Source organism: Arachis ipaensis, chromosome B6 (genome assembly GCF_059453495.1).
Source record: "Arachis ipaensis isolate K30076 ecotype BB chromosome B6, ASM5945349v1, whole genome shotgun sequence".
Taxonomy (NCBI): Eukaryota; Viridiplantae; Streptophyta; class Magnoliopsida; order Fabales; family Fabaceae; genus Arachis; species Arachis ipaensis.
This window is the reverse complement of record NC_142441.1, coordinates 140,651,009-140,719,334: the sequence shown is the minus strand read 5'-3', so window position 1 is coordinate 140,719,334 and position 68,326 is coordinate 140,651,009. Positions and strand designations below refer to the sequence as shown.

Here is a 68,326-nt window from a genome sequence, read left to right as displayed (position 1 = left end):
ACTGTTATATTTATTTGATGGATGTCTCTGAATTAAGGAGAAATTCTGCCAAATTATCACTTAAATTATTTAAAATATGTTTGGTTTGTCAGAAAATGATAATTATATTTGGCGAGTGATTCTAATTATAGAGTACACTTTGCATAATTTTCTAAAAAATTTAATAATTATAGGGGGTGTGTTTCATTATGATTCCTAGTCATCGTCTATGGATGTATGAGAGGGATAATGGTGGTCGGGGGAGTTTAAAACCTGAATTCTTTGATAGGGTTGACGTGTTTGTCATGCATGCCTTCAGCATGGAACAATTTAGGTCTGAAGGAATATCTAGGTGTCCGTATCAAAAGTTTTGGTTGACTAAGTGGTTAAGACCTGCAGACATAACGCTTCACCTCTATCGTAACAGGTTCATGGATGAGTATTGGATGTGCACGAAACACAGAGAAGTGGACAAGTAAGGAATTAACCGGTCTGCATCTAATTTGAATAGGTTCTATTGTCAATCAATGAAGGTTCGGGTTGTGAGAGACCTAAACATGGAAGAAATAACTTGGGAGACTAACCAAGAAAGATACAACGAGATGGTATTTAATGCAACAGGTGTTACGAAATTGGAAGAGGCTGAAGAAGAGCCTAACCCAGAGGTAAAGAAATTTTATCATCTGTTAGAATATGTTGTGAAACCTTTGTTTGAAGGGTGCGTTCATTCGGAGTTGTCTGCATGTGTTAGAATGATGAGTATTAAGTCAGAGTCAAATCATACCCAATATTTTTGATAAGTGGCCATCCTTTGCAACAAACTGGTATGCGTCATATCCATTGGCATCTCCTGAAACCACGACGAAGCAAAGAAGCTAGTTTTAAAATTGGGTCTAAATGCAGTGAAAATCGATTGTTGTTTGAATGGTTGTATATTGTACTACAAGACGGATGCAGACCTAATTGAATGCAGATTTTGTAGATCACCAAGGTTCTAAGTCAAGAGAGAACAGATTCGTAAACGCCAGTTAAAGAGAATTCCAATGAAACGGATGCACTACTTGCCCTTAATCCCTAGACTGAAAAAAACGTGTTTGATAATATCATGCACACAGTAATGGACGATGAGCGAACAAAGGACAACAATAAGGTTAGGTAAGACGTAGTAGACATTTGCAGGTGGCCAGATCTGAATTTAAAGATACTTGATAATGGGCGGTGGGCTAAACCAAAGGTGGTGTTCACTCTAATGAAGGAGGAGAGACAAAATATATTTGTACATGAATTAAAGGATTAATGTTTTTTGATAGTTACACATCTAACTTGAGCAGGTGTGCAAATGTGTCACAGGGTAGGCTTGCTAGGTTAAATAGTCAAGATTGCCACATCTTCATGGAATCTTTGCTTCTTGTCACATTCAAAGAACTTCCAACCAATATCTGGAAACCCTCACAAAAATAAGTGTTTCTTTAGGAAGTTGTGTGCTATGAAATTTAGCATTAACTATCTCACAATTATGGACTAGAACATTCCTATCATACTTTGTAAGCTAGAGAGGATATTCCTTCCATCCTTTTTTGACGTTATGGAATATTTAGCAATCTGATGCAGATTTTCAAAATCCACAAACTAACCGGCAAGTGCACTGGGTCGTACCAAGTAATACCTCAAGTGATTGAGGGTCGATCCCACAAGGATTGATGAACTGAGCAACAATGGTCGAATGAATCACTTAGTTAGGCAAGCAGAAAGTTGTGTTTTGAGGGTTGTAAAACGCATTAAACAGTAAATTCAGAGAATTGGAAAGCAAACAATAAAAATGGTGTGAAATATGTGAGAGAAATAGTAAAGGGTTCAGAGTTGTTTATTCATTCGAATTAAGTTTTCTTACCAACTATTTTAATCATGCAAGATTCGTTTCATAGCAAACTGTAATTGACTAAACCCTAATGTCTTAGTGATTTAGTCTCCTCTAACCCAATCAACTACCAATGTCTTGGTCACTTAATATAGATTAGAGGGTTAAGATCAATTCTAGTTTATGGCCACAGAAACCCTAATTACCCAAAACTAAGAGGATTATATGTCACGTATCCCGATTAGTTCAAGTAATTAGCAATTTAGGAGGAATTTGCTTTCAAGCTGTTGTTCAAGTGAGATAACTCTGTCGAGAATCACAAGAACACATATAGAATAAGGGTTATACTGTCATTCTACCCATATTCATACGATGAAGAACGAAAGCAATCCTTGAAACTGAATCAATACATTAATTAAAATAGAAAAGCAACAGTCTTAATCCATAGAAATAAATAGGGCTCCTAACTCTAACCAAGGAGGTTTAGTGGCTCATGACTTATAGAGAAAACAAGGGTTCTGAAAAGTGTGAAAGTGTCGAAGAGAGAAGATCCTCCTAAAGGGTGAATCTTTTCCCTTTTATATCTAACCTAATTTGATTTAAAACTAAAATAAAATATTAAATTCTAAACCTAAAAGATTTTGTTTGTAAATAAAAATTACAAAAATAAAAGGTAAGATAATAACTAAGAGCTAAATCCAACAAAAGATGCTCCTTTGATGAGGTTGAGTTTGAATTGCTTTCCGCTAAACACCAGGTGTGGCGTTTAGCGCCCCCATGGGCAGAAAGCCCTCCTTAGTTCGCTGGTTGTTGGCGCTAAATGCCAGCTTGGCGTTTAGCGCCCAAAGCGGCATCTTTATAAATTCTCCTTTTTGCTCAAAACTCTGTCAAATTGATCTGAATTTTACCTGAAATAATAAAAATACCAAAACAACTCAATGTAGCATCCAAAGAGGATTTTAACGCTAAAGAATAATTAAACTTACTAAATTCTAACTAAATTTAACTGGAAAATAAGCAGAAAATGGGTATAAGATACTCACACATCACAACACCCAACTTGAATTGTTGCTTGCCCTCAAGCAACTAAAACAATATAGGACTAAGAAGAGAAAGCGCATAAGACATGAGCGTTCATTTAAGCTCATGTCCAATCACTGAGTGGGGCTAATGACACTATAATTCTGAATAGGTTTGGCATCTCACTATCGTTTGAAGCTCAGAGATGTTGATATCCTTCAGAACTAGAACTCGGATGATATTATAGATTCTCTTCTTTATGCTCTAATTGATCCTTGAACACAGCTTTTTCTTTTCTTTTCTCTTGGTGCTTTGCACCTTGAGCCTAGCCGTGACTCTAAGTGTTTTGTCCTCAAACTTAACTTGATACAACACACCACAAGAACTTAACTGGAAAACTCTTTTGAGTTCTAATTTTTTCTTTTATTTCTCCCAGACAGTAGTGCTCAGAGCCTTTGGCATACTCTGTAATTGTACTTGGTCTCGACTCTTAGTGCTCTGTCTCAAGGATTACTTGACACATTTACACCACAAGCATATAGTTAGAAAAATAACTCATTTGAGCTTTTAATCATTTTAGACCTTTCTAACCATTGATGCTCAGAGCCTTGGAGCTTGCTTTTTATTATCTTTTATTTTTTTTTTTTGCTGTTTGTTTTGTTTCAAGGACCAATTTTTTACTTACTTTAGAGAATCCATAATACTTCTCTAAGTTCCCATACCTCAGGAATCAACATTCTCAACTTCAAGATCAAATATGCACTATTCAGTTCATACATCTGGAATTATAGACAATACCACCATATCAAAGTTATCAGAATAACTCAAGCCTCATGCACTTTACTACTTCTTTTCTTTTTCTTTTAATTTTTCAAGTTCAGTGAGTAATACATGAGACAATTTTTAAAATAAATATAAAATAGCAAAATAGATAACTAAACTGGAAAACAATAAACTACTACTAATGATCATGCAAACGACCTTTAAATAAATAACAGGAAACAAATAAAATAATAAAAAATAGAAAATAAGGAAAGCAGAAGACAAAGAAACTCAACTACCTCAGTCATGGTGGCTACTGATCCCTCCTGGAAATCCTCTCTGGCGCTTTAGCTCATCCAAGTCGCGCCTCTGCCTTAGCTGCTCCTCCACTAGCTGATGGAAGAGGGTTAAGTGGTCTTAATGATCAATTCTCACCTGATCAACAGACGATGTCAGCTCCCCAATGGATGTAGTCAACTGATCCGAATAGTCATGGAGAGACAAATAGAATCCCTGAGATATCTCAGGCTGCTCCTGCTGAGGAGGAGGAACTGGCTCCTGTGGTGGTACATATCCAAGCTCCCTAGCATGTTTCATACCCCTCCTAGTAATAGGTCTATCGACCTCAATAGGGGTATCTCCATCAATGCAAACTCGGGCTGCCTCACACAGGCAGAAGATGAGGTAAGGGAAGGCCAATCTCACAGAGGTGGAGGCCTTCACCTCTATGCGGTATAACTCCTGAGGGATCACCTGATGCACCTCTACCTCATTGCTGAGCATGATGCAATGGATCATCACGGCTCGGTCAATAGTGACTTCAGACCAATTGCTTATGGGGATGATGGAGCACTAAATGAACTCCAACGATCCTCTAACAGCCAGTTTCAGGTCATGCCTACCCAGCTGGTATGGCTGACCTCTGGCGTCCCTCCTCCACTGTGCTCCGGGGAGGCATATGTCTGTGAGGATCTGGTCCAGTCTCTGGTCAGTGTTGATCCTCTGAGTGTAAGAATGAGGGTCCTCTCTGGATGGTGGTAGCTGCAATGCTTCCCTCACACTCTCAGGACTGAACTCCATAATCGCCCCTCGGACCATGGTGCGCCAGTTCTTTGGATCTGGGTTCACGCCATGTGCATGCTTGTAAGTCACCTAAGCATTGGCGTAAAACTCTCTGACCATCAGCACTCCCACAGCAGTCACGGGATTGGCCAGAACTTCCCAACCCCGCCTAAGAATTTGGTCCCGAATTTTCGGATACTCGCCCGGCTGCAGATCAAAGTGGACCTCTGGGATCACTTTGTTTTTGTTCACTACTTTGTGAAAGTGATCCTCATAGGTCTTATAGAAAAACCAGGTGAAGTCATAAGGGATGGATACAGGAGCCTTCTCTTTTCTCTTCCTTTAAGAGGATTCTCCAATTTTTGGTGCCATATGGATGATGAAAATGAAGAAAAAGCAGAGGGTCACACACCAAACTTAAAGGTTTGCTCATCCCCGGGCAAAAAAAAAAATAGAAAGAATGTGGGGAAGGAGATAGAGATGATGGAGATAGCGAGGGAGGTGGTTCTGGTAATGGGTGAAAGGTTGTGAAAGAAAAATAAAAAAATGGAGAGTAGTGAAATGGAAGGGAATGGAAGTAAGTGAGGTAGTGAAATGGGTGGAAGTGAAAACGGAGTGAGCATTTATAGAGGAGGGGTAGGGGATTCGGTCATGGTGGGAAGGGTTGGGGGGTAAATGTAATTGAATGTGGTTAATGGGGAAGAGAGATTGATGGGATTGATAGGGGTTGATTCGGTGATGGAAAGGTTGATAGATGTATGGAAAAATAGCGGATGAATGTGGATGGTATATTGGGGAAGAGGGAGAGAGGTTGTTGAGTTGAATGGTCAAAGGGAGGAGGGAGTGGAAGTAACCGTTGGTAATGGTGAAGGCCCCTCTTCGAAATTCAAAACTAGCACTCCTGACGCTAAACGCCAGTCTCAGCGTTTAGCACCAGAATTGGCACTTTTTTTTTTTGAAACTGAGTGGTGGCGCTAAACGCCAGCTTGAAGGGTTGATGCTTCATGAAATTATACCCTTGTGAGCATTAAATGCCCACCTAGCATTTAATGCTAGCTGCCGCTTGTCCATCCTGGGCGTTAAACGCCCTCCTGGCATTTAACGCCAGCACCCTTTCTGCCATGCCTGGCGTTAAACGCCCACCTGTCGTTTAGCGCCAAAACACTTCAAGTTGAACGCTCTCCAGGGTGTTCTGTTCTTCCTCCTGAGTCCTCCTGTTCCGGTTCTAAACACTTTGCACAATCACAATTAAAATTAAACCAAGAAAAACTATAAATAAAAAAAAATGCATGAAAATCAAACTGAAAGAAAAACTAAAGGATACTTATGATTGGGTTGCCTCCCAACAAGTGCTTCTTTACCGTCACTAGCTTAACGGTCAGCTCCACTAAGGAGGGGGGGTGATCATAGGGCTTAGCTCTTCACCTCTCACTATGAATCTCTTTCCTGTGCTATCATGGATTAACTCAATGTGCTCAAGAGACAGGATCATGTTCACTGTATGAGGCAGAATTGGACTTTTTGTGAATACCACCTTCATTCCTGGAGAGAAGTCTTTAGTGAAAATATTCTTGTTCCTCCAACCTCTATGTACCTCTTCTTAGGAACTCCCTCCTTGGTGGATGATGCACACCCAAAACCAAACTTAGGTTTGATGTCAGGAAAAATTATAGTGGTTCCCACCAAAGGAGGTTTGAGCAGTGAACTCTGCTTTGTAATAGTCAGTGGTCCTTGTGGACTTGGGTTGGTGATCTCACCCTTCATGCAAGCTCCACCTTCACCAGAGTGGTGTAAGGGTTTAGAAACCTGAAATACCAAGTAATCCTCATGCATCCTCAGAACCAGCTCACCTTTTTCAACATCAATCAAAGTTCTCCCAGTGGCCAGAAATAGTCTTCCCAGGATTAGAGTGTCATTTGCATCCTCTCCCATGTCAAGGATCACGAAGTCTGCAGGAAGAAAAAGCTCTCCAACCTTGACTAAGATATTCTCTACCATTCCATATGCCTGTTTCAAAGACTTGTCGACCATTTGTAGTGCTATCCTTGTTGGTTGCACCTCTTGGATTCCAAGCCTCTTCATTACAGACAAGGGCATTAAATTGATGCCTGCACCAAGATCACATAGGGATTTGTCAAAGTTGATGCTCCCAATAGTGCAGAGAATCTGAAAGCTCCTTGGGTCTGGCATCTTCCTTGGCAACTTGCTCTGAATTAATGCACTGCATTCTTCAGTCAAGACCACGGTTTCATCTCCTTTTAGGGTCCTCTTTTCAGAGAGTAAACCCTTCATGAGCTTAAGATATTGAGGCATATGCTCCAGTACCTCAGCAAAAGGAATATTGATTTGCAACTTTCTAAAAACTTCTAGGAATTGTGAGAATTGCCCATCCTTGGTCCCCCTTGGCTGCTTCTGAGGGGATGATATCTTCAGCTTGAGCTCAGGTGCTTTTGATAAGGCGTGTACTATGGCATCCTCAGCCTTTTTTGCAAGTTCAATAACACATGCTTCCTCCTTTGGCATGGATTGATCAGCCACTGTGATGTCCTTGCATTCTTCTCTTGGATTTACCTCTGTGTCACCAGGAAGAGTGTTAGGAGGCCTCTCAGGTATTCGCTTGCTCATCTGACCCACTTGTACCACCAGGTTCCAAATTGAAGCTTTGGTCTCCTGTATGAAACTCTGAGTTCTCTTGGAAAGTTTTGCAACTATTGAGGCTAGGTCAGGAGTGTTCTGAGGCTGGAAAGTTACTTGTTGCTGCTGAAAGGGTTGGAGCCGACGGTTGTTGAACCTATTCTGATTAAAACTACCTTGAGAGTTGTTGTTGAAATTCGGCTGAGATTTCTGGGGTTGCTCTCTCCACCCAAAATTTGAGTGATTCCTCCATTTCTGATTAAATGTGTTAGAGTAAGGATCATTATAGGAATTTCTAAAGGAATTTCCCATATAGTTAACATGTTCAGGAGTGGGTGGAGCATAACCATAAGTCTCACCTTGGTTGAAGCCACTACTCATGTCATACGATGCATCTTGAGTATTGACAGCAGAGACTTGCATCCCACTCAAGTGCTAAGTAATCATAATAATCTGTTGAGACATGGCCTTGTTCTTGGCAAGTATGGCATCCAAAGTATCTAGGTCTATGACTCCTTTTTTCACAGGATTCTTCTCAAAGGTGTACAATTATTGGTTGTTAGCAACCATCTCCATCAGCTCCTTAGCCTCTTCAGGAATCTTCTTCATATGTAGAGAGCCACCTGTAGAATTGTCCAAAGACATCTTGGCTATAGCCTAATCTAGTATGAGAACATGTCAGGAGGGCACCTCCTGATCATTGACTTGTATCTCTCCTAGGCTTTATAGATGGAGTCACCATCTCTCTGTCTGAAAGTCTGAACATCTGTCCTCAACTTAGTTCGCTTCTGAGGAGGAAAGAACTTGGTCAGAAATCTGTTGACTACCTTGTCTCAAGTGTCCAAGCTTTTCTTAGGCTGAGTGTCAAGCCACTGCTTTGCCCTGTCTCTCACAGCAAATGAGAAGAGCATCAACTTATAGACCTCTGAATTCACTTCATTAGTATTCATAATACCACATATCTGCAGAAAGTTAGAAATGAACAAGTTTGGCTCTTCCTGCGGGAGTCCATGATACTGGCAGTTCTGTTGCACTAGAGTGATCAACTGTGGCTTTAGCTCATAGTTATTTGCACCTATAAGATGCACCACAATAATGTTCCCATAGAAATCAGGGGTGAGAGAAGTGTGTGAGCCAAGCATCCTTCTAGGCTACTCATTACCATTTAGATTCTCAAAATTAGCATTAACTATGTTGTTGGGATCCATAGTAGCCTCTTCAACTTCCTTCTCGAAAGTATCTCTGAGATTCTCACTAGCCTTGTAAATTCAAGTTTGTTGCAAACACTGCCTCAAGGTCCTTTCAGGTTCAGGATCGAAATCAAGAAGGGGTTCTTTGTTCCTACTCCTGCTCTTGCTCATAAACAACGGACAGCAAACAAAGAAAGGTAGGAATATCTATGTTAGAATACAGAGAATTTCCGATGAGGTATCCTGTGTAAAAGAAAAATAAAATAAACTAAATAATTAATACTAGAAATTCGAAAATCAATAAGGAAAAATAAGCCACTAATTTTGAAAATAAAGAAAAGAAAATTAATCAGAAAAAATAAAATAAAATCACAAAAGGGGGACACTAAACTTAACTTCAAAAATTAAAGAGAAAAAAATGTTAGACAATAAAGCTAAGAATTCGAAAATTTAGGAACAAAACAAATAAGACTAAAAATTGAAAACACTAAACTTAATTTCAAAAATTAAGAAAAAATTTAAACTAAAATAACACTCAATTTTTGAAGATAAAAATAAAAATAAAAAAGAAAGAACACAAATTAAAACAAATCAAAAACTAAAAATGTCTAATCTATGCAATCAGACAACTGGTAGTTGTCAATCACAGTCAATCCCCGGCAACGGCGCCAAAAACTTGATGCGGATTTTCTAAATTCACAAACTAACCGGCAAGTGCACTGGGTCGTACCAAGTAATACTTCAGGTGAGTGAGGGTCAATCCCACAAGGATTGATGGACTGAGCAACAATGGTCAAATGAATTACTTAGTTAGGCAAGTTGAAAGTTGTGTTTTGAGGGTTGTAAAATGCATTAAATAATAAATTCAGAGAATTGGAAAGCAAACAATAAAAGTTGTGTGAAATATGTGAGAGAAGCAGTTAAGGGTTCAGAGTTGTTTATTCATTTGGATTAAGTTTTCTTACCAACTATTTTAATCATGCAAGATTCGTTTCATAGCAAACTGTAATTGACTAAACCCTAATGTCTTGGTCATTTAATATAGATTAGAGGGTTAAGATCAATTCTAGTTTATGGCCACAGAAATCCTAATTATCCAAAACTAAGAAGATTATATGTCACGTATCCCGATTAGTTCAAGTAATTAGCAATTTAGGAGGAATTTGCTTTCAAGCTATTGTTCAAGCAAGATAAATCTGTCGAGAATCACAACACATATAGAATAAGGGTTAAACTGTCGTTCTAACCTAATTCATAAGATGAAAAACGAAAGTAATCCTTGAAACTGAATCAATACATTAATTAAAATAGAAAAATAATAGTCTTAATCCATAGAAATAAACAGAGCTCCTAACCCTAACCGAGGAGGTTTAGTGGCTCATGACTTACAGAGAAAATAAGAATTCTGAAAAATGTGAAAGTGCCGAAGAGAGAATATCCTTCTAAAGGTTGAATCTTTTTCCTTTTATATCTATCCTAATTTGATTTAAAACTAAAATAAAATATTAAATTCTAAACTTAAAAGATTTTATTTGTAAATAAAAATTAAAAAAATAAAAGATAAGATAATAACTAAGAGCTAAATCCAACAAAAGACGCTCCTTTGATGAGGTTGAGTTCGGATTGCTTGGTGCTAAACGCCAGGTGTGGCGTTTAGCACTCCCATGGGCAGAAAGTCCTTCTTAGTTTGCTGGTTGCTGGCGTTAAACGCCAGCTTGGCGTTTAGTGCCCAAAGCGGCATCTTTATAACTTCTCCTTTTTGCTCAAAACTCTGTCAAATTGATCCGATTTCACCTAAAATAATAAAAATACCAAAACAACTCAAAGTAGCATCCAAAGAGGATTTTAACGCTAAAACAAAATTAAATTTACTAAATTCTAACTAAATTTAACTAGAAAATAAGCAGAAAATGGGTATAAGATGCTCACGCATCACAATCCACCTACCGTATGAAGCAATACTATTTGGGCCGATCCAATGTTAGTGGATGTGCCCATTTGAGATGATGATTGGTTCATTCAAGCGCACCATGAAGAACAGAGCTCGGATTGAGGGCAGCATCTGTGAAGCATTCTTAGCTAAGAAAACATCTGTATTTTGCTCATTCTACTTTCGGCCACATGTTGAGTGACATAGAACAAGAGTTGCAAAAAACGATGAGAGGGGAGAATCCTCCTCAAGTGGAACAGCATACTCAATCTTGGTTCTGGAAGGAGCTGCAATAGGCACGGGAAGTGACTATTGGTTAGAGCAGAAGGAAATCGATGCCGCACATCTACATGTGTTGCTTAACTGTGACCGAATTTCACCCAAACCCCATGTGTTTTTTAAGTCTTCATAAATATTGCAATCAGTAAGATACTAACTTTTTAATATAATCAAAACTTCTTTATCCTATTCTATCATATAGGTTATTCCAAGAGGCAAATCATGATACCTCATTGAACAATTTTTCACGTTGGTTTAGAAAATACGTCAGCGTGCATCTAACTGACACAACAAATTCGGAACTAGTTGCACTTAGTTGGAGCCCAATGAATAAGGGCACTAGCTATCCAATATACAATGTTAATGGATATCGGTTCTATTCTTTACAATGGTCGATTGGAAAGAAAACAGATTACACCGGAGTTTGGGTTCGTGGGGATTCAGGCAGTGGTCATTCTGATTAGTTTAGTGTGTTGCACAACATACAAGGTGTGCGTATTTAAATGTGAATGATATGATCCAAGTTCACGACAAGGAACACAAAAGTACAAGGACTACGATATCACTGAAGTTAATATAACCAGAAAATATAGGCACTGCGATCCTTTTATTCTACCTCAAAATGCATGACAGGTATACTATTTGCCTTATCCGGGTTCATGCAAGTCTAGTTGGGTGGTTGTAGTCAAGACTAAGCTAAGAGACCGGATCAAGTCTGATGATAGGACAGAATGTTAGGAACCTTACCAGATTGATGACCCAACTCCTTTGAAAATGGTAGTTGATACCGATGAGTCATCTATTATAGATGATGACATCATTAACCTTGAAATAGATGCCAACACATTTCCACCAGAGAACGATGATATTCAAGAAGAAAACCGGGTCGATGGCGACGAAGAAACGGAAGACAAGTTCGATGATCAAGAAACTACCTCGTAAGAGGAGGATTGTGAACCAGAGGAAGAAGATGATAAATCTGAATAGGGTTAATGTAAACATAGTTTTGTGATATGTATTTCTTCACCAAATTTTGCGAAGAGTGTAATTAGTTAGCATTGTTTAGATATTTCAATTACCTTCATTCCTTATTTTTAATTTATATTTTTGATATTTCACATTAGGTTTAAAGCTCTATTTCAATTATTAATTACCAGGATACATTATAGATGGACGGAAAAAGATTATTAAAGAAAATAAAAAAGACTAACGTCGGAATAATACGACGGTAACAATCAGTCAATTTTTTTTAAAAAAATTTAAAAACATCTTCATCGGCATTACCCTCAGATAGATGGTGCGGAGACATATGCTATGGCACCAACATTTCCATCGAAAAGTTTTTGACAGTAACGTCCAATAGATTCTGTTTTCTTATTAACTATATTTCGTCTCTAAATCCGATGAAAATTACCGTCGGACGAAACAAATATGACGGTAAATATTTATTGTCGAGTTTATACCATTGGATTTTATTCGTTTTTCTATGAAAAGTCTGACAGTACTCAACATTTTTCTTGTAGTGTGTGCTTTTATTTTCAATCCAAACACTGGATTTTTTTATATTTAAATTAAATAAACATAATATTTACAAAAATGTATAAACAGTAGAGTATTTATCAATATGCGGACATGTTATATCTCGAATATAGTGTCAAAAATCACATTAAAGGCACATCTAACGTACTGAGTACCCGGGCTCTAACCAAAAAATTTAAACAACATCCAGTTGCACCCGGGATAAAAACAAAAGTAAGAAACGATACTAGGCATTGTTATCAGAACCGGACTGACCCGTCCGGTCAGACCGAAAACCTGGTGAACCGATAACAAAATCGGTTCGGGTGAGCTAGCTGACCAGACAAGGGAAAAAACTAGCGAGACCCAGTTTGAACCGGCCAGCTTTGACGAAAACTGGCGAACCGACAGGTTTGAAAAAACCCATACCGGTTCAAACTCTAATTTTTTTTTTTTTGTTTTTCTTCAAGTGAAACGGCGTCAATTCAATTATTTAAAAAAAAAAAGAACCGAAAGCCTAAAAGAAACCCTAGCTCGAAGCCTCCCAGTGTTCCTAGACCCAAACCCATTCCCTTTCCCTCTCCCCAAACTCCAATCGGCTGAGAGAGACTTGTTCAACCCTTCTCATCCTCACTGTGCTTGCAGTCTCGCTCTCGTACCACCCGACCACAACCAGCGCCACCTCCACCAAACGATGCGACGTCATCGACTACTGCTACTCAGAGTCATCGTCTCGGTGGCCCCTGAGTATCTCGGCTCGTCGCCTCCTGTCCTGTGCCGCTGTGTGTCTGCCGTCGTCCTCCTTTTTCCGGTCTGGTCTTCCATCGTCGTCGGCGGTGCCATGCTTCTTCTCCGGTTTCCCTCTTCATTGCCGGCCGGTGCATCAGCCATAAGGTATGTATTTTTATTTTTTTAAGTTATTCAGTATTTCAAATTTTCAATAATTTAGTACTTTAGTTAGAATTAATTGATTAATGATATTGATTATCTATGTTGATTATATTTGGCTCATTATAAGTGTATAACTTGTTGATTTCTGTTTGATTTCTGTTAGATTGTTTAGTTTTTTGTTTTATGTTGTTGGTGTAATATATTGTTGATTATAGTGTAATATATTCTTGTTATATGTAATATAATGTTGTTATATCTGGTTGGTGTTGTATATTGTTCTTAGTAAATTGTTGTTGTATATTATTCCTCTAGACTAGTCATTTAGTCATGGTTGATTAGAAATTTAGGATGACTTCATCAAATACACCATTAGAAACACCAACTTCCTAGAAAACACTAAAAACACCATCTAATTTTGGCTATTTTATATGTTTTACTTATGTGGGACGAGTTAACCGGTTGAACCAGTAACCAATCGGTTGAACCAATGACCCAGTAATTTTACTGGTTTGATTCTGACAACTATGGTACTGAGTATCTAAGATAATTTTTGGACTCAGTACCCGGAATATGTGTATAGTCTCGATATTGAGAGATACGTGTATTATTGTAACGATTTAACTATAATATTATATACTTGTATTATTGTACTCGTATTGTTAATTAAAAATATTTGTTTTAAAAAAAACGATTTAAATTTTTTTAATTAAAAATTAACAATTTAAAATTTTAAAATTATCTAAAATATGTGCAAAACCTCTTTAGTACATAACACTGCAAAATTAATCATCTAAATTTTAAGTTTTAAAATTTAAAATTATTTAAATAAAATTAGATGAAATTGAAAAATAAAAATCAAACTAACATAACACTATTCAAAATATTATATTGACCTATGAAAAGGTTTTGCACATATCTTTTAAAATTTTAGATTGTTAATTTTTTAATTAAAAAATTTAAATCATTATTCTTTTTTAAAATGAATATTTTTAATTAATCATACGAATACAATAATACATGTACGTAATATTATATTGTTATAATAATATACGTATCTATGAATATTGAGACTACATAGATATCTCGAGCTAAAAAATTATCTCAGTATTCATTTCTTGCTTTTGTTTTATTTCAGGTGTAACCGAAATATTGTTTAAATTTTTTTTTGTTAAAACTCAGTACTCAATACTCGAAATGTGCCTTTAATATAATTCTTAATATTGTACCCCAGAAATAACATACTATGCATATGGATAAATATTTTATTGTTTACACATTTTTGTAGATATTATATTTATTTAATTTAAATATAAAAAAAATTCCTCCAAACACTACGTACATATAAAATTCACATAAATAGCAACAAATGTAGACTTCTCCAGTTCTGGGATGGCAGATGGCATTCTTCCTAAGTACTAAGAACATGATTTCATTTTGTTCTTACCACAAAATCATGTCCCTATCCAGATCAAACTTCAATTGTGTTGGCAATATTGCGGTTGTAGTCATTATTACAATGGCATCCATCATAAAAGTAGCAATGAATAAGGTAAAATAAGGTAAGGGACTTCATTCTAATTTTCCTAACAAATTTAAAATTCTCAACTCTAACTCAAGTTCTACTTCCATTTTAAACCTCCCAACTCAAACTTTATCCAACTCCAACAAAAGAATAAATTTTACTTTTATTCAAACACAACTTTTAATCATTTTATAATATCAAATATTATTTATGTATTATTAATAATTAAATTATTAATTTGATAATACTAAATATCTGTGCAGAACCAAAAAACTTAAATTTAATTCTCTACACCTTTATGATATCATATGTATATATATTTTTAGAAACATGTATATTATACATTAAGAATACGAATTAGATGAACAAAGTTGGTCCGATATTCAAACTCATCCAACCTTATTTACTGTGGATTGAGTTGTCAACCTATTTTGACTGGACTAAATTGAATTGGATAGGGATGGCAACGGATTCTCATCGGGGCGGGGACATGCCTCCCGCCCCCGCCCCCGCCCCCGCCCCTAATATCTATCCCCGTCTCCGCCCCGTCCCTGCGACGGGTAGCGGGGACTCCATATCCGCCGGGGACCTGGGTCTCCGTGGATATTCGCGGATTTTTGTAAAAAGTAATAAAAATTGAAAAAAATGAAAAAAAGGTAGAAAATATTAAAAAAAACAAAGATAATCCTCAATTGTCATTACAAACATAATTTCTGTTGTCTTTAAAGATTTAAATAGCAATAACCAACAAACATAAACATTCAACCATATTCATAAAACAACCAAATATTCCATAAACAACTAAACATATCTATAAACAACCAAACAAAGTTAATCACATTGTAAAAACATAATTCTAAATCCTCCTTTCATTCTTAGTGAATTGTGAGTTGTTAGTGCGGCTAGGATTTTCAGTTTCCCTCATAAGATATATGAGAACAACTAGGGAACCAAAAGCATATCAGCCAAAAATCAGCCAAATAAATTTGGGTGAATCCAAAATCTCTATGAGTTAATATATATGGATGTTTCTTCTACTAAGTATCAGAATGTTTCTTTTTCATACTAAATGGATGTTCTTTTATATATTTTTCAAATTTTTTTGTATGTCTTTATTTTTTTTTAAATTTTATAATTTTTTTTAAATTTTATAGATATTTAATTATTTTTGTTAAAATATAACTGAATATTTCTTTTGTTAAGTATTAGGATGTTTTTTTTTCATATTAAATGAATATTTTTTTTTATATTTTTGTGTATTAGGGAATTGCATTATTGCCTTTGATATCTAGTTGCTGTGTGTCTCAGCTTCTGTATATAAATCATAGTATTCTTCAATGGTGTCCTTTATACATCTGAATTGGGAGTGAAAAAAGCCAAGCATCATAAATCACAAAAAAATGAAATAAGCAACATTTTAAAGAAGTGTGTTATACCATGTGGCAGGGTGTACGGGAAGTTGAGGTATGTGACCAGGGTTGATTACCTGTGGGAGAATGTAAGAAGGAACGAGGTGGAGATTCCGGAGTTTGTGTTCGATCACGATGAGGATTTGGAGTACCGTTCGATGATGGATTATGGTTTGGAGAGTGATCACGCAAGAGTCTACGGTGTGCCACCCACCATGGACTCACCGGTGAGCACCTACTCAATGAGGTGCATCTCATAGAATCTCCTTCCACGTCCCTCACCACTTCCATGGCTTCTCAGGCTGTCCTCCCGTCCTCGAAATTGTCGCCGCCTTAGGGATCGAGCCCAAGTTCAACTCCAACTGCAACGGCGGCTCCGGTAACACATTTGGTTCACAAAAGGAAAACGGTTCTTGTCGACCGTGACAAATTCGACGAGCCAGATGTCGGTGATAGAAGAGGAGTGGATCGCGGTGGGGAGACGGAGAGGGCCTAACGGTGAGAGAGAAGGGTCTGTGTGTGATTGTTGGAGGTGGGTAGGTTAATGTGAGAGAGAATATGAAGGTTTTTATAAGTTTTAATTAGGTTTACCTAATCAATTTTAAATTTTTTAAATTTTAAATTTTAAAATTTTAAAATTAATTAATTATTAATATAAATTAATATGATTTTGTTTAGTTTTTGACTGGTAACGTTTTGGTTCTATATACTTTTCCAAGATATATATATATATATATATATATATATTAAGGATATTATAATCTTTTTACATATTCGGAGAATAAACGGGTCTTCATGGAGCATGTACTTCTATTCCCGCCCCCGCCCCATTTAATAAATGGGGCCCGTCCCCCGTCCCCGCGGGTGGAAAATCCTTTCCATATCCGCTCTCCAACGGGTAAATTCCCGCGGATACATGCCTCGCCAAAAATTTTTGCCATCCCTATTGGATACCCGCATGTGCTAGTAACAATGTTACTAACACTAATCATGAGGTCATTATTGTAGTCAGTCATATCAAGGTCATAATTTATACTAAAATTGCAATAGAAGTAATGTTGAAGAAATAATAACTAAAGTTATCTTAATAATTTAACATCTATAATTTATATATATAATATTTATAATTATACATAATTATTCTATCAATAATTAATAAATATTAAATAAAATAATCTCGATCATTTAAATGATTTTATGCAGAGTTATAAACACAAACTAAAACCCATAATTGCAAGAACGTACTGCAAACTACAATTTACAAATTACAAGCCAATAATTTCTTGGTAAAGTATATTTTATTTTTGATGGGATTAATTCTCCCACAAAAAATGCTCCTCAAGCCTGAATCCATAATCAACTGCAAATAGTAGATGCCAAGAAGGAGAATAAGAGGAAGAAGATGCAGTACTCTTTCCATCGTCGGAGAAAAGATCTGGTAGCAGGTCAAACAATGCGCCATCATCATCATCATCCATACTTGAAGATTCTTGCTCATTACTATTATTAGTGGAAGTTGAAGATTCCATTATTAGGCCATGATTTTGTTGTTCTTGTTCAGCATCAGCTTCAGTATTGTTCTCGACGGCTGCCGCCTTGGAGGCCGCAGCTTGAATGTCCTTAGGAGATGTACTGACTGGCCTTGGGTAACGCCGAGCCATTTTAGGGAAATTGAGGTAAGCTGAAGGGCCTTTGATGGCTAAAGCCGCCACGTCATGCGCTTTTGCCGCCATTTCAGCGGTTCTATATGTTCCCAGCCAAATTCTTGATTTCTTTCTTGGCTCCCGGATCTCAGACACCCACTTCCCCCATGCCCTCATTCTCACACCTCTGTATGTTGGGTGATGCATCCCTGCGTAGTAGTCGCCATTGTTCTTCTCCATTTTCTTGCACTCGTTGCCGTTTTTGGACATTTGACATGCTCTTCTTGATGAGATTCTTTCTTTAATGGTGCTTGAATTTGAGGAGTTTGAAGTGGTGGAGACTTGCACAGTGCTAAGGAATTTTTCTTCAGTATCATCACTTTCCATGTTGATAGCTTAGCTTAGCTACAGGGATATATTAAATTGTTTAATTATTAATACTCTACACACACAATGATGAGTGATACAATTGTTTGTCTTTTTCTTCTTCATGAAAGAACTGGATTTATATAAAGAAGAAAAAGAAAAAGAAAAGAGAAAAAAAGAAAAAAATAAGTATATAGGAAAAGGAATATAAAGGAACATGGGCTCCAGAAGGCTACAGTTCAGCTAATTTATTTGGCATGTGACAAATGAAGGACATGCATATAATACACACGGAATGTTATTTGCGTATATTTTCTATTTTTAGTATTAAAATAAGGGTTTTTTTTTTCCAATTTGTTTTCTAAGGGCACATGATGATAAGAATACTATGAATGAAAAATATTAGAGAAAAATCTAAAATAACCCTGACAATTACTTCGAAAGACAACGAGGTTCTTGACAAAAAAAAAAAACTCAATCTGATTCTTGACAATTACTTCGAAAAGACAATGAGGCTTCTGTACCAAAAAAAGTAAATGTTAATTTCTTTGGTACAGGGACTAATCAGTCCCAAAAAAAATATCAGGGACTGGATTGGGTATTTTTTTTTTTTTTGGGATCTCGTCGTTCACTCAAAATATTTTGTTAAAAATTATTAAAATGTATAACTTTTTTATTTTTTTAATGTACTGAACACCAACAAAATTAAAAATTTTAATGATTATACTTTAAAAATATGTTATTAAAACACAAATTAACTAAATTCTTATAATAATTAATAAGAAGTGAGAGGATCGGAGATAAATCAGATAATATAACTTTAGAGAACATGTACCTAATTTTCTCTCAACACTGCGATAAAGGAGAAGAAACCTAGCACACCTTAGAAGGTTGCTACTGCCATCAGTCTTGCAAGTCAGTGGTGAACCTTCTTTCTACCTTTTTTTTCTTCTCTTTTTTTTTTTTTTTTTACTTTTAGATTTTAATAACCTTCTTGTATGTGATGTGTTTTTTCCATTTTTGTAATTTTTGTCAAATTTTATAGATAATTTGATTATGGATAGTGGTGGAATTTGAACAAAATTATTGCGGGGAGCAAAAATTTTAATATAAAATTATATAATATTATTTATATTCATTATTTTTAAATTTGTTACTAGGATGACAAAAAATAGGTAAAAAATTATAATTGTAAAAACACTAGAATATTTATAAGCAGTGAAATATGTAAAAAAATTACAGTTAGAACAATAAATATTACAAATTACAATATTCATTGACTATTTGAATATATTTTTGTTAGAGAAAATTCAATTAAAAAACTAATAAAATAAAAAATAATACTAAATTCAATAGATAAAAGGTTATCCAATTTATCAAAGACTTGCAAATTCTCTATTAGTCTATACCAATACAATTAAACTAATATTTATTTATTTATTTTTATATTTTAAAAACCAATAAAATTTAAAATAGCACACACTTATATAAGCTTGTAGTTATATTCAATTAGTTTTTTTTTTTTTTTCATCAAAGCGGTGGGTAATAATAAAATTGTGTTAGTATTAAATATGAGTTTATTAAGTTGTTAAGTCCATTCCAGCATTGCCCATTATTAGTAAAAAAAATATAAATATGGTAACCAATTGAGGCTAGAAGAACATGATGCTGACCAATTGAGCTTATTTTATTTTTTACCTACATGCTATTAATATTTTTATAAAATATTTGGGGCCATAACCCTTCATTGTCTAAGAGAAGCTCCGCCTCTAGGTATGGTATAGTATAGATATTTTTTATTTAGAAAAATAATACATCGAAAAAAAAATCGACTATAGAAAATTAGAAATATTTTCAATAAATTAAAAAGAGCTGAAATTTATTTAGAGAAAAAGAAATAATATCCCACAATATTATAACATGTTTGGTATAAATCTAAAAAATAAACAGAGTCATATTTAACTCTACTTCTATTTGTTAAAGTTATTTGTAATAAAAAAATTATGCTCACTCTCAGACTTTAATTCAGCATAAAAATATCTATTTTTTTTCTTTAGATTTAGATATAATATTCTTTTGTTATTTGTAAGTTTTCTTTGACTATTTTTATGAATGAAACACTGAAACCACACTTACAAATATATTTATTATTTAGAAAAAGTGTACACTTACTAGTATATTTAAGAGTGGTGCAAATATATTCATTTAATATATATAGAAGAATTATATGTATCACTATTTTGTACATATTTTTTATTTTTAGTATTAAAAAGAATTGATAACAAATGAAAATATAAAATTCTTTTTATAACATAAAAGAACTACAGAAAGAGATGCACACAATATATATATATATATATATATATATATTGTACTTTAATTTTACACGTAAATACATGAGTACCACTCATTTTAATTTAATTTCTTGCTGTCTGTGGTCTAGGTATGTTCATATGTTTTTTCGTCTCCTATATGTATTCACATGGCTTTGTACAAAAATTAGTCCTTTTATTAGTAGAGTACGTAGCTTTATGAGCTGGTTCATCTCTTTAAGTGGTAGACCTCCTTTCTTTTATGAGTGTCCATACATAGTACGTAGGCCCCAAAGTTTTCTCAATAATTAAAATCATAGATTTTTCCATATTCTTGGTGGTCATGTATGGACACCCTAATTATATAGTAAGTTAATTTGGCATATGATATCAAATTCGAATAGGAAATTATATTTATTATATCTTCGCCTTCTTCGTTTGTCCTTTCAACTTGACTATATTATGTCTGAACTAAAAGAATATGACCACCTCCAAGATATTTTTCACTTTTCAAAAATTTGTTTTTCACAACTAAAATAATCTAGTAAAGTTCTAGAGAAGCTATAAGTCAATTTTTGCTCGTCATTTTTTGCTCATCAATTTGACATCTGTCAAGTTATTTCTATTACGTTTATACTATATTTTGTTGTCCACATTATCCCTAATCCGGCATTAAGGTAGCGTTTGTTTTGAGGTACTGAGACAGAGACGGGGAGATTGAGATTCAATATTATGTTGGTACTAAAATTTTTGTCTCTGTCCCCAAAATTTCAGTATTTCAATACTTCTAAAAAGTAGGGACACAGGGGACTAAAATTTTTAGAGATAGAAACTGAAACTTTAATAACATTTTATACTTAAAATACTTTCATTTCAATTAATTAATTCTAATTTTATCCTTTGTACAAATTAAATTAAAATTTTATTCTTATTTCAATTTCTGTCTCTCACTTTACACCAGACAAAATACTGAAATTTATTTCAATCTCTATCTCTTAGTCTCTATCTTTCAGTCTCAATCTTTTTGTCTCTGTCTCTCCACCAAACGCTACCTAAGTTTCTACTACTAAATCAACGCGCTAGGCTACTTATAATTTTGGTATACTTTCTTTTGTTTTATTAATCATACCACTATTATCCCACATTATAATGTACAAGATATTTTTTGTTATTATTTACTTTAAATTTACTGTGATGCTATGCCACTAAATTATTTTAGTAATTAAGTTTAATTAAGTTGATTCAATAATTTATTAGCATAATAAAAATCGGTTGAAAAAGAAATTAAAAAACATAAAAATAAAAAATTAATTAATTAAATTTAATTATAAAAATAATTTATTTATCAAATAGTTTTTAAATTGAATATAACTCGTATATCAATATGAATAAATTTTAGAATTATAATATAAAAAAGCCCAAATATTTTTCCTAATTTTTTTTAAAAATTTACATATGATAATTTAATTAAATTTGTCAAATTATTTAGCGATTCTTAATTATCAATTTCCCATAAAAATAACTACATATAAATTTTTACTATTTTTTATTCTCACAAAATAATTTTTTTTTTTTTTAAAATTGACCACCATTGTAGGGTAAGATATCCTTGAATGAAAGTCCACGTTTTTTGTTTTAATTTTTTTAAAGCTTGAGAAAAGATAATGACATTACAACAATTCCCGTTAATGGGAGTCCACTTCCTCTTTTTGTATTATTGCAAAATCGGACCCAGAATTAAAAATGCACTAAGTGGTGTCTAATTGCATCCAAGCAAAATAATTATGTAACCTACTCATTGTTAATAAGGTCCCCTCCCACAGGGACTAAAGGCAAAGTAGAATGACACTATGAAAGGTACTTCAAAGAAGAATATAGTATGAAAATGATGGCTCAACTGCAATACATATTCCAGCTTTTTGTTTGTTTTTCATGAATGCAGATGCATGATTAAATTAGGGTTTTGAATTGAGGTTGTGATTGCGAATCTTATTGCGGTTGAGCCGTTGTAATTGCACATGGATTACAGCCATTGCAGAGTGAAAGGAATTTTTTGTTAGTGGGCCTAATTTGGTTTGAGTGTGATAATGTGGTTTCTCATGGTTGATTTTATATTTGTTGCTGTGATTTCATGCTTAAGATGATTTTCTTAAGTTACTGAATTCTACATGCTCTGGTTTGATTTGCACTGATCATGAAACGTCTATAAGTTAAAACTTGGTATTGGGTATATTCAAGGCATATGAGATGTGATATTGGAAAGTAACTCTTAAGTGCTTTTGTTAGAACATATGACTCATGCCACATAAAACTTGAAAATTAATTTGTCACAAAACTTCTAAGCATTGTCATTTGGAGTCCGAGTATCCATTTTAAAAGTAGATTGTACGGCTCTTTTCAATAGTCAAAATCTTTGCAATTGCTTTATTTATATTTTAGAGTAAACTACCAACTCGGCTTTTGTCTATTTTTTAGAATGATAATATAATTCTTTAAGATAAAAATGATACACTTCGATTTCTGTTCTCTACTTTTGTGATACAATGCGATCTTTGTGGGTATTTTTTCATCTAACTCTAAACGAAAAATACTGATATGTCAGGTTCAAAAATAGATAGGGACCTAATTATCTCTAAATTTAAATTAGTTAGGAGTTTATTTGTTTTTATTTTTTAAACAATATCTTTTTTAAATTATTTTTTATTCATTATATTAATATTTTCTTTCAATAAATCATTGAATATATGGTATAATAAGTACAAACTAATTAATATATTATTCAAATTTAAAGATATCATTTATTATGAAACTAAATAAATAATTCTCAAATATAATTTTTAAATATATAAATAATAAATATTAGAATATGGTTAATACGTTAATGATAATAACCTGATATACTATTAGTATTATGATCTAGATAATTTTCACAATAAAGTGAAAACTAATTAACACATTATTTTATATATAGTAAAATTTTTTTGAGTAATAACAAATTAAATTTTTATGTCTTTAAACTAAATTAATATATAATTCTATTTGATATCTACTAAAATAGACAACGAGTAGACTACTAATACTAAATGAAATAAAACATAATATATATATTATGGAGACTTTTTATAAACTCAATAAACTCAAAGTATCACTAATATTATTAATCTATTAATAATACATATTGTCATAAGATTACAGATAGATAAAGATTTATCAATATAAGAATAATATAGATTAATTAGAATTTTAAGTATATTAAAATTCAATTAAATTTACATATATTTTACTCAAAATATACGTAAAATTTTAATTGATTTTGAGTAAAAAATATATAAATTTAATTGTATTTTAATATATGTAAAATTTTAATTAATCCATATTATATTATTCTTATATTGATAAATCTTCATCGATCTGTAATCTTATGACAATTTGTATTATTAATAGATTAATAATATTATTGATGCTTTGAGTTTGTTGAGTTTATAAATGGTCTCCATAATATAATGAATATAAAATAATTTGAAAAAGATGTTGTTTAAAGAATAAAGACAAATAAATCCCTAACCAATTTAAATTTAGAGACAATAAAAAACTTGGTGCACGGAAATCGTGATTCACACTTTTCACATCTTTGCACAACTAACCAGCAAGTGCACTGGGTCGTCCAAGTAATAAACCTTAGGTGAGTAAGGGTCGATCCCACGGAGATTGTCGGCTTGAAGCAAGCTATGGTCATCTTGTAAATCTCAGTCAGACGGATTCAAATGGTTATGAGGTTTTGATAATTAAAATATAAAGCTCCTGTCCATTTTTGAAACTGACACGTCAGCGTTTTCCATTCAAAGTTGACAGAAAACACCCACAGATACCATGTTGTGTCACAGAAGTAGAGGATAGGGATCAAAGTAGATCATTTTTATCTTGAGGAGTTACATTGTTATTCTAAAAAATAGACAAAAGTTAGATTGGTAGTTCACTCTTATATTTTATTAGCCAAACATTTCAATAGCTACACTTGAACCCAAATATTCCCTTAATTAAATTCTACAACCCTCTAATCAAAATAGTGGGATCAACTTGCACCATTGGAAAAATGGAAGAGCATATAACATGATAATTAAGTTGACAATGGTCTCTTGAATCGTTAGTTGTTAGGCATATGAGTAGACTGTTGTATTTTTGGATTTTCAATATTTTTTTGGTGATCGAATTCTAACACTTTGTACTCCAAAGATTATTGAAGAATGCAGTTCATTTCTATACTCATGACCTCGTCTTTGTTTTGAAATCACTATGCGATCACGAACTCTGCCTCCTTTATGAACCTAGTCAAATCAACATCAACCTATTGCATCACACTTAGATTCGGCATAGAAAAAGACTAAGAAAATGATGTCACTCTAAACTAGAACGTTAAGTTTATGTTAGTGAATCATTTCCTGGTTGTCATCACTATCATACAGAATATTCACCTCGTCTTCATCTTCCTCATCTCAAATGGTATCCTCTGTAACATTTATCATTTCAATGAAAGCTTAATAGTTTGGTGGATGCTAGGTGGGTGATTTTGTCATTTCCAATGCTAGTTGTCCAAAAGATCGACTATCCCCAATAGTTGTCTCGCTTTCTTCGTTGACATTTTGGTCCTTGAATACTGCAAATTAAGGTGACCTCATTGGTATAGTTGTTCAATCGGAGCTTTTTTCATTTTCCTTCAAGTGTACATTTGGTGCAAATCCTCCACATCTCACAAATATTTTCTTGACCTTTACAAATAGCTCGATTGTGTAAATTTCTAGAAACTTAGACCGATAATGAAACAAAACTTGCATCATGTTGTCATTATGTATCGTAAAACTCTTATATTAGGCATGTCTTTCACCGAATGCTATTTGGAGTATATACAAGATCTCATATACTCGCTTCTGGCCAAACTAGCCTAACTTCTACAGAATATTATCTAGTAGGTGGTTAAAAGTTGTTAAATTAACAAAAATTCCTACAAAATTTTTGTTGCTTGTTCCATTTGTACTATTTGTCATTTTTTCCCGATGGTGAATGAGAACAAATAACGTTTGGACGTCATTCTCTCACAAAACAAGCTTAAAACAAGGTAGAAATAAGGATTTGAGATGTAGGATCTGTCTATAAAGCTAAGGTTTTTAGTCTATGCCCTTTTTAGGCTCCATTTGGTTTTTGTCTATGTCTACTATTTGTTTCTTGAGACATAATAAAATTAACAAGGATACATTTACACACAAAGTGACAGAAATTAGATGTCTTTTGTGTCCATTCAAAATGATGAGACAGCAAAAAGAGATTATGGACATAGATCTAACTTATATTTTCTTGACCATACTATCTTTATTAATCTTTTTAAATTTTGAATACTACCCTTCTGTCTTACGAACCTTTTCTTCCTCTTCTAAAATTAACCAGAACTCATCAATTTCATCTTATTGAAAAATTAAGCAAAAGTGATCAACTCAATTATCAATTTCAAGTATACTTAGCTAATTAATCAAGCAATTGATAAAAAGACACAAAAAATGTAAAAAAGGAAGCAACCACAAACATGAGAAGAGGATGAGAGAAAGATTGAGAGATGGAAACAGCTATGGAAGATGAAATCGATGGAAATAAAGCTGGAGAAGATGATGGTGAGAGCACAAAGATGGAGCTCGGTGACGAGGAAGATCGACAATGAAAAAGAGGAAATAATGGTGTCTCTCTCACCCAGGGACTTCCATACAATAAAAATAATCTTCTTATCTTAACAACTGAACATGGATTCCTTCCATAGAAAAGGCATAGTTTAAAAAGAAAACTTGAGATTGAAAGCAATGGGAATGAGAGCATTGACATTTAGAAAAGAAAAGCAAGACACAATGATTTTACATATAGATGAATTATTACATACCAACTCATCAAAATAGGAGAAAAAATGGGAAAAAGAAAAATGAGAAGTGCTCTGTGCTCGACAAATTGGTAAAAAGAGAATTGTAATGGGAATGTGATTCTTTTTTATTTATTTTTTCTTTAAAAAGTTAGTTATTTCTAAATTAAAATTAAGGGTAAAATTGCCATTTTAGATTGTGTATTGTTCATATTTTATGTAATCAAATACAAATTTACATACTACACTAATGTTATGTCTATTATTTCTAAGCATTATACATAAATACATATATTTTATGTCTATATCTCAAATGTCTATGTTTTAATCTATAAACAAACCAAACAGAACCTTTGGCTTATAGTCACATCATGTCATAGATATTTTGTTCCATAATCTTTATACTTTGGATAGATAAGGTTATACCTCAGATTCTCTTTCAACATTTTCAAAATAAATAACGGTCCGCTACAAAAACTGCCTCCCAATATCTCAGACTCACCCCAAAGATCGGAGATGGTAGTGAGAAATCGATTACCCTAAACAACAATAAATAGAAGCACTAACTTAACAAAAAGAGGCAGATCGAAAAAACAACTCACAATCCTAGTACTTTAGTTCTGTTTTTCACTTTAATAGATATATTATTGACATGGACGTCGGAATCCTTTTTGCAGGTTCTACAACCATGCTCGAGCTCCGAGGATTACCCATCTCAGCCGCCCAGGAAGTGTTGAAGCATTCACCCTACAACAACGATGAATTATAGCTCGGAGTATCTTTGATAGAACATTTGGCCCCACTGTGGGGCAAATTTTAACCTTACCCCACAGTTCTTTTTCTTTGCTTGTTTTACCTCCCTTTTTGCAGGATTCCTAGCATGGCCGATGACATGCCACAACTCCCTCCTTCTCATGCCGAATTAATAGCCATGAATTCAACTCTCTAGACCGAAGTGAAGAAGATGTCTGAACTCCTGGCAGGAAGAACAGGTGGAGATAAGGACGAGGGTGACAAAAAGAACGCAAGCAAGGAAAACCATGACGACGAACATCAGTCGGGGACAAATACGGCAATGGAGGTTACCTCCCTCCCACGGAAATCTACGAAGAAAAGGACTATTGAACCATTCTTTTACCTTAGTCCATGACAACAATAAAAAAGTCTCACGGCCCACAAATTCAGCCCAGTAGAATACATAAATTCAGTTTCAATTTTAGCGTTTATCATCTTATCTTATCTTTATGTTACCTTCTTATCTTATCTTTGCTTTTATCGTTCATAGGAAATACTCTATATATATTTAGTTTTACTTTCACAATTCAATCAATCAAGAAATACATAACAAAGTGTTCTTTATCTTTGCATACTCTTTATGTACTTTTTTAATTTTATTATGGTATCAGAGCTCCTCTTGAGCTCTGCTGACATCCATGGATAAACCAACTGATTTAGATCTTAAAACCCCTTTAAGCCCCCTCCCACCATGAATAATCAACCTTCCAATTTAGCTCAGGATACAACCAAGCCCTATTATATTCATCCAAGCAAAAATCCTACCTCAGTCTTGGTTACCCTGTTCTCACAGGAAACAACTACCATTCATGGAATAGATTCTTCACTATGGCTATAATTTTCAAAAATAAATATGGATTTCTTACTGGTTCTATCTCCTCTCCTCTACGTGGTGATCCTCTTTTCTCGGCTTAGGAACGTTGCAACAACTTGGTCTTATCTTGGTTGTTCCATTCTTTGTCCCCTTCTATAACCCAAAGTGTCATCTATTTTACCACTGCCTCCTCTGTCTGGTCCGATTTGAAAGAACGATTTGCTCAGAATAATCTTTTCCAAATTGCTGAGTTGCACGAAGAAATCTATGCACTCAAGCAGGGCACTCTATCTGTCACCGAGTTCTACACGTCACTAAAGTCTCTTTGGGAGGAACTCGTCAGTTCTCGCCCTCTCCTGGTCTGTTCATGTCCAGCAACATCACACAAATCACAAGATTTCATAATTCGCTTTCTTAAGGGATTGGATAAACGGTTCTCGATGGTGCAATCTCAAGTACTTCTCCTAGACCCATTACCTCCAGCACCTAGAGTTTTTGCATTGGTCATCCAACATGAATGATAGCTACAAGTCGCCACTGGGATTCTAGACGATCCATGTTCCATCACTGCTGCCGTCGATTCGCGGCACCCATCACAAGGTCGCGGTCGCAGCGGTTTTTTCTCCGGCAAGGGTCACGGTGGTTTCCCCTCTGGTGCGGGACGCGGTGATTCTTCTAAGTTCTGCACGCATTGCGGTCGTAGTGGCCATACAATTGAAATCTACTATTCGTAACACGGGTACCCGTCAAGGCATCCACGTCACCCTGGTAGTCCACATCACTCCGCTGCCTCCACCAATGATGTCGCTGCCACTCCTCCTTCAATCGCCCCTCCAGTTCATGATGAGAGGACAGCCCTAGGTCATGTTGAAAGGCATACCAGCCCAATTCAAACTCAATTTTGGACCTCTCACTAGTCCAACAACAAGCTCTCAAAGCACTTTTCAAAAAGGTCGAGTCTCCCTCTTCAGAATATAGAGATAATGGTTCATCAAATCAAAATGAATTTTTGCCTAGTCCAAGTACTCATTATCTTTGTTCTTTAAATACATTTTCTATTTTAAATAATTTTTCCAACAAAAAATACCTTTTTAAATTCTTGGATTATTGATTCTGGTGCCACAGACCATACTGCATCAAATTTATCTTAGTTTATTTCATATTACAAAGTCTCTCCCATTATCATTCACTTACCAAATAACTCAAAAGTCACTGCTTCCTATAGGGTGTTGTGCAATTTTCTTCATCCTTAATTCTTTATGATATTCTTTATCTGCCTTACTTCAATTTTAACATTATTTTCATATCCAAAATTACTTCTAATCTTCAATGTCAACTCACTTTTTCATCTTCTTCTTGCACTTTACAGGCCAACACTTTGAGGACGATTGGTTTGGGTAGAATGAGAGAAGGCTTGTATGTTGTTGAAAGTACTCTCACTCACACTCCATCAACTTCACATTTCATTCATACTATCAAAACAAAATCAGCCATTACACCATCCGACCTATGGCATTTCTGTTTGTGCCATTTTTCTGAACAAAGACTTAAATATTTACATAAGCAATTTCTTTTTATTTCTATGCATCATGATAAAACTTATGATATTTGTCATTTTCTAAACAGAAAAAATTTTATTTTCTCAAAGCTTTAATAAAGCTAATACAATTTTTGATTTATTACATTTTGATATTTGAGGCCCATTTCGACAAAATTCTATTCATAATCATAAATATTTCTTAATTATCGTTGATGATTTTAGTCACTTCACATGGGTTGTTTTGTTAAAATCAAAAGGAGAAGTACAAAATCATGTAAAGAATTTTATTACTTTAGTTAAAACACAATTCAACTCTAAAGTCAAAACTATCCGTTTCGATAATGGACCAGAATTTATTTTACATGATTTTTATGCTTCAAATGGCATTATTCATCAACATAGTTGTGTGAAAATTTCTCAACAAAATAGACGGATAAAACGCAAGCATCAACATATTTTAAATATAGATCGTGCTCTTATGTTTCAATCTAATTTACCATTATCTTTTTGGTCTTATGCTGTTAAATATGCTGTTTATTTGCTTAATAGAGTTCCATCATCTGCAATTAATTTTCAAACACCATTTGAGATTTTATTTAATCATCCACCAAATTATCATGACTTTAAAGTTTTTGGATGTTTATGTTTTGTTTCTACCCTAATGACAAATAGATCAAAATTTGATCTAAGAGCCAAAAAGGGTGTTTTCATTGGTTTTCAAAATGGTTTTAAATGATATATCATTTATATTTTGGATGACAAAAAGATTAAAATTTCTTGAAATGTTATATTTTATGAATTAGTCTTTTCTTTGATTCACACAAATGGCCCAATTTCTCCTTCCAACCTAACAACAAATTCTAAACCAAATAATTTTTCTGTCAACACACATAACCCAAAAATACCAACCTTTCCAGTTGAACCCTCACCCATACCCATTGACCCAACTCCATCTAATTCTTTATTTTCTCCAACAACCTCTCCTTCTTCCTCACTGTCATGTCCTAACCAATTTGAACCCATGACAACATAATCTCTTTCGAGGCCCACACCCTCTTCTCCTTCCGCACTAGACACTAGTCCACCATCACCTCCTCATCCCCCATCACCTTCCTTACCACCTGCGCAACCTCATCCTCGTCATTCTGACCGATCTCACCAACCTTCAGCATATCTCTCTGATTACTTGTGGAATTCCTCTCTCACCTCTACAAATCAATCTCCCTTAAAGTAAAGGTATCCTTTATCTTCAATCATGTCTTTTTCTTCTCTTTCATCTTCACATAAATGGTTTCTTTTATCGCTACATTTTGGCGTTGGGCCAAAGTTCTTTAAGGATGCCAATCAACACCCTAATTGGCGTAGTGCTATAAAAGATGAGCTGGATGCTCTTGAGTTGAACAAAACTTGGCGTCTTGTTGATTGTTCCGCAGGTGTTAAGCTAGTTGGTTGTAAATGGGTCTATCGTATCAAACGCAAGCCTAATGGTTCAGTTGATCGATATAAAGCTTGCCTTGTAGCCAAAGGATTCTCCCATACTGAAGGTGTTGATTTCTTGAAAACCTTCTCTCCTGTTGTCAAGCCTGCCACCATCAGATTAGTTTTGGCATTGGCCTCTATGAAGCATTGGCCCATACATCAGTTAGATATCAATAATGCTTTCTTACATGGGGATATTTCTGAAGATGTTTACATGACTCTGCCACCTGGGTTAATATCTCCTTGGCCAAATCAATGCTGCAAGTTACTAAAGTCATTGTATGGTTTACGACAATCTAGTCGTATGTGGTACGACAAACTTTCTCATCTTTTACTATCTCATGGATATCAGCAGACCTTATCTGATTATAGTCTATTTGTTAAATTTATTGGTGCTCAAATTTCTATACTTCTAATCTATGTTGACGACATCATTCTCACTGGTAATTCCATTTCTGAACTTGCTGTCATTAAGTCTATTTTGTACCAATACTTCCAAATTAAAGACTTGGGCTCATTAAAATATTTTTTGGGTATTGAAGTAGCTCAATCAGCAAAGGAAATTTGCTTATCTCAGAGAAAATATTGTCTTGATCTTTTGGAGGATTCTGGTTTATTAGGTGCTAAATCTGCAGCTACTCCAATGGATAGTACCACAAGACTATATCAAGACAAAAGTCCCCTGATATCTGACCCTTTTGTGTATCGCCGTTTGGTTGGGTGTCTTATCTACCTTACCACTACTCGACCAGACATCATGTATGTCACTCAACAATTAAGTCAATTTATGGCATCTCCTACTGAATCTCATCTTCAAGCTGCCAAGCATGTGTTACGATATCTGAAAACTAACCCCGGCAAATGACTTTTTTTTCTAAGAGAATCAGAAATTTAGCTTCTCAACTTCAGTGACTCTGATTGGGCCGGATGTCCTAACACTCGGCGATCTTTAACAGGATATTGTTTCTTCTTAGGCAACTCTTTAGTCTCTTGGAAGACCAAGAAACAAACCACCGTTGCCCGCTCATCAACTGAAGCAGAATATCATGCACTTGCCAACACAACTTGTGAACTTCAATGGATACTAAATGTGTTACAATTTTTACGCATCTCTCCTATCCACCCACCAGTTCTATATTGTGATAATCAAAGTGCTCTTCATATTGCTGCTAATCCGGTTTTTCATGAACGGACCAAACATTTGGAGGTTGATTGTCACTTGGTTCGACAAAAAGCTCAAGCTGGAGTGATAAAACTTCTCCCCATTCCTTCTTCTAGGCAGTTAGATGACATCTTTACCAAGCCTTTGCCTCCTCAACCCTTCCATCTTAATCTCAATAAGCTTGGTATTCTTGACATCTTTCATCCTCCAGCTTGCGGGGGGCGTATTAAACCATTCTTCTACCTTAGCCCATAACAACAATAAAGAAGTCTCACTATCCACAAATTCAGCCTAGCAGAATACATAAATTTAGTTTCAATTTTAGCGTTTATCATCTTATCTTATCTTTATGTTACCTTCTTATCTTATCTTTGCTTTTATCTTTCATAGGCAATACTCTATATATATTTAGTTTTACTTTCATAATTCAATCAATCAAAAAATACATAACAAAGCATTTTTTATCTTTGCATACTCTTTATGTACTCTTTCAATTTTATTAAGGACAAATCCTTTCTCCAAAGAATTTTACACTCCCAGCCACATTAAAACCCTACGAGGGCTTTAGTGACCCCAAAATCCACGTCACTAAATTTGAGTTTATTATGTTTTTGAATGGTGCTTCTGATCAATCTTATGTCGTTCTTTTCTAACCTTTTTGGATGGAGCTACTTTATTATAGTTTTCTAGTCTCCCTACAGGTTCAATCTCCAGCTTTGACAAGTTTGCCGATCTCTTCGTTAACCACTTCGCAACCTCAAAAATCTATGTCCATGACTCTGATTTTCTCAACACCATCTAGCAAGGACAACATAAAAGCCTAAAAAGTACATGACAATATTTACAACAATCGTGATAAAATTTCCTAACCTCAGTCCGATGTACACCTTCATGCACTGAAAAGCGGACTATGTCCAAGAAGTTTCCAGGAGACTATTGCCGTCACTAAACCTAAAACACTAACTGGGTTCAAGGATAAGGCATCGGGACAAATAGAAATCAAAGAGCTGAGGGAAGCCAGAAAAGCCAAAAAATAAATATCCCAAACACCCCAAAGAGAATAGGATAGACAGGGAAGACCAAGTCAGATGTAGGAACAAAAAAAATCCTTCAAATTGATGCCTAAGTTTGATTCCTACAAAAATTTCAACACAAAGAGAGAGGACATAATAAAGGAAATTCTCCACATTAAGCTCATAAAACCACTTAGCAAATCAGGAACTTATCAAGATCATAAATATGTGGATAAAAGTAAATACTGCGCATTCAATCAGAAGTTCGGTCACACCACCGATGAATGTGTAGTAGCCAAGGACCTATCGGAAAGATTGGCAAGACAGGGTTGCTAGATAAATGCATTAGCGTAAAAGTAAAAAAGAAACGACGAGCCCGACAACAGACCAGCCAAACTATAACTCAACACCTAAAGACAAAGGAATTTGGCATACTCCATCCAAAATTCCCACACCTCAGGACTTAAGGTGTTAAGCTTCATGAACGCTTACTCTGTCTACAATAAGATACTAATGCATCCAAAAGATCAAGACAAGACTGCATTCATAACCGATCATGGTAATTTTTGTTATAAGATACTGCCTTTTGGACTTAAAAATGTAGGAGTTACATATCAAAGGTTGATGGACAAGGTCTTCAAAGACCAAATTGGTCGGAATATCAAAGTCTACATTGATAACATGGTAGTAAAATCAAGCTCGAAAGAAGATCACAAAGCCGACCTCTATGAAGTCTTTCAGCAACTTTGGAAATATAATATGAGGCTAAATCTAGAAAAATTTGCATTCGAGTAAATGTGGACAAATTCCTTAGTTTTTTGCTAACACATCGGGGAATAGCGGCAAACCCTGACAAATGCCAAGCTGTGATATAAATGCAATCACCTCGAACAATTAAAGAAGTTTAACAACTCACTGATCGTTTAGCGACTCTGTCAAGATTTTTAGGCCACTGCAAGGTCGTATCACTTTTTTAATAGTCTTAAGAAAGCTAAAGAATTCATCTAGACCGACAAGTGGGAGCAAGCATTCACCGACTTAAAAAATCTTCTCAGCTTGCCACCTATTCTTCAGAAACCTCAACACGGTAAGCCTCTTTAGTTATATCTTTCAATTTCATCTCACGCAATTAGTTCTGTACTTGTCACAGAAACAGGTAAAGAAAAGCACCCAGTCTATTTTGTTAGGAAAGTGCTATAGAATGCGAAAACTACATACCCAACTATAGAGAAACTAGCATTTGCCTTAATAATCACAGCTCAATGAGACAATGACTGCGGTATTATTTCCAGAATCATCAAATTATAGTTTGGGCAAGCCAACCATTGCGCCAAATACTGGCATGGTCAGATCTAGCAGGTAGACTCACTAAGTGGTTGGTCGAACTTTCGGAGTCTGACATATCTTATCAATCACGAGGATCATTGAAAGCTCAAATACTGGCCAACTTTATATCTGAATTCACCACTACACAAGAAATCCTCCCAGAGTGGGAGTTATACGTCGACAGAGCCTCCAACGAGGAGGGTTGCGGAGCTGAAATCCTACTTAAGGACAACATCGGTGTGTATGCCGAGTAATCTATCAGGTTTTTGTTCCAGACAAGCAATGATCAATCCGAATATGAGGCTCTGTTAACCAGACTATAACTTGCAAGAGAGGTAAACATTTAAAATATCAGAGTGTACTATGATTCCCTTCTTGTCATCCAACAGGTAAGCGGTCATTTCCAGATACAAGATCCTCTCTTAGAATAATATTCGAATGCAGTAAAAGATCTGACACAATATTTCCAATATTTTGAAATATTACATATACCTAGAGAACAAAATAATAGAGCAGATATCTTATCTAAGTTAGCTACTTTCAAAACACATGATTTTCCACAAACATTTTATCACAGCTGACCTTTAATGAGTCGAGCATATATAACAAAAATATTTTAAGTGTATCACAGCAAACAGATTGGAGAATCCCATACACAAAATATTTGAGAATTGGGGACATACCATCTAATGAATAGCCAAAATTTTTCAGAAAGAAAGCAAGTTATTATACCATCATGGGAAACGACTTGTATAAACGAGGATTCTCCCATTGCTCAAGTTCCTTGGACCCTTAGAAGCAGAGTTGGCAATGACCGAAGTCCATGAAGGTATCTGCGGCATGCATGTAGGAGGCCGAAGTCTAGCCTCGAAGCTCTTACAAGTTGGATATTATTAGCCAATGTTAAGAAGAGATTGCATGGACAAGGTACAGCGATGCGACAGTTGCCAAAAATGTGCACCGATTATCCATAGCCCAGCCGAGCTATTGCATGCTTCAGAGATCAGATGGCCTTTTCACAAATGGGAGCTTGATATTCTCAGACCATTCCCAATATCGGCAGGCCAGGTAACGTTTTTGTTGGTAGCAATAGATTATTTTACAAAGTCGATAGAAGCACAACCACTTGAAAAAATAACCTCCAATAAGGTACACTATTTTATCTGGAAATTTCTCATACGTAGATATGGTTTTCCCAGAGAAATTATTTCCGACAATGTTCGGTAATTTACCGATAAGAAGTATCCTTTTTAATGAATATTTGCATCAAACACCATTTTTCCTCTATAGAGCACCTACAAAACAATGGGCTCACAAAGACAGCTAATAAAATTATTTTGCAGGCTTTAAAGAAAAAATTAACAGATGCAAAAGGATGTTGGGCCAAACTTATTCCCAAAATCTTTTGGAGTTATAACACAATACCACAATCATCAACTAAAGAAATACCGTTCTGGCTAGTATATGGTGCATATTCAATGGTGCTAGTAGAGATCTCCCAAGGATCACTACAAACTGAGCTCTTGGATGACATAACCAATACAGAAACACGATTAACCGAGCTTGATATACTGGACGAAGAACATGACTTAGCTAGGCTATGACAATAATCTATGCAACTTACAATACAACGAAAGTATAACAAGAAAGTTCGGCCAAGAGCACTATAACAAAGAGACCTAGTACTTCAGAAAATTGAAGAAGTTCGAAAATGTCCAGGACATGAAAAATTGGCTACAACCTGGGAAGGCCCTTTCAGGGTGTCAAAGATTCACGGGAAAAGAGCCTATTATTTAGAGAAATTGGCTGGAACCGAGTTACCTAGCACTTGGAACATATCCTCCTTGAAGTTATATTATAGCTAAGTTTTTGTAAAAAAAGGGGGGACTGAGAGGTACTCTTTTTCCTTATTACGAGGTTTTACCCCCCTAATAGGTTTTACTTGAACAGGTTTTAATGAGGCCGATCACCCCGTGCCTTCCACAACTGAAGGTCTTATCAATAAAAACTATGCCATTTTTTGCATTGTATACTTCATACAAACCAACACATCAAAAATTGGAAATCACATTTAAATAATCAAAATTAACATCATCCAAATGTCTAGCATTTTCAAAACATCCCCAACATCAAAGGTCAGTTGTTATTCAACAAACAAATTCCGATATTCAAAAGATCGGTCATAGTCCAACATTAAAAAAATTCAAACAAAAGAGTTTCAAAATAGAACAGTACAAATTCAAGGCCCTAGAGGTCTTTATCAGCAGAAGCAGCATTTTCATCCTCCACTTCACCAGCTTCATCCTCGATGAGTTCACCATTAACAACAATCTTTGTAACATCAAGCTCCCCGAGTCAAGCTCGAGTGCAAAAGTAGTGACTTGGCACAGCCCGATCAAAATCCGCAGCAAATATCTCTATTACATCGTTCTCCAGTTCATGAATCCTAGATATCATCTTTCCTTTGTCATTATCATTCTCTTTAGTTTGATTCTGACGAATTTGGTCCTGGGGCTTTGTGATCTCTTCCTCCCCATTTTTCATCTTAGTAGTAACGTCTATGATAACGTCTTCCTTTTCCTTTATAGACTTCTCCAAAGTCACCACTTTCTCACAACAACATTTTCTTCGGCCCTTAATAGTTCAGTGGTCTGACCTATGCACAATAATCTTGATGCAACTATCTATGAATGAATGGTCACATCAGACTAAACAAAAAGTAAATGACCAATAAAAAAGCAAATGAAGTTAAATAGAACAATTTACCTGCAAATACTTTCCAATACCTTCCTTCCCAACTCTTTTCATCATCCTCACATCAGTAGCATGCTGGGCGACCTTATTAGAAAGCTCTGTCATCGGGAACTGCTCACTCTACAAAGATTATGCATTCACCCCCTCAATGAAGCCATGTAACTTCTTCTGCCTTTAAAAAACAGACTTGCCACCTATCCCAGCATCCAATTCCTCCTTGGAAACAATCTCCAAAGACTTCTCCAACTCAAGTCTTCTCCTTTTAGCTGAGGAATAGGCCGAGCGCTTGATTGGGCGGCATCAGCGCCTATTTCCTTAACCAACCCTGAGGCACCACCATCTTTGTCACTCTTCTTCTTCTGGATCAAAAAAGATTACAACTGAGAAGTGGTCAAGTTCAGAACTCTTCCACCTACCTAAAAAATAAATATACAATGTCAAAACCAGAAGCTATACAACAAATTTTCCAAAACCGCTTAGTAACCTATATATGCCCCTAATGCTTCCTTATTTGTTTCCAATTTTACAAGTTCAGAAATAGACAATAGCTCCCCCACTACAAAGTAATCCACCAAGAAGTCCAAAAATAAATTTTCTTTGTCACTTCTCCTAATAGCTTCTAATATTTGCATCGGCTCTGGACACCAGTAAAAAGAAAAATTTTCACCCAACTCATCGTCTAAGAAGAAAGGGTACTACGTTTTTTATGACCGAACCTTTACAAACATAGCTTTAAAATCTTTGAATGAATATTTATACAAAATAAATAGTGAACAACTAGGGTAACTACTAAGGTTGATCCAGAGACCTTTTCGTACACCCTTAGGTTGAAATAATGAGAAAAAGATATTTAGTAAGGGAGGAAACTAAAGAAACCCCATCAAACATTCATAGGCTCGTAAAAAAGCCCATGAATTTGGATGCAGTTGGGAAGGGACGCAATTTAACTGCGTCAAAACATTGCATTCAAACTCTAAAAACAAGAACTTCAAATGTAACTCCGTCAGGCAGGGGGTATACAGATAAAAGTACGCTCAGTCTCCCTTCCTCTCACAGACTCTTTCTTCACTGCTACAAGAAAGCAGCTCCATGCCAACAGTCGCACCATCTTTTACCAACCTTATAGAGTTAAGATCATGAAAAGACTCAGCAGTACTGTAAGCCAAAGCACGATGCTTCACATCAACATGCACCCAATTATAAATGTCTTCTTTTTCCTCCACCACTTTATCTCTAGCCATCACCGAAAGAAACAAAGAAAAAAGAGAAGAACTACTAACCTTTTGAAGTAATGTCCTTTTCAACTTCAAACGAAGTTAAGTAGATAATTCGTGTCTCTTTCCAAAGCAAAAACGGTAATAAAGAAACAAATAAAACCACTACACGATCTCTTACTAACCGACGGTTGGATTAGAAAACTGTTCACTTACCATGGTGATGGGTGGTGGTGATCTTCTCGAAATAACCGCACAAAAATTTATACAAGCCTCACACTTTTTCGCATTCCAAAATAGTAAAAAAACCAAGCTTGCCCCTGCCTACTGAAACGACGCACGTTGAGTTTGGGGCTCAAAAGATAAAACACTAATCCGATGTATAACGTTGTAAAGAAAGCTCAACTTGCTAACAAGATAAGAGTTCAGCAAGTCAAGCTTGGGGCTGTGTTCTATAACCCTTATACTTCGGATAGATAAGGTTATACCTTGGATTCTCTTTCAATATTTTCAAAATAAATAATGGTCTACTACAAAAACTACCTCCCAATATCTCGGACTCACCCCAAAGATCGGAGATGGTGGTGAGAGATCAATTATCCTAAACAACAATAAATAGCAGCACTAGCTTAACAAAAAGAGACAGATCGAAAAAACAACACAGAATCCTAGTACTTTAGTTTTGTTTTTCACTTTAATAGATATATTATTGACTTGGGAGTCAAAATCCTTTTTGCAGGTTCTACGATCATGCACGAGCTCCGCACCCATCTCTACTGCCCAGGAAGTGTTGAAGCATTCACCCTACCGCTGCAATGAGTTATAGCTTGGAGTATCCTTGACAGAACATATTTAAATAAATCACTTTAGCATATTAATGTTATTTTTTTTTAGTCGTCGCTCTTAAATCGCATCTCTACATTGATTTTTTCATTTTGTCGTTTTAGCATTTTTTTCCCCTAATAAATTGCACTAGCACTAAGCAATTTAATCTCAACATCATCATTGACCTATCCTTCATTTTACTCCTCATAAATTGAATGCTTGTTTGCTTTTCTCTTTGTCTTCATATATGGCATTTTCAAACATATTTTTCTTTGCCTTTTTCACAAAATAATTTTAGTATAAAAAATACATTAATTTTAAACTAAAATGAGGTAATACATTAGTATGGGATAGATATCAGTAATTGTGAATAATGTTACTCTTTTTTATTATATGTTGCAGACTCAAGTTCCAGCTTTAGTGGCTTAATAACGAATACAACCCTCAAGCCCAATTCGACTTCCTTAGCCCAAGAATTTGGGATCTTCTGAACCGCCTCAACTCACTCAACGTGATTCATACTCAATGAATCATATCTTTTTCATTTAAAAGATCTCTTAGATAGTGAAAACACCCATATAAGGAGAGTCACGGACTCTTCTAAATATGAGATACAAACCCTAAAATTTCACCTCCTAAATCTATTATAATTTGAGTATTGAAGTGTCTATGCAGATCACTATTATCTAGAAGTGGTAAATAGACCTAAATTTGCTGAGCCAGCACGCGTAACCCGCTAAAAAAGGCAGGTCAGGCTGAAAAATTGAGATTGCCAAATAGCAAAAATCTGCCTAACTCGCACTGCTTAAACCGTGAGTTTTGGCAGGGTAGACTTCCCTGCCGGGTTTAGTGTTTTTGTGGCAAGGAGATATTTTTACAATTTTTTAGCCAAAATCCAACTTCCTCTAATCCAACTTACAAAAGAATGAAGATAAAAATGGAGTGTTTTGGATTATGTTCATTTTGCTTTTGAGATAATATTTATAATTATGTTTTGGATTGTGTTTATTTTGTTTTGAAGACAATATTTATAATTACAAAGATTTTAATATTTGTGAATATAAAAATTATAATTTTTTTATAATTTTAGAAATTATAAATTTATTAAAATAATTATAAAATTATATATATTATTTAATAGTTGAAAGTAAAAAAAATAAGAGACCTGCCAGTCTGTCAGCTCGCAGTTAGACAGGACGCGGTAAGATTTTAGGACCGCCTCACTAAACGGAGTAGGGCAGAGCAGCCTGCTAAAAGGCGGGATTTTGGCGGGGCGGACTTCCCCGCTTGTCACTCTTACCCTTACCCTCTATTTATTCCATTGGACAAGATGCTAGTAATTCGCAAATATTCTTAAAAAAAAATCATCATTAATAAGTTCTGAAAGAAAAAGTTAGAATTAAAAGCGTTATTTATGATTTTTTTTTCTTAATTTCCTTTTTAGTCAATTGAAATTGTTAGTCCTTACTAACGATTTTTTTAATAAATTACTAAATTTCAGTCAATTGATAACGTTACTAAGGATTTCTTTTTAAAGAAATTTAAATTTTTAAAAATTAAAATAGTTGCTAATAATTTCTCTTATTCAGCAACTATCTCATATTAATAAAATTCATCATTAACAAATCTCAATATTTTTTAGTAAATCTCACATGATAATCAATTTTCAAAAAATGTAGCCTCTTTTTTCTTATAAATCGCATCGGCTAGTTTTGATTGCTATATGTGAGAAATTTCTTTTTTGCTATGCGATTTTCGAAACTTGTTTAATATTAATTGAATTTTTGCGTTCCATTGTGAGTTACTTTTAAAACAAACCTCAAATGTGAATAATATTTGAATAGAGAATACATATAATTAGATAATTTTTTTTATTTACATAAATAAAAAAGTCTCTATATATACTTTTGGAAAGAAGTTCCTTTTATACTCAAGTGATTGTCGTATTGACTATTGAGTTTAGCTAGACATGCGGTGCGGCCAAAATGTTAATTTGGTGAGAAATGGAGAATATCAAAGTATCAAACTACGATTTACTCAATTAAGAGGTTGCGGGATCGAGCTTCCTATCTTTTTAAATTTTTTGCCAATGAATAATAGCTCAAATGGCATAATCTCTCCATACTCAATTAAGAGGTTGCGGGTTCGAATCTCCTATCTTTGGTGAAAAAAAAAAAAAAAAAAACTATTACGATTTACGATCAAAACACATTGAAAGAATATTGACTATATCCGGTGGCGTGTCGCACATTAATTCAACCAAATTAAAGAGTTTAGCTAATATTTATTTTAAAAAATATAAGTTAAAATTATTAATTAAAAAATTATAAAAAATATAAAATTTAATTTTTGATAAATTATATTTATTAAAATAAAAAATTTAATATTTTTTATTAATAATAATCTTAACATATATTTTTAAGAACAAAAATTTATATATAATTATTTTTATATAAAGTTAATAATTAAAAATTATTAAATAATAATTTAATAAAATATATTTAATTATTTAATAATTTTTATCTATTAATTTTACATAAAAAATTATATACGATTATTTTTATGCGAGTATTTGTCATTCTTAGGATATATAACAAGTGTAATAGTCCGTGCTATGCACGTGATAAGATTGAAATTATAATTTTAAATTCTTTTGTTAAGATTAATTTGAATTATAATAATTTGATTAATAAAAATGTAACATATTATGTATTGTTTATTTTTTCTTAATCTAGTATTAAATGTATTAACTCTAAAATAGTTATTAATTAGTTTTAGTAATTTACTTTTTTTAATAAATCAAATATATATACTCAATGTGACCATAAATAATAACATAGTAGTACTTAGACCCACCAACAATTTTTTATATGTTGTTTGCTGTCAAGTAAGAACATATCAAAATCAGCTCAAAATAAATAATAAATTATTAGAGAATTCTAATACACAAAATTCTCTAATAAACAATAAATAATTTAAACCCACTAAAAAACAACTCAACACTTTTTTTGATACCTGCAAAACATATACCTGAAATAATATTATATCAATGTTAGTATACAGTTTTACAATCATCGACTGTATTTACTATACGTGACTCTTTCTCAAAAGTTATTCTACATACGTGTGTAGTCGAAAGATAAATTACTGGACTTTATTTTATTTTTCTAAATTACTATAATTATGCATTATTCATTAAATGCTACTTGTAATATAATTGTAATATTGTAATATAATTATAATAAAGATATTTTTCTAAAATAAATTTAGAAGAGAGAATAGTGCTTTCATTTTAGAGGAAAAATAAATTCATGAGGAATTGACACTTCACTTTTATTAGTTGATAATGTATTAAATATTGATTTTATATAATTATAATAAAGATATTTTCCTAAATTAGTATAATCATGCATTATTCGTTAAATGTTAATTGTAATATATATAATTATAATAAAGATATTTTTCTAAAATAAATTTAGAAGAGAAAATAGTGATTTCATTTTAGAGGAAAAATGAATTCATGAGAAATTGACACCTCACTTTTATTAGTTGGAGGAAAAATCCAGTTTTAGTATATTTCTCGTTATTATATATTTTTCTCTAATCATATATCCATTGTTTTCTTTCCTTCGTTTCAGCATTTTGAATCTGGGTTTAACTTGTCGTAGTTCTCACTTCTCAGTCATTCTATTAGATATAGTTGATAACTATTGAAATTCTTTTATTAACATAAGAGAAAAATATATTATTATATGATAGAATTAATATGAGTATATTTTGTTATTAAATACACAAAGTTAATGTAAAATAAAACGGGCCTGCTACACATACAAGCAATAAGGCCTTACAAGTCTTACAAGCCCCAAGCCCACAAACATTCCAGACGCGCACTAATTAGATTGAATGGAGCGTAACATTCACGCACTTTCACTCAAACGGTTACGCTTCGCTTCGAGTAAACCACCCCTTAATGGCAGACTCTTCCACTTCTTCCACTTCTCAAAGCAATTCAAAGAAAACGCAACCCTTCCATTTTCGAGCAAAATTCGAAAATCAAGATATACAACTCGTCGCTAACCTTCGAAACCTCCATCAACACACCATCAAACTCTCGATCAAGAATCTCCAGAGAAAACAAAGCTATAATACTCAAGGTACGTTACATTACGATTCCTGTATATTTTCCAGATTACGAACTAGGTTTTACTATTCTTCTACGTTGTTGTACATTTCACTGTTCTTCTTGCTCTACATCTCATTTTACAGTTTATAATGTTCTAGGTTTTACTGTTATTCTTGCTTCTATGTTACACTGTTCTTCTTCGTTCTTGTAGGTGTTACTGTTCTTGTTGTTCTAGATCTTCTGGTAACTGATTTTTCGGGGTATATTCCGTAGATTGAAGTTGGAGTAATTTCTTGGGTGTATATGGAGAAATTTCTTGGGTGTATATGGCATAAAATGTAGGGTGTATATTGCTGAACTGATATACTGTAATAGTCAGCACTTGCTTATATTTGCTTGTCCATGGGTGTATATTGCTTGACCTTGTAATGTTGCTTGATATTGATGCATGTTTGAGTGATACCTGACTGATATATATGGATGTATCTGAATCATATCTATGGGTGTATCTTACTGTTATCAATGGGTGTATCTGACTCATATATATGGGTGTATCTTACTGATATCTTTGCGTGTATCTGACTCATATATATGGGTGTATCTTACTGATATCTTTGGGTGTATCTGACTCATATATATGCGTGTATCTTACTGTTATCAATGGGTGTATCTTACTAATATCTTTGGGTGTATTTTTCATTTCAGAGAAAATGGCAGCAAGAAACCAACCTGGAAGAAATGTAAGAACAAATATATGTCTTACATGAAATCAGTTTTATATAATAGATATATATCTGACTATAATTTTATTTTTGTCTTACAGCAAACAAAAGACCTTAAGTGTGCCACACATCTCCTAAGTGATAAATTCAGAAACATGAGTGAGGAGAAGAAGGCGATTGTGAGGGATCTGGGATTCGGTGGCTTGATGCACATCCCACCACTAAGGGTGCATCACCAACTGTTAAGGGAGCTGGATAACAACTTCAAATTGGGGGAGAACAGACTGGAAACCGGATACGGTTCTTTTAAAATTACCCCAAGAAAAATAGGTCATGCGCTTGGCATCAACGCAACAGGTAACTCGATAAAAATTATAGGTGTATATTAACTGATGGTTGGGGTGTCTTTAAATTGATGCTTGGGTGTATTTGAACCGATTTTGATACTTTGTTGTTTTTCTTTTTGTAGGAGATCTGTTTCCTCAGAAAGTGGATTATAAGAAACTTTCTGAGGATGACAAAGTAATTTTTAGAAGATTCCAGGGTAAGACCCTCAAAAGTCTTACAGATGAGATGATGGATATTGGCGTTGGTAACGAAGAGGATCGCCTAATGTTCAAGAGGATTTTCATCCTCTATATACAGATGGCGTTCCTTTTGCCAACGACAATAAACAAAATCTCGCCTGTACACCTGGCCCCAATTTTTGAGATGGACAGCATAACGGAGCGAAACTAGGGAGGGCATGTTTTGACCTTTATTGTCAAGGGCATAACCGACTACAAGGAGAAAAAGAAGAAGGCAATTGATGGCTGCCTCTTTGCCCTGATGATAATATACTTTCATCTTTCTAAAAATAAAGGCAAGAAGAGGGCTGAAAGACCGCCAAAACCCTGGATTGCCAACTGGAGTAAGGAGCAGTTGGTCGAAAGAATGAATGCAGAAACAGAGAAAATTTTGGTAAGTTGAACATAATATGTTGGGTGTATATTTATTTATCTGAATGCTGCTAAATAAGTTATCTAATATTTCAGGGGATTGTAAACATGACGCAAACAAGAGAGAAAATGAAAAAAATAGAGAAAACAGAAAAAAACAACAAATCAAAAAAACAAAAAAAGGAAGGCAAGTTCAACATTGTCTTCGGAGGAAGAAACAACTACTGACAGTGACAGTTCTACCTCTGAGTCTGAGACTCAAGAAGACTCAGAGGATTCACCAAGAAAATACCCCAGCAAAAAGGGGAAAAAGTAAGTACCATACTTGGGTGTAATTTCTTTGTCGAGTTGGGTGTATTTTTTGAAAACATTTGGGTGTATTTTGTTGATCAAGTTGGGTGTATGTAGTTTATTAAGTTGGGTGTATTTCATTTGCTGCGTTGGATGTATATTGTCCATTCAGTTGGGTGTATCTTGTGCATTCATTTGGGTGTATTTTATATCTTTAGTATGTTCTAAATAATGATTATTTGCCTTACAGAATGGACTCCAGAAAAGAAAGAAGAGTCAAGAGGTTTCAGATTTTGATTCAGAATCAGAATCTGAATCAACTGATGAGTAATGTTCTGAAATTATTACTCCTTTCTTTTGGCTTCATTATAAAGATTTCGTGTATTAACTGAAGTGTCTCTTATTAACTTATAGAAGTGAAGAATCATCACCGGTGGAGAAGCAAAAGAAAAAGAAAAAAACAAAAAGAACACCAAAAAAGTAAGCACTTCTTTGGATAATATTCTGTGATAAAATTAATTTTTTATTTCTGACTGATAATTTTTTTTTCCACCCAGAACACAGTCCAAAAAGAAAAAAGTTGTTGTTGAGCATTCATCTCCTGAAGAAGATCAATACTTTGATGGGTGTAGTACCTCGTAAGCTATATTACCGTCTATCATCATAATTATTTTTGTTAACATCTTCTTTTATGAATGTAGCGAGAGATATGAAATATCAAGTGAAGATCTAGATGAATTGCTAAGGGGAAACGATGGAAAATCTGCTGCAGAGGGGTATGTCTTGTTGGGGTGTATATTTCATATTTTAGTGTGTTTTCTTTGCTAATAATTGTTTCTGGTTTCGCAGGGAGAACGAAGCTGATCTGCGATCGACAGAAGGTTGCTATGTCTCCTCTGAAACGTAAGAAGCTTTATTTAATAAAATCTTGTTATCATGATTTGGGTGTATGTTGTTTATTAAGTTGGCTGTATTTCGTTTGTTGTGTTGGGTGTATTTCGTTTGTTGTGTTGGGTGTATATTGTCCATTTAGTTGGTTGTATCTTGTGCATTCATTTGGGTCTATTTTATACCTGTATCATATTTTGTCTGAATAACATGAAATCTGTTTAGAATACCGGCTGTGAACTTGGGAAGTGATGATCCTTCCTCTCAAGGAGGCACAGAACAAAGTAGTGTAAACAAGCCTGCAGAGAACATGTAATTTCTCTTTCAAATAACCGTTACTTTTGTTCTTCTATTACCTTCTACTTCTAATTATGTATATATTTTTTTAAGAAAAAAAAGCCTTTTATTATTTTATTCAAGAAAAAAAAGGCAGGAAAAAAAGCAAAAACTGCAAGTATGTAAGTTCTCAAAAAACAAAGCCTGTCTTCTTTTTGAATTGTTCGGATGTATTTTTTGACTTTCTTTGGGTATATTTTAGGTTGAGTCCGGTTCAACAGTCAGCCAGTGAGCCGGTTGATTCGAATACGATGGTTGTGAGGGAACAGACACCGTCGGATGCGCTTGTAATGTGAGTTTTTCAAGAATATTTCAACCTTATAACCTTATTATTTTCAAAGGCGTTATTAACCTTTCATTTTTCTTCTTGTTTAGAGTTCTGATTCAAGTTTTTGTGCTAATGTCCCAAACAACCACTATGCCGGAACTTGAAGAAACACCTGAGACAGATTTTGAACCAACCCCTCTGCTACAGATTGAAGGAACTACACAAACATAAGAATTAGTATTGGGTGTATATTTGTTTAGAGTTTGGGTGTATATTGGGTTACAGTTCGGGTGTATATTTGGTAACAGTTTGGGTGTATATTGTTCCTGAGTAGTTTTTTTTATGCCATGATTAATTTTGTGTAATTGTGTAGCACTCCTGAACCCCCTCCCCCCCCCCCCAACAACTTGAAGAAACCACACCCACGCTTCCCCCAGCTCCATCTAAAATGTAAGTTCATCAGACTAAAATCAATCTTTACTTATCATCCGTATATTCTTACTCTTATAATACGTTATACATGATGACGCAGTCATCCAGCCGAAGAAGACGTTGCTGCCCTGATGATGATGGCACGGACAGCATCCTATGTTCCTAAAACAGATCCAGTGCCATCATTCAGCCTTGGCTTGACTGATTCAAGCCAAGAAGAAGCAGCAACGCAGGAGGGAGTGTCAACACAGGAGACAGAAAGGGCAAAATCTCCAGAAACTGCAAATTTGCTAGAACAATTAAAGGATTTGGTACAAAAAATAGCAAGCAGTGCGGCGAAAGAAGAAAGTAAAAGTCCGCAAATTCAAAAGGAGACTGGGGGAGAAAGTTCTGGGAAGTTTGAAACTCCTGAGCGAATAAATCAGATTACGGATGATATGAAAGAAAAGTGCTACATCTAGGGGACGCGACTGAAGACATACGCAGATGGCGGTACTAACGAGTATGACCACATGTGCACTCTGATTGACCAAGATAATTACATTTTAAATAGAATGCACCTTGCATCCCTCCAGGCAGAAAGTTATATAGAATCTGAGGTAATATTAGAATAACATTAATGTTTTTACACCAAAGTTTACTGCAATGTTTATTAATGTAAATTGATATTGCCATATATTTCTAGATTGTATCTGCCATGTGCCTCATTCTCAACCAGAAAAATAATAAAAGGTTTCAAGAACAAGTATACTGTCTCCCCCCTGATATTGTGGTAAGTGTTACTTCTACGAATTTTGGGTGTATTTTCTGTATTGATTTGGGTGTATTTTTTACGTTCGATTGGGTGTAAGTTGTGTAGTCATTTGGGTGTATTTAACGTATTCACTTGGGTGTATTTTCAGTATTTCATTTGTTGTTTCACAATTGTTGCAGAATATGGCCCTTTCGAAGCACCCAAAGGGGGAATTCATATCATCTAAAACCAATAAAAAATTCAGGGTGGAAGACTACCCGAGTTTTATTCCCTTCATAGATGCAAAAAAATTAACTTCGCATCCATATGTAAGTTTTCATTTGCTAAATTTGTTAGTACCGTTCTTTACTTATATGCCAAATAAAATAACACACTGTTGAAATGTGACAATCCTTCAGATTTTTGCACCTGTTTGCTACTCGGGCCATTGGTGGTTATGGGTGATTGATACAACAAAGCGGAGATTTCATATACTTGACCCGCTACACAAGAAAGCTCCAAGCGATGAGAGAAAGCTCCAAGCGATGAGAGAAAGCAACTTAATAAATTCACTGTAATTTGCCTCTGTGTTCTTTACTTTAATAGATAGGTGTGTTTCAGTTCAATATAAGGTGTATGTATGTTTTGCTTTGGGTGTAATTATGTTCTCCTTTGGGTGTAATTTCTTTGTCGAGTTGGGTGTATTTTGTGGAACCATTTGGGTGATTTTGTTGATCAAGTTGGGTGTATGTTGTTTATTAAGTTGGGTGTAATTCGTTTGTTGTGTTGGGTGTATATTGTCCATTCAGTTGGTTGTATCTTGTGCATTCATTTGGGTGTATTACTGATTTGTTTTGGTATTTAAGGGATATGTAATTTCAAGATTGAGAGCACATACCGGCGGGGAACCTCTGAAGAAAGACGAGAAGGAGAAGGAAATTAAAGCATCATATGTTAAAATATCAGGCCAAAAATCAAGGTATAAATTTGTGACTCTGAACATTAAACTTTCCTAAATGAAATTTGTAATTTATTTTCTTCGTTTTCAGCTATGACTGCGCTATCTACGTTATGAAGTGGCTTGAGTTAATTGAGCCGGAAAACATTAAAAAGGGAAAGTATGAATGGGATAATTGGAAACAGGTAACTGTCTTTAGAACTATATAACTCTGTATTACTTTACTGAATTAATATTGCTATTTAAACAGAATATACTTTTTAATTGTAGGAGGAAGTGGACCACTATAGAGTGGAGTATGCTTCGCGGATACTATTCAGTGAAATGAATAAAGAGAGAGATCAAGCAATTAGAGAGAGTAATGCAATAAAGCTGTCGAAGCCATCCTCCGTATTATTGAGTCCGTTTTGTCAGATAAATTCTACTGATATAGAAACTGCGTAATCCAACTGCTAGGTAGTTTGTAAATTGAACAAATGCTGTAAAAATTTGCCATTTATAAACAACTTCTATTCAATGAAATTTTTTCCATAGTTAAACTATCTGTGCTGTTAAATTGTCTGTGCTGTATTCAAAAGCTGTATTACAGGTGGTAAAATATGAAGAAAAACATCAAGGCAGATATAAAAACAAATTATAAACTTTTACACCCAACGGAAGTTTAATATACACCCAAGATTGCTTACACCCAAACTGTTTGTGCTGTTAAACTGCCTGTGCTGTATTCAAAATGTATGAATTACAGGTACTAAAATATGAAAAAAAAAACATCAAATCAAATATACACCCATAACCTGCGAATTTTTACACCCAAATAAAGTTGAATATACACCCTGAAATCTATCCCCCCTGATGCTTTGAGACTAAAACCCTGAACCCTAAACACTTAAAACCTAAACCCTTACCGCTAACCTGTAAACCCTAAAACGCAAATATTATATATATGTATCTATATGTAAATTGTGAATTAACAAAAATACACCCAACAGAATAGTGCTTTTACACCCATATTCTGTAAAACTATACACCCAAAGAGTTATCCCCTGCTGCTGGTACCCTGAACTGATAATTCATAACATGTCTTTGATATTGGCTGGAATTTGAATGCACCACTGATGCAGCATCAAACAGGTTTATCTGCATATAACACTCACATATTAGCTAAACTATTAACGAGAAAAATAAACTAAATCGCCACAAATTTAAAGAACATTACTTTTACCTCGCTTAAAACTTTCGTCTTCTTCTTCTTCGTGGCATTTGCAATCTGTTTCTCCAACTTTGAACCTAGCCTATTTTTTGGACGTCCTCTTGTTTGAATCCTTGGCGGGCTTTGAAGCTCGTTAACGGATTCCAAGTTGGCGTCTTCGTGGGATAAAGAAGATGTCCCCTTCCTTTTGGCTTTTAATGATTCCATCTCAGCCATGACGTTATCGTACGCACGGTGCAGAATTGCAGTCAGCTCCTCCGATTCGGATGCAAATTCGCAAATATTTTGCGAACGAAAAATCAATTGGTCGAACCTCTTGCTTCTTGGCTCCATCAGTGGCTCGTCGTGGCTGCTCTTGATGTGTGTGTGTCGCCTCTTTACCTTCTTGCTCCATCGTTCCAGTATATATCTAAGTGACACTTGGCTTACTTGTTCGAAGCTTAACACGCTTAGTGCGTGACGACACAGTATCCCTCTCGACTCGAATAATAAGCATTCGCATTTTACCTCGGCTGCAACTGAGTCGTAAGTAACCATAAACTTGTTGAATATTGAGCTGGAAACTTGTTCTCCGACTTCATATACTGAATAGCCTAGAGCGGAATTCGTTAATCTGGTGATGCAATTCGCCTTTCCTCTGAATTGCGCTTGGACTTCCCTAAACTTTTGATGAGTGTACGCATCTTGAAACTGAGCTTCAATGGAGGATTTGGTTGCACACGGTATGACCGTATGAAAATCTGCAGCATCTGATTCTCTCTCTGCTTGCTCCCTGCTTCCGAGGCAATTATCGTATTGTTTGACGAACTGAATAAGCGAGTTGTTCCGGGAGATAAACTTGTTAAAAAATGAATGCATGCTCTCGCTCCTTTGTGTGCTTCTCATCCCTGCCCAGAAGTGGTGATCCAGATAGATAGGAACCCATATGTGATGGTCTTCATACAGATCTGCAGAATACACCCAAATACAGACTATAAATACACCCGATAAAACATGCAATTTACACCTCTGCTGCAGATTTTAAAAAAATATTACCTGAAAGCCACTTGTTGTCCAAAAGACCGAAATTGAGCAGAAAATCATTCCAATTCCTATCGAATGAGTCTTTGCTATGAGAGTTCCAAACAACTTGGCTCATTTCTTGTTCAATATCGGCATGTCCCTTGTACCCGTTTAATTTGCTTGGAATCTTCTTCATGATGTGCCAAATACACCAACGGTAAATTGTTGTTGGCATACAGGCCTTTAAAGCCCTTTTCATTGATGCGCATTGATCGGTGAGAAACCCTTTCAGAGCGTTTTCTCCCATGCAACGAAGCCAACATTGAAATAACCATTTGAATGATTCAATTTCTTCGTTTTTCATCAAAGAGCATCTGAGAAGTGTTGACTGACCGTGGTGATTCACCCCGACAAAAGAACCACAGACCAAATTATACCTGAAACAAATTACCATAGTGCAGAATGAAAAATCATTAGGTACACCCCAACAAATGCTTCGTATACACCCAAAAAACAGCCAATATACACCTCTGCTGCGGATTCATAAAAATACATTAATTTAGCATCATAAACAGGGGCAGTTTGTTACCTGTTTGTATTGTAGGTGGTGTCGAATGAAATGACGTCTTCGAAATACTCAAAGGCAGCTCTGCTTCTTGCATCGGCCCAAAAAGGCAGCTTAATCGATTGATCCTCCTTGAGTTTGAGCTCAAAAAAGAAATTCTAATTCTTCTCTTTCATTCTTAACAAATATTTTCCGAATTCCTTTGCATCTTCTTGTTCGGAAACATTCCGCACTTCTCTGGTAATGTAATTTCTCACATCCTTTTCGATAAAATTTAACTCGCGGTGACCCCCGGCAGCCGCAACAAATGATTGGTAGGTTTTGCTTGGTCTGATACCGGCCTCCTCGTTATTCTCTATTGTACGACGAATGGACATGCTTAGTTCCCTGTGCTGTTTGAGCATCTCTGCTTTACTTGGACAGCAGGGGTGTGAATGATCCAGCACAACCTTTGAAATGATCCAAGCACTGACATCCTTCAATGTGTGTATATAAATTCTTGCAGGACAGTTTAAACCGGCTCTCGGATTGGTCTTCTCGGTCAGAGATATTTTAGATTTCTATTTTCCCTCTCTGCTACATGTAATCAGTTGATTCTTAATCTCGTTTCCCTTCCTATTTGTGCTCCGAACTCTTGTAGAGAAACCTGCAGCCTTGGCGTAGTTCCTGTAAAATTTTCCAGCATCTTCAAGGGTGGTAAAGGTCATTCCAACCTTCAGAACAAGCTGGTCATCAACAACCGAGAGAGGCTGTAGAATACACCATGTCAAAAACTGTAAATACACCCATAGATATGATTCAAATATACCAAATCATGTCTGATATGATACACCCGAACTGCAACAACTCAACTAAAATGACAATAAAAGCCATAAACTGTAAATGCACAGGCTGCAGAATACACCATGTCAAAAACTAAAAACACACCCAATCATGTCTGATATAATACACCTGAACAACAACAACTCAATTAAAATAATAGAAAAAACAGTAAAGAGTAAATACACCCACACTTCTAGCAAAAGTACACCCAAAAAAGATCTGATCTACACCCGAGCGCCTGCTATAAATTCCAGATAATTAATCAAAACTAATACATTACATTCAAACCTCAGGAACTTCGTTAGATTCAAATTCATAGTCCACTTTGCCTGGATTCAGCTGACAATCTGAGGTTGAATCATCCATTATCTTCAAAACGAGTTCAAACTTTGATTTCAGAAAACGAAAAATCAAATAGAAAACGAAGCTCGAGTTAGAGAGAGAGAAACTAACGTAAATGACGAAGAAGAAGAAGAAACGAGTGAGAAAGGAGGGGAAAAGAACGATCGAAGAAACCAGGAGAAGCTTCGCGAGAAGAAGAACGAGCAAATCTGCTGTGCAAATAACGAAAACGAAGAAGGAAACAAATCTTTTAAATTTGGTAGTTAGATATACGCGGGATCCTATATAGCGCGTGCATACAACGTAACCCTTGGAGCGCGTTTTGGGGTTTTCTTTGTTAATGAACTTGTAAACCATACAAATCATTAGGGCTTGTATGCGGAGCTTTTCCGAAAATAAAATTACACATAAAAAAAAGCAAAGAAAATAAATTAAAATAGCAAAAACGATAAAAAGATTTTTTTTACAATTTTGTTTTGTCATTTTTATGTATAGAAGATTAGAAAATAATAAACTTTTGACTAAATTAATTTTGTATTTGTTGTATTCAAATTAAATAAGTAATAAGTTATATTATTTTAATTTATTCCTTAAATTTATATATCATAAAAATAAAATCAATATACATAATTTTAAGTTACGTGATACTTAAATATCTAATCAAATTAATTAGTTGATATAATTAATGCATTATAATGAATTGTATTTAATGAGTTAAACAAAATAAATTAAGAAACACTATCAGAAACATGCTACATTAACTCTATCATTAAATGTAAAAAATCGATTTTTATATAATAGAATCGATAATATAATAGAGGCGAGAAAGAGAAAAATAAACATTTTAGATCTTAGGTTGTTTCATTTGGATGTTGTAATGTGGGTATCACATTATTTTACTTATTCTACCCTATGGACCTTTTTGTAACTTTATTTCAGTATCAATAGAATTTGACTACCTTTTAGTAATAAATTAAAATCTAAAATAAAATTGAAAAAAAGTAAAGAATATAAAATTATTGATTGAAATTTTATTTTATTTTTTGTTATTATAACAGGTATTTTTATTAAAAAATACCAACACTGAACAAAATTAATCGTAAAAAAAATATAAAATATAAATAAATATACTGAATTAAGAGATAAAATTATATTTGTTATCTCATTTTTATTTTTAGCAGCACAATAGAATATCATGTACTCAACATAATTTAAGATGCAAATTATAATTAATTATACTTTTTATTTTAAAATATTTAAAATTAATCTTAATATAAATAAAAATAATTTAATATATTAAATAAATTAATAGAATAATATAAGTTAACTATTTCTTTTATTAATTTTGTTGTTTTTTTCTGACTACCTTTAAAATTACGACTTTTTTTTAAATTTGACCGTGAAATAAAATTAGAGTTGTTGGTCTACACCATTAAAAAAAATAATACTATGCTTACATTTGTACATATAACATCTTCCTAAATTTTTATATGTTAAACTTAAGATTCTGTATTTCTTTATTTATACCATAAATAAGTATTATTTACAATGATTCGTATTGATTTAAAAACTTAAAAAAATTTTGTACGTATTAATTTTGGTGAATCCTACCCAACCCCTCTAAAATAACATGTAACTTACCTTTCATGATGTGTCAAATTTTAATTGGTCATGATTTTAACCATAGTTGGGTTATTTTGTAATTTATTATTTGAGATGGTAATGGTATAATTTTTTAAAATATCAAAATCTCACTTCCGTTAATTGAAGCACCTTTCCACTCCTCAATTCTTCCTTCATCGCGTAGCTTCGGTCCTTCCAAGCATGGCCGTTGCCGTCGTGACAAGAAGCGCCGAGGTTGTCGTCATCTACTGCACTCTCACGCAATCTCTCTTTTTTTAGTGCATCATTCCTTAACTACATTATTAAATTCCCGTCCTTCCTAATATTCTCGCTCGATACTTTTTTTTCTGCTGTAGATCATTCCTTACTAACATAATTAATGTTTAGTTTGGTTATTAAATTTTTTTATTAAAAAAATATATCTTTATTTAATTACATAATAGAATATATATTTATATGTAAAATATAATATAATAAAATAAATCTATTTAGAATACTTAAAATATAATTAAAATCATAAACATATAAATATAATAATAAAATTTGTACTCTAAACAAGTAAATATATGCTTTATTATATATAAATTCTTTAAAAAAATTGAATAAATTGTTAAAATTAATAACAAAAATTTTAAAATGATAAAATCCAACTTCCTTATCGTATTTATTATAATATTTTATTCTTTTAATTTTTAATTTATTAATACTTTATTATTTAATTAATGATTAAATAAATTATTTTTATGAGAAATTATTTTTTGTATTATCTTAAAAACGAGACCAATATAACAGTTTAAAAAATAATGTAAAAATAATAATTTAAATAAAAATATTTAATATTAAAATTTTAAATACAAAAATAAATTGTATAAATATTTAACAGATAAATATAAAATACATGCCTAAAATAAATAAAATATATAAATAGAAGTACTCTTGAGAAATAGAAAATAATTTTTGTCTGTTTTATTTATTTTAGGCATGTAATTCATATTTATTTTTTAAATATCTATACAATTTATTTTTGTATTTAAAAATATTAACTATTTTTTATATAAAATATTATTTTTACGTTATTTTTTAAACTGTTATATTGGTCTCTTCTTTAAAATAATACAAAAAAAATTTTATGAAAATAATTTGTTTAATTATTAAGTAAATAATAAAGTACTAATAAATTAAAATTTAAAAGAAAAAAATATTATAAAAAATAATCGTAAAAAAATTGAATTTTATCATTTTAAATTTGTATTATTAATTTTAATCATTTATTCATTTTTTTAAATAATTTATGTATGATAAAAGATATATTTATTTGTTTAAAATACAAATTTTATTATTATATTTGTATGTTCCTAATTTTAATTATACTTTTAAGTACACTAAATAGATTTATTTTATTATATTATATTTTACATACGAATATATGTTCTATCATGTAATTAAATAAAAATATATTTTTTTAATAAAAAAATTTAATAACCAAACTAACCATGGAAGATAGCGATAAGACTGGCTATATTGAAAAAGACGGCAAAATTACAGACCACGAAAATTTAATTTAACGACGTGGAAGAATGGCAAAGTTACGGACAACGAGAATTTATTTTAACGACGTGGTTAAGAGATGATGACGACAACGTTGACGCTTCTTGTCACGACAGCGATGCTTGAAAGATCAGAAGCTACGCGATGAAGAAAGAATGGAAGAGTGGAAAGGTGCTTCAATTAATGGAAGTGTGGTTTTGATATTTTAAGAAATTATATTATTACCCATCTCAACTAATAAATTACAAAATAATCTAACTATGGTTAAGATGATGACCAATTAAAATTTAACACATCATGAAGGATAATTTACATGTTATTTTAGAGGGGGTTGGGTAGAATTCACCATTAATTTTATATTTAATATTAAAACATAAAAATTTACTATGTTATTTTACTATTAATATATGTAGTATTACATTATAAAATATAAAAATTAAAATGATTATTATATAGCTTAGATGGATTGAACTAAATATAAAAATATAAAACAGAATTGTATTATTAAATTTTAGTAATTTTAATTAATTAATAATATAAAATAAGATAGAAGTGACTATTTATAATTGAATAGTTTTGGTTGATTAGACTAAAAAAATAAAAAAATACTTTAAATAAAAAATCAAATTAACTTTAATATTAAATTCATTAATACGATTTTAATTTTATATAATAGTTAGATAATAAATTAGTAAAAGCAAATGGAAGGATGACTTTAATTAGTATTTGATAAAATATTTATTTAGAATAATTAAAAAAAAGTAAAAGTATGATATTATTAAAAATAATACATTTTTATGTTTAAAATACATTTAAATAAAATATTTGTAAAATATAAAATTTAGAATAACATAGCTTCATGAATATTAATCATTAATCAATTATGAACTAACATAAAATTATAATATAATTTATTGACAAAAAATAATCAATAATTAATATTAATAAATATAAAAATCATCCAAACACTTTGATTAAAAGTATGAGTGGTTAATTATTATTTATTATTAATAATATTGTTCATAACTAAAACTAAAAATATAATTATTCAGATTTAGATTTTAAAAGAATAAACATATAAGTAACAAATAATCTATTTTATCATGCATATTATAAATTAATGAATTAAACTAATTGATATAATGAATTATAATTAATTAATTGGTATACATTATAATAAATTATACGATATTTAAAAAAAAATAAAATGAATAAGAAGAAAATAAAAAGAAATAGAAGAGATAAAAGACTACAATAAATATAAATTAAGTGTGAGGGTTTTATTTTTTTTTTTACAAATTTTATATCACATTAGTTTCAATAATAATAAATAAAAATACATCAAATTGATATCTAAGAGAAAATGATGAGATAAAATCATAACACAGTTCTAAAACAAAAGCTTAAATTAAACCATAATATCATTGCACAACACAAATTGAAAGTAATTTCACACTATAATATACCACACAAACAGGTAAATGACTTAAACTTAATTACGGAATTTTTTTTTATTTATGCATACATGATAACACCATGGTCTATAAATGCTTCATGGATAACATATCATATATTGCTCTGAATGATGAGCACGGAAGTTGAAGATTGTGTGGTGGTTTGTGTCCACGATAGTTGACTTCTTGCGACGACACCTCGTAGGAAGAAAAAGAATTGTTATAAAAGCTACCTAATGAAAGAGTAATTAGTAAATGAATGATATTTCTTCTAGCATATATGGTCTTTTATAGTGGTAAAATAAAAATGGAAGGAATACAATTTTATATTTTTATATTCGGAATAGAATTTGATATTTATCGTAATAAAATTAAATAACTAATCGGTTATAATTCATGTATTTAAATAAATAAAATAAATTAAATAAAAATATTTTTAAAAATTAATCAAATCAGTTAGTTGATACAAATAATTAGTATAATTAATTTTATTTGATTTATTGAATTCAAAAAAATAAATCAGGAAATAATTGATTAAATTAATTAGTTGATATAATTAATTTATTATAATTCATTGGATTTAATAAATTAAAAAAAATAAATAGGAAAACATATGACACAATGATTTTTTTTAACTAAATTAATCTGTATTTATTGTATTTAATCATTATAAGTAACAAATCATTTATGCTATTATGTACCTTATAAATTAATGAATTAAAATAATTGATATAATAAATTACAATTATTTGATTGACATGAATTATAATAAATCGTGTGATATTAAATATCTAATCAAATCAATTAGTTAATATAATTAATTTACTGTAATAAATTGTATTCAATGAATTATAAAAAATAAATTAAGAAACAGCTCAAAAGTAGTGACGGATCTAAAAATTTTAAATAGTGGAGGTAAACATATAGCATATAAAAATAATAAAAAAATATTTATAAATATATCAAAATATATAAAAAATAAAAAATATTAAATATTAAATAATTTTATGTAATCATTATCAATATTAATATATTGATAAATAATAATATGGTTATTAATTATATACAATAAATGATATTTTAAATAAATGAAATTAATCAAAATATAAATAGGTTATCTTCTAATCAATAATAAAAGTGAAATATATTTTTTTATGAATTATATACAATAAATGATATTTTTTTATGTTATACTTTTTTCAATAAATGATATCACGGGTAATTATCATTATCATATATTATTATTATTATTATTATTATTATTATTATTATTATTATTATTATTATTATTATAATTAAAAATATTTTTAATTGATAATTGATAAGTAGTTTAATAATGTATTAAATATTGGTTTGATATAATTATAATAAAGATATGTTTCTAAATTAATATAATTATGTATTATTCATTAAATATTAATTATAATATAATTATAATAAAGATATTTTTTGTAAAATAATTTAGAATAGAGAATAGGAAAGTTTATTGTGGAAGAAAAACGGAGTCATGAGAGATCGATACCTCACCTTCATTAGTTAGGGGAAAAGCCAGTTTTAATATATTAAGTAGATAGAATTTTAATAAGAATACACGGGTAATTGAAATAAATTATATACGGGTTTTTCAAGTTATTATTATTATTACTATTGTTGTTGTTGTTGAATAATGAATAAGAATTAGAATCATATCAATATTTTTAAAATTAATATAATTAAAATGACTAAAAATATTTAAAATCAATGTGTTATTAATATCATAAGATTTCATTATTTTATTATTAGAATCAAATATTCTTATCATAATTACCACGACCGGTGCTATTATTATTATTATTATTATTATTATTATTATTATTATTATTATTATTATTATTAAAATGATTAAAAGTATTTTTAATTGACAATTGATAAGTAGTTTAATAATGCATTAAATATTAATTTGATATAAATATAATTATAATGAAGATATGTTCCTAAATTAGTATAATTATAATAAAGATATTTTGTATAAAATAATTTAGAATAGAAAAAAAAGTGTATTCATTTTGGAAGGAAAATGGAGTCACGAGCGATCGACACTTCACCTTCATTAGTCGGAAAAAAACTCAATTTTAGTATATTAAGTAGATAGCTAATTCATAATTAAAGATTAAACAAACAAAACGGCACAATAATGAAGAAAGAAAAATAGAACACGACTCAATCAAGCTCAAAAGGAAAATAAGGAATCGAATACCCCTAAAACAATAAGTTATATATGCATCAAATCTTTTGAATAAACAATAAGAAACCCTAAAACAATTGATCTAACATCATTTGCAATTACCCATGGAAAAGCCTCACATAGCAGTGGTTCCTAGTGCTGGCTTCACCCACCTTGTTCCAATTCTGGAATTCTCCAAACGCCTCCTTAGTCTCCACCCACGCTTCCAAGTCACGTGCCTCATCCCCTCAGTTGGTTCATCACTCTCAACTTCCTCCCAGTCTTACCTTCAAACCCTTCCACCAACCATTCACCCAATTCTTCTTCCTCCAGTAAGCAAAGAGCACGTGCAAGCTGAGCAAAGCCTTGCTGTCCAAATTGAACTTAGCGTAACCCACTCTCTCCCTCACATCAAACAAGAATTGAGTTCCCTATGCTCAAGAGCCCGTGTTGTGGCCTTGGTTGTCGACGTTTTCGCACACGATGCTCTCCAGTTCGCCACCGAATTCAATCTCTTATCTTATATATACCTTCCACAAGCTGCTCTGATTCTTTCGTGGTATCTGTATTCACAAGAGTTAGATGAGATTCTCTTTTCTGAGAACAGAGACCCGGAAGAATCTATAGAGATTCCCGGTTTTGTGCCGATGCATAGCAGGGATCTTCCCTTTCAGTCCCGATCCAGCCCCGGTTACCGGAAATTTCTCGAACGCGCCGAGAAGTTTCATCTCCCTGATGGAGTCTTTGTTAATAGCTTTCATGAGATGGAAGCAAGCACGATAAATGCGTTGCGAGATGAGATAAGACAAAAGAAAAGAAAAACCGTGGTTTACCCGGTTGGACCGATCACGCAGAGCGGTTTTAACGGCCGAGAAAATGGATCCGAGTGCTTGAATTGGTTGGACGAGCAAGAACCAGAATCTGTGCTTTATGTTTCCTTTGGAAGTGGCGGCACGCTTTCCCAAGATCAGTTGAATGAATTGGCGTTTGGGTTGGAGCAAAGTGGAAAGAAATTCTTATGGGTTTTGAGACCCCCTAACAATATAGCCTCTGCTAGTTACCTTGGAGGAGAAGCTGACGACCCTATGCGATTCTTGCCACGTGGATTCTTGGAGAGAACCAGTAAGAAACAAGGATTGGTGGTTCCGCTTTGGGCTCCACAGGTACAGATTCTTGGCCACAGTTCAACGGGGGGTTTTGTGTGTCATTGTGGTTGGAATTCGGTTCTTGAGAGCGTTACAAATGGTGTGCCGGTGATAGCGTGGCCATTGTTTGCTGAGCAGAGTATGAACGCCGTGATTCTAAGTGATGCTTTGAAAGTGGCGGTGAGGCCAAAAGCAAACGACAGTAGATTGGTTGAAAGGGAAGAAATTGCAAGAGTCGCTAGAGAGTTGATGGATGGTAAAGAAGGTATTGAAATTCGCAAAAGGATGAAAAGTTTGAGTATTGCTGCTGAGAATGCAATAAAGGAAGACGGACCATCCACGAAGACTCTGGCAGAGGTTGTTGCAACTTGGAAATGAATCTAGTATAAGAAAACTTTATTTACAGCTGTGAATTGTGATACATGTACAACGAGTTAAAAATTAATGTAAATCCGGTTTCTAAGCCATGATCAAATTGGTTCTTCAATCTTTAGAAAAGTTTTCTTATATAAATTAATTTTAATTATTATTTTTAAAAAAATTAAATTAACATTTTTTTTTTCAAGTTAGATCAAATTCAGATAGACCGAGAATTAGTGAAACTAACCCTAATTTAGAGAAAGACTCAGTTCAGCCCAACTCGATTTAGTGCAAAATCAATGATGGCAAATCGATTTATCTGCAAAAAAATAGAGGACTCCTTTCCTGATTTTGGCCCAAATTAGGACCTATTAACCTGATTCTTAAACCAGTTCTAACTTCTAACACTATAAATATTCCCTCGCCTATTACAATCACACATCAAATAATTCTATCTACATCTTATCACTCTTACCACAACTACCAAATAATCAAAATGTCTCAAAACACCGATATTATCAATTTATTACCATGAATAGATTTTAAGAGATCAAAATGGATCAATCATGATTAATTCTGCCAGACAATATTTGTTCACCTTCTAATTAAAGTTCATTATTTAACAAGTTTAAAATTTTTCATTTTGCATTAAATATATCAATAAGATGCAAAACAAGTAAAATTTATTATAAACTAGTGTATGTTTTCGTGTCATGTACGAAATGATATATAAAATTATATAAAAAAATTTTATTAAAAAATTAAATAAAAAATACATATAATAATTATTATTATAAATATTTTATAATTTAAAAATATTAAAAATAATTAGTATTTGTTTTAATTAATTTGAATTGGTTGAATAGTCATCTCATTTGTCTGCTTAAACAAATATTTAGAGTTTAAATCTCGCCTTGTGTGTATAACAATACATTAGTTAATAGCAAACCCTTAATAAATAGAATATCAATATGTGGTGGATTAGTTCTCGACTTACTGAATTAGGAAATCCATAGAAAAAAAATTATATTTGTCTTTAAAATAGATTAATTTCTAATTAATAACAATATTTATATACTTTTGTCTTTGTTGAAATTTACTTGGGATAATTTTATTTGTTGGTATCATATTCATTTTTGAAGTCAAAATAATATGAACAATATTGTTACTTGTTGAAACTTCACATTTTATGAAATGATTTTTAAATTTTTAAATTTATAAACTTATGTCATTACAAAAGTTATTAAATCAATTAATATGTCTTGGTAAGATGATGTACCGAAACACCACTGCTAAGTATTAATAAGTGTGAAAAGAAATCAATACCAACTTTTGTTATTCAATATATAATTTATTCTATTAAAAAATAAATTAATATATTTTGAACAGGTAAATACATTTTCTTCTAATTTTTTATACCATTTTATTTAACAATATTTACCATTAAAAAATAACAAATGACTATATTATCCTACAATATATATGATGTACAAAATAATTTCTTATCTTAAAATTAATTATAGTTAGTGAGATAAAATTTAAAATATTTTTATTTTCTTACTCAAATTTAAATTTAAATTTAGATCTAATTAACAACTCATCTTTTTTTAATTTCAATAACAATAATAAAATTGGTTAGATACAAAATATTTAACATTTAATAATTTCAATAGTTTAAATTTTATTTACTAAAAATTGGGTTAAAAATTAATTATAAACTTAATAATCAATAATATATATTATATTAGTACGTAAATAATAATATCTAATGTATTTTTTTTTATAGGACTAATGTATAATCTATTGAGAATTAATTTATTATCCAAAATTTTTTCATAAACTTTGTAATATATGAAAATAATGATATAATTTTTTATTATTATTTAAAACTTATTCATAATTTTTTAATTATGTAATTAACTTAATTAATAACTTTTAGTATTGCTTTTATATTAAAAAGTATCAATTTATACTATTTATATATTTAAATTAGGATAAATTAGAAATTTTATATTCTCATGTATTTAATAGATTTCATGGGACAGGTACTTATGTCCGTGTTTCCATTAGGGGGTGGTAAATGAGAAAACCTACCCTGCTCCGCTAAAAGCCTGCCATCTGGAAGATTGAACTGCCCCGCCTTACCTAGTGAGGCGGTACTCAATTCCTCCTCCACCCCGTCTAACGGTAGGCTAGCGGGTTGGCGAATCAAGCCCGCCAAATCTCTTATATATATATATATATATATATATATATATATATATATATATATATATATATATATATATATATATATATAAACTATTAAATATTAAACAATATATATATATAATTTCACAACCATTTCAATAAATTTATAATTTCTAAAGATATAAAAAATTATAATTTCTAAATTCACAAAATTAAAATCTTTATAATTATAAATATATAATAAATATAATTATAAACCAAATTTTTTAAAATAAAATAATAAAATTAACATTGTCCAAAACAAAACAAATATTATCCAAACACATAATAATTAAACATCTTCAAGTTTATAATCAATCAAACATAAAACATAATTCAAAATATAACTTAGAATATCTTCAATTATCATTTTTATCCTCGTGTAGATCAATAACATCTTTAAAATTTGTAAAAAAAAAAAGGCCCTGACAAAAAAAACGCTTGGCCCAGCAGGAAAGTCTGCCCTGCCTCGCCCCACCAAAACCGCCAAAATCCACAAATTAGGTAGTACAGGGTAGGCGAACTTTTTAAATTTGGCGGTCTCAAATTTTCAGCCCACTCCGCTTTTTTTTACGGGTTTATGTGGGCCAGCTTGACGGATTTCATCCCGTTTACCACCCCTAGTCCCCATCTATTTTCGCGTGGTAGATGGTGAGGATTTCATGGGTCCCCATCTAACCCTAAATCACGAGTAATTCCTGCAAAAACATGTTTCGACTGTTTTTGTGATCATCTCTATTGCTAGCATTCGTTGGCTCGTGACGTGAAGCTATTTCAGCCACTTAGTAAATTCTCAGATAATCAAAATCTATAATATATCCTTTTTTATAAAGTCACATGTATCCTTATTATAACAATATTAATAGAAAATAAATGGATAAACACTAAGCTATTGTCTAAATATAAGATGGAAAATAAGAGGAAAAAAATGGAAAGAAAGAAAATGAGAGGAAAGAAAAATGGAAAGAAAAATATATTTTTTTGTGTTGTTTAGATGAAGAAAAAATGAATGAAAAGAAAGTAGAAAAAAATTTCTTTTACTTGGTTGAAAGAAAAAATAAGAAGAGAGAAAATTATAATAGAGTAAAATTACATTAATATTTTTATATATTATATATAAATTATAATTCAAAGGGTAACTCTGTACTTTTACCCATGTTTGCACTTCTCCTTCAGATTTATTCGAACTTTGAAGAGAAAAAATTTACATGAGCTCCACATACACCTTCTTTGTTTTTCATTCAATTTCTTTGTTGATCCAGACAATAAAAATTGACATTTTCTTTCATTCATTTTCTTCTCCAACATCTTATTTAATTTTCCTACAAATTCTTCTAATTCAAATAATACGTAAATAAATCACATTTTTCATATATATATATATATATATATAAAACAATAATTAATATCATATATTATAACTTGTGAAATCATAATATTTTGAGAAGTGATGTCTAGACAATTTAAATATTGATAAGTCTAAAAAATTTTAGAAAAAAAAATAAAAATGTAAAAAAATTGCATGTTGATCCATAAGATTTTTTTATTTTAGTTTGTCCATAGCCTATGATTAAGAATACAAAAATTATATATATGTTATTTATCTTATATATTTTTTATTTCATAGAGACTTAAAATTTTTTTATCAGTGATGTTAGTGATTATAGAGAAATTTTTATTTTTAAATAAAATTATAAAAAAATTAAAAACAAAATTAGTTGCAATTTTTTTGACAATTTATTTAGCTTTTAGTTTAAATTAAAATTAAATTATATATTCAATTTATATTTGTTTGTTTATCCTAATGATTATATATAATAGATAATATATTTAAGTATGTTTTGAAAGAAACTATTGAATTTTATATAATTTAATTTTTATATAATTTTATAGATAATATATTTAAATTTAAATTTCATAAATTAATTTATTTTTGTTAAAGTGAATTACGCAATAAAAAATTCATAAAAAATTTATATATTAAAGTAGAGAATAATCTATTTATAAATAAAAAATAAAAAAATTATTCTTAAAATTTGAATATGTAAATAAAAAAATAAATTATAACTTAAAAAATTATTTCTAAAATTCATTACAATAAATAGTAAAACTGTAAAGATTATGTATCTATATAAATTAAGTTATATTAAATTATAAGATATCTATATATTTAATCAACCTAATTAATTAGTTGTAATGGATTTGATTTAATAATTTAAAAAAATTGAATAACTATTTTTAAAAATATGTCAATCCAAATAATATAGATTGAAAATAGAAAAAATATAACTAAATTATATAATACAACATAATATTCCTAGAAGTTTATTTTATAGTAGATCTAATGCTAAGATATTTATCATCATCTATAGTATAATTTAATTTCACAATTATTCAAATGTTGTTTTTATGAAAACATTACATTATTTACTTTAAAAAAAAATATTTACTCACTATTATAATTTAAATAAAATATATAATAGATATTAAACTAATTTATTTTAATAATTGTTCAGTCACAAAGATTCATCAAAGATATGAGATTTAAGAGCATATAAAATAAATATAACACCTATAATTTTTACACTACTACGATAAGATGATTATCATAAGTCTTTTTAAGATAAATTAAACAGAACAACATATAATAATAAAGAAACAATCAAATCCAAAAGAGTATAGAACACCTATCATACACTACGACTATTAACATTGAAGAAGTTTTAATCATTTATTCTTTTATTAGCTATCTTTTTATCTACTCTGCACTTTATCTATGAATATGTTAAGGACTAAACCTATGCTTCAACCTTTTAAAATCTCATATATTCTTGCCAAACACAATATTATTATGCGTCGTCTATATTTACCAAAGAACTGAAAATAATAAAAGCATCCATCTATTCTTTATAGAAACTATTGAATGGAAGAACCCTTGGTAAAAAGACGATGTTCTCTTATAATATGTATAATTTTTTATGATGATAAAATAAAAATAAAAGGCATGGAATAATATTGCGTATATTTACGTTAATTTTAATCTTTTTTAATAACCAGATTTGTTATAACATAATTGATAAACAATGACAGTTGATACAGATTATAGATATTTTAAGTATAATATACCTTTTATAATTTTGTATGAAACAATATTAGTTTTAATTTATATATTTATTATTGGATATGAAAAATAAAAAGTATTTGTATTATTAACACTTTTCAAACCTTTTTTAACTCCGACCGTGATTAGGTCTAAAAAGTTACCCACCTCGTCGGAAATAAATGTAATCTAATCAATTTTCATCTGATAGTACTACACATTGGCATAATCATAGAATAATTAAATTTAATGAGATAACAATATGGTATTTAATTACCACAGGAGTATTTTTATATATAGAATTATCAATCAATTATGTATGGCTTCTGATGAAAATAATATATTCAACATAGATATTGTTTGTTAGGTAAAAGATAACAGATTGATAAAGAAAATTAATTACAAAATGGATATATTTATTATAAGAAATATTTTTCTACGTAATACTATAAAAAATATCATAGTCACCCTGAATTACTACAGGTTCAACTTTCATCGGCATCGGTAAAATGTTTAAATTGAAACATTTTCAAACTATAATATTTGTCAAACAAACAATTAATGAAATACTCATTCATAGCTTCTCATTTTAATTAAGTACACATTTATACATAAAAAAAAAAAAAGAAAAGAAGAGTTAAAATAGCAAAAGCAATAAAAATGATGATTCTTATAATTTTGTGTGGCTATCCATATATAGAAGACCAGAAGACCATAGTTATCTAACAAAATTAATTTGTATTTATTGCATTCAATTTGAATAGGTAAAAAATTATCTTATTTTAGTTTAGTCCTTAATTCATATAATTTGAATTTAGCTATATATATATATATATATATATATATATATATATATATATATATATTATTTGATTTGATTTAATTATTAGTAAAAAATATCTGGAGAGCCTATTTTATTCATAGATTTATTATTTTAATAATTAATAAATTAATATAATTAATTAATATAGATAATTAGTATAATTAATTTGGTTTAATAAATTAAAAAAATACTAACATAACATTAAAAGAAATAAATTAAAAAATATTACTAAATTAAATTGATATAAATTATAATAAATTGTGTGATATTTAAATATCTAATAAAATTAATTAGTTGACATAGTTAATTTATTGTAATAAATTGTATTTAATAAGTTAAAAGAAATAAATAGCTAAACACTCTCAAAAGCATGTCACGTCAACTCTATCATTAAGTGCAGAAACCTAATTTTTATATAATAGAATAGATAATAAATAGAAGAGATGAGAATATGATGTGACATATTTTAATTATAAAAATTGGTAATATATAGTATATTTTTTTATGAATCCTTATTGCTTGTTCGTTGCTAGTTTTAATATAATTACTTAATAAATTCCACTTATGAAACTGTCAACTACCTAATATTATGATTTAATTAATAAAAATGATGATATTAATATTTTTTTATGAGTCTTGTTATTATTTATAATTAGAAAAGAGCCATATATAAATTCATTTCCTTAATGAATGTTAATTTTGTTGTGAAATTCTGTTACCTTTAAAATTTTAGCGTATTAAGTCTAATTTTTACATTTTGAAATAAATTTACTCGAAAAAATTAATATGTAAATTACATTAGTATTACAAAATTACTTTATTAATATAATTAGTGGTGCTTACTTGAACCATTAAATTTAGCTTCTAATGATATTAAAGTCAACCTATTTTATTATCTTGTGCCTTCAAAGAATTTACACGACTGACATAAAAATCTAATAATTGAAAGAAAATTGTTACAATGATGAGTATATTCATTTTATTAAATATTCTTCTATCTAATACTATAAAAAAATAT

The 68,326-nt window shown here is 32.1% G+C and overlaps 2 protein-coding genes across 2 annotated transcripts; one reads left to right on the top strand and one right to left on the bottom strand.

The window, feature by feature from the left end:
* Positions 1-17,214: 17,214 nt before the first annotated feature.
* LOC107648485 (Integrase-type DNA-binding superfamily protein) lies at positions 17,215-18,196 on the bottom strand. The gene has a single exon (XM_016352332.3). The coding sequence runs from the start codon at positions 18,082-18,084 to the stop codon at positions 17,368-17,370; it is 717 nt and encodes a 238-aa protein (XP_016207818.1). The 5' UTR covers positions 18,085-18,196; the 3' UTR covers positions 17,215-17,367.
* A 41,432-nt stretch (positions 18,197-59,628) lies between these two features.
* On the top strand, positions 59,629-61,271 carry LOC107605292 (hydroquinone glucosyltransferase). The gene has a single exon (XM_016307129.3). The coding sequence runs from the start codon at positions 59,777-59,779 to the stop codon at positions 61,172-61,174; it is 1,398 nt and encodes a 465-aa protein (XP_016162615.1). The 5' UTR covers positions 59,629-59,776; the 3' UTR covers positions 61,175-61,271.
* Positions 61,272-68,326: the final 7,055 nt, after the last annotated feature.

Coding starts and splice junctions, on each gene's coding strand:
- LOC107648485 (XM_016352332.3), bottom strand. CDS start 18,084: ATGGAAAGTGATGATACTGAAGAAAAATTCCTTAGCACTGTGCAAGTC.
- LOC107605292 (XM_016307129.3), top strand. CDS start 59,777: ATGGAAAAGCCTCACATAGCAGTGGTTCCTAGTGCTGGCTTCACCCAC.